This window comes from Xyrauchen texanus, chromosome 3 (genome assembly GCF_025860055.1).
Source record: "Xyrauchen texanus isolate HMW12.3.18 chromosome 3, RBS_HiC_50CHRs, whole genome shotgun sequence".
NCBI lineage: Eukaryota > Metazoa > Chordata > Actinopteri > Cypriniformes > Catostomidae > Xyrauchen > Xyrauchen texanus.
The window spans coordinates 40,790,993-40,863,081 of NC_068278.1; the positions used below are offsets into that span (position 1 = coordinate 40,790,993).

The window sequence follows — 72,089 nt, forward strand, 5'->3', positions numbered from 1 at the left end:
ATTTATCATCAGCATTAATGTTTTCTTTAATTAAAAAAACCCTAAATTTCTCCCTTATGTCTACATAAGAGGTTCAATAGCAATGACATATATTTGAAAGCAGACACCCCTGCCAAATTCCTCTTTTAATAAAAATTGGGATGCTTTAACCTACCCCCTGCCTTTGCCATTACAGAAGCATCATGATATGAACAGTTTCACCCAAGATATAAAAACATCTCCAAATCCAAAGGTTAAAAAGATATGATCTACCTTGTAAAAGGATTTTTCTTGATCTATTGATAAAAACCCCAGACTTTCATTGTATTTTAAACTCAAATCAACAATATCTCTTAACAGAAAAGGTTGTCCATAATAGATCGTTCAGGTACACAATATGCTTGATCCTTATGTATAATAGTATCTAAATAGCATATTAATCTGTATGCTCAATACTTTGCCAAAATTCTGTATTCAGTGCACAATAAAGAGATCGGTCTCCAAATACTCAGAAGACCAAAATCTCCAAGGATAACACTGCCCTTCTGCAACTGCTAGGGAGAGTTCCAGTTTCAAAACATTATTTTGTCACCTCATAAAAGTCTGGTCCTATAAAGTTCAGGAAATTACGATAAAACCACTGAGAGCTGTTTAATTGCTTATATGAAATGTGCCGAATGGGCCGCGATAAGCAAAAATGAGCCGCCATGTTATGCAGAATGGACCACAAAATGGCGCCGTGATATGCTGAAAAGGACAGCGAACACCAACCAGTACTTCAGCTGCTAGTATTTTTGATTTAGCAGTTAAGTTAACATTATTCATTGTGTTACTGTCAGTGTGCTTTATTTCAACACTCAACACATCTCCTTCAACAGTACACTGTACATGAGTAGTCTCGCCTACACTTTCTGTCTCATCCTGTTCATCAACTTAATTTGTAATAACTTTCATGTACTCCCATCATGGCATGTCTTACCTTACTTGCACTTTTTACTATTTCAACCTGTTTATCCACTGTTACCTCTTCAAACTTCTCATCTTCACATCGATCTAAACTCTCTGCGTTACTCTCGGCATTAATGCTTGCATGAGCCTGGTGTGTACAAGCAAACTGTTTGTGCTCAATATCACCTCACTTAAAACATTTATGTTGTAGCACGAATCATAAATTACCTTCTTTCCAGACATGGAAAGAAATGTCCAATGTAGGCTCCTTGAAAAACACAACACTTGCCATCTAAACGACATAATGTGTTTAAATGCCAAATTCCAAATGATATGGCTTTGATCGAAGTAGCAATCCTAACAAAATGAGTAAGTTCTCGCTCTTTGACATCATTATGAATGAACGGTGGCACATTGGAAATCATAACAATCAATGTTAAAGCAGCCAGGGGAAAAAACTTGATAAAAAGTTTAATTAACCACTAATCCACTCTCAATCTCTCAAGTAACTAATGATTAATCCATGTAATAATAAAACTACCACTGCTTTGTTCATTCTCAATGTTGATACGTTTTCACATCCAATTTGTTCCCCCACTGCCACCAAAAGTAGCTAAACACAAATTAACTTTATTATTACTCTACTAAACACAAATCTTCCAGAGCTAACAGGTCCTAGATAAAAACTGTAAGAAAAATATAAATAGTCCGAAAATAAACATCTTTTCTCACCACTACCTCCACCACTCACCAGAGAGAGAGACCTAGGGCATGTTGTCTAGGCAAATACTGGACTTATATTCATAGAGACAAGCAGTGTGAATGATATGAGAGAAACATCTTGACTAATGCACCAGCCATAGAAACTACTCTTATTTTACTGTAGGCTACTCTTATGTTGCCTTTTGGCATTTAAAATCCCTATTTTACATATCACTTTATAAAATAATACTGGTTTGGAATTATGTGGAGGTGAGTAAATGATGACAACATTTTTATTTTTGGGTGGACTATTCCTTTTATAATACAGTCTTCTTGGAACGTGTTTACATCTAAATAATATATGTCCTACCAAAAGCTGATCGACACTCAGTCTAGCTTTCAGTGATAACAGTTTCAGTAAGCGTTCATCACTTGACAGTCACCAGCAAGTTTAACTGCAATAAAAACACTCTCAACAATCACTAGCTCTGTGTCAGTGTCACTCACATTTGCCATGGACTGATGTGAATAGATGTGGCACACCCACCAAGACGAGCGCAGGATCACGAAGTGACGAAAATAAACCTGAACAAGGTGGTCAGGACATGACGTCCCTGTTGGTCAGGGCTCTCGCTGTAGCACGAGCATGCTTTATCACTTGCTCAGGCAGACACAAAATAGCCACATTAAATAACATGTCACTTAACACCTACGCTGGATGACCAGGTACAGAACAGCACAAACAGTGATATTTAGTTCAAATACCACTTATGTAACATACTGTGCTGATGCCACTGGCATGCCTGTGTTCAACTATTCTCATGACTCATCCCTGTGGTTGCCATCAACATCATTTTTATTTTATTTATTTACGTCTAGTGTATTACTTGAAATCTCATTTTTGGTGCATGAGTGTTGATTAATAATGCTGATTTTGTATTAATGCTGAATACCAAATGCAAAGTGCACTTTAGCCTATGTGGTAAAATGTCCTGGAGAACCAAGAGTTTTGAAGGCCTACAGCCCTGTTTTTACACCTGTCTCAGGTGATCTATCACAAGTGGTCAGGTGAGACTGATAAATGTTTACACCTGGTTGTAATTTTTCTCAAATTTTTATGGGATTTTGAGGGAGTATCTCATATTTTTTACTACATGACTCACTACATCAGTGTAAAAATTGTCAGTGTGTAAAAGTTCATATTAAAACTTAACGTTTTAGCACACTATTGCTTCCAAATACACTTTCAAATGTTTTATTTCACTGTAAATGTACATTTTTGAAATTTTTCGAGTAAAATGCTCATTGTCTTTTAAGCAGCTGTATTAACTGAACTTCAAATGTGCTTCACATGATATGTGTCACTGCATGTTTTCAGGCTAACCAGAGAAGCTTAAAGTGAAGTTACGCATCTGCTTTTTTTCCCAACAGATGGTCATTTATCACTTAATAGCTCTTTTAAAGCTGCACGTAATTGGTTTAAAACCTTGTTTTTGAGCAGTGGTTTATTGGCAATGAAGTAGGCGGCACATCACTGTTGTCTGGGAGGCATCAGGACGCATTGGCGTTTACATTACAAATGTGATGCTGTCACATTTGTTTTCGATTAACAAATGTGATTTGAGTGATCCAATATAATAATATTTTGGACCCATTTAACTCCATTCTCATTAATATGCGCTCAACCGAAACACTCTGAGCAGTTCAGTGAGATGCTATTCTTAAAGAGACAGCACCGTTTTAGCACTTTTTCTAATAGGGTGTACCAGGGTTTGTTGGCAAACTTTTCATACCTTTATGAATATCTCTGGTGAAACAATCATCAAGATAGGCTACCCCATATTGGGGTTGGTTAGCACAGGATGTGGGGTTGGCTGGCACAGTGTCAAATCATAATACTCTAGTTTTAAGAGAGAAGCAACACACAGAAAAACAAACACTTTATTTGAAACTAGAACAACACATGTTTGTCTTCTGTCAGTAATATTAGTAATGATTATGTAATTAGAATGATTTTATAGATATAAATATGATAAATATATACAAATGTACAGTTTGAAATTGTATATGAACAATTTTTACTTGTATAAATCTTTACTTAAACTTGATTTATATATATGTAAACCCTTTTTAATCACATAAATGAAAGGAGCTAATTGTGTCATTGGCTTAGCTTAAAGTTAAACCTTGTGTACATGTAATAGGCCTAATAATAATGTTTCATTATTATTATTAGACATTATTTTATGTTATATATGTGTTTTTAGAGGTATTAAGTTGGTAAAACTTAAAAAGTTTTTTATACCCAGTGTATTAACCCACCCAAAAAACAATGTGCCAACCAACCCAAAAACCAATGTGCTAACCAACCCCACTCACATTCTTTGATAAATGTTAGCCAGCATAGATTATCACAGGCTTACATATCTTCTATCAAAATATTGCTTATACCCATCACGATTAACTAATGTTAAATAACATTTATATCTTTATTTGTATTATTTCTATAACATTTTTTTAGTGGATGAGTTTAATTTTGTTTTGACAGATAAAATGAAAGGTTGTCTACACAGTCACAGATTTTAACATTCAGAAGCCATGACAGAGTCAATCAGCATAGGTCAAGAAAGAACACTTTTGTGAAAATTATAAAAAAAAAAATGACCACAAATGAACTTTGTGCCAACCAACTAGGGTTGCATTGTTTACCAGTACTAACGAAGTATCAAGATAGCAAAAAACAAAAACATCTTGTTGCTAATTTCCATTAGCAAAATGATATGAGATGTGAAAATGTTTAGATTAAATCAATGACACTTTGAAAATTTGGATTTTCAATCCAATTTGGATATGGCCAAGTGTGATCATTAAACAGCAGACAGATATAATTTAATTAAATAATAAACATGCGCTGCAAGCTACAGAATGAACAAGAGGTGCCACTCTGCTGTCATATGACCCCCCCAGATGCATAAAATTGAAGACAGAAAAACATAACTTCTGTATAAAAATGTAATGTTCAAAAAGTAACAATAACACTCATAATAACAATTATGTCATATTAAATGATTGTATTATTATTGTTATTATCTGGAAGCAATATCACAAATGAAAGCAGCCTTGTGCCACAGGAAATCCGATTTTTGAAGCTCTGTTGTGCAGCATTTTATTTTATAAAAATAAAATAAAAATTTTAGGTAAAAATATATATTTTTTCGAGACGTTGTGTCGATTGTTGTGACACAAGGGGTCTCTTCTGAGAGCCTCGCGGAACTCTGAACTTGAGAAAAGGCCAATGTCAAGTTGGCAGACAGAATTTGCATGCCCTGCCCCTGGACATACGGGTATAAAGGGGAGCGGGGGAGCGACTGTCAGACAGATTTTCACTGAGGAGCCGAGAATACGGTTACGGTGCATTACAGTGGTAGGGACAGTGACGTGGCAAGGGAACACAACATTTCATTCCTTCCATCGGGGAACAGAGGTTACAGCAGTAAGCATGATGCTCCCCTTCTCTAACTCACTCGACGTTGTGTCGATTGTAGTGACACAAGGGGTCCCACTTCAAAACGCCATGCTCTACCCTGTGTTACGTGACTGCCGAGCCAGGTGCAAGCAGGCTGCTGCATGCTAGAAGCAGCTGGGTTGGCTGCACGTAACCCTCCCCAACGCCCCCACTAAAAGGTGTCATGTACCGCTCTTAGGTTCCCAGTACCCGTACGGGAACTGGCGACAAGACTTGTATGGGAGCCAGCCGGCAAGCCGCGATCTTTTCTCTCTCTATGTTTCTCGTCATAGAGTTAAAAGGCTGGGGCTATCTTAACGCTATAGATGCGCAGGGAAGGCATCCTTTCCCATTCCTATTCTTTCAGGGGGAAAATTCCTTGCGGACACCACGACCTGCCCAAACTGGGGGAGGTAACATGTGGCCAATACACACGGAGGTTGTCAAGCCACCCGTGGACATGGTGCGGTAGTAGATCTTGCCTGACAAGGAAGGAGTTGCTACAGACACGGTGACCGGGGGCCAGTGGGGACTGCTCAAGGGAGATGCGGGTCCTGTCAGCAGGGGGACCGTACTGCGGAAAATACCTCCCAGGGAGTTGCCTGAAGCGGGAACTATGCCTGTGGAGCCCAAGCCCAACACGGAGCACTCGACTCGTGGTGGGTCTGGAGGCGAATTCCTCTGCTGAATCTGCGGCCAGAGGGCTAGGGAGGAAGAGCATCCAGGAAGCGAGAGTTTACTGGCTAACCTGGGAGAGAAGCCACACTGGATCATGTCCGAAACGACTTGCCAAAACTATATTTAGCTAATATTAAATCTATTGAGTGGTTAAAAATGAGTTTTAACCTAAGTCTATGTAAACTTCTGACTTCAACTATATATATATATATATATTAAATTGCTAAAATGTGAACAAAATGATGAAAACTAATGACAAAATAAAATTTGTAAAATCAATATTTTAATAATGTACCAAATTCGAAGGTCACCTGTATAATTAACAGCTTTAGTTGAGGGAGAATTTATTTAATACGTAAGCAAAATTGACTGAAATATACCCATGTGAATCAGAATCAAAGCAAACAGAATCTATATCAAATCAAATCAAATTGAGAGCTTGTGAATCGGAAACAAATCGAATTGAGAAATCTGTATCAACACCCAGTCACTTGCATTAAAGCTATACATCAGTTTATGTGTTCACTGGGAATTATTGAACCCATGCCCTTTGGCACTGCATGTGCTATGCTCTTCTAGTCGAATGGTTCAGTAGCAGAAAAGAAAGGAACACACGCAGTAAAAGCAACACTATGAATTCAGAGAACATCTGAGTGGAACACCTAAAGTGCCAAGCACTCTTTGATGTTGAGGCTGCATTCACAGATAAATGAGAAGACAGCCTCTCTAAACTGAGAGCCATTACTGCACTCTAATTTAGTAAATTTAGGCCAATCAGTAGCATGATAGCATCAGCTGGCACCCAAGAAGAAGTGCATCATGGATACAAGTGCAAATCTTGGATCTGTATGCAATCTAACTTGATAAATTTCTCTGATTAACATTAACAACCAGGTAAATAATTTAATCACTTTCTGTACAAAACGTATTAGGAAATAAATACAAATACAATACACATTTGTATAGGTAGGCCAATATGCCCTTAGATATCTCAAATGATATGATTGATGTGAATACCATTACTTATACCATTACTACATGACGTATATCACTGATGTAGATGTGTAAAGGGATCAATGGAAAGGAGGAGGCGAGAACCGGCTTTTCAATATAAATAATAGTTTTAATGATAAACTCAAAAGACCACATAAACACACACATGACGGACATGTCCGTAAACGATCTCTCTCTCTCCCGCACGATACTCTGCAGTCGACCTTTAAACCTCAGAGGCTTGATTAGCCTAATACGGAACCAGGTGTGTATGATCATGACCCGGCCCCGCCCTCCACCCTGCCACAAGATGTAATGAGAAATAAAACTTTTCTTAACTGTCTTTGTGACAGCCCTAGTCTCTGTAAACAGCAAAAAACAAACAAGCAAACAAACAAACAAAAACATGTTGTGTGTGTGTAATATTTTGGTTTATCCACAAATAATAACAGCTTTTTCACCATCTGGCCAAACAGTTCTGAGCACAATGAGGAACAGTTCCAGTGGCATTTGCACTTGAACATGGTCGGTATGGTTAGATTACAAACCATTCCCAACCTAGAACATTCCCACTGAGAACTGTGCTGGTGACATGGCTGTAAAAGAAACTGTATCCATGCCAACAAGCTCTGATTGGTACGGAACCACATTTTTCCACAAGGAGAACAGTCTGTCCCATTGGTAGAAAAGTTACTAATTGCCCCAAATAGACTGCCATTGTAAGTACATTTTTGTCTTAAAGGCAGTACTAACGGCGGCCTGGGTTAGCATGGTGGTCAGCTCTGCATCGGCCTCAGACTGGGCGGGCAGACATGAAGGTGGCAGCCCAGTCGAGTCCTCGACATCCGAAATCGTCAGTGCGCTCTCCGATGCAGTGATCGAGGACTCATCCTGCTCACGATCGCAACATTGTCATGGTCACGTTCTCGCAATAAGAAAACGAACCATCCATGAATACTGCCTCAGTGTGATCGTGGCCCAGACACGTGAGGCAGCGCCCGTGGCCATCGGAGGCGGAGAGATAACGACCGCATCCAGGAATCACACAGAGACAGAAAGGCATCTTTAAAAAGATGTGTCTTTAAAAAGATGTTCACGTCAATGTGCTGCTCTAATAGAGGAACAAATACTCTTTGCAGAAATATATACTCTCTAAGTAGCGCTGTCGAAGCACCCAGGGGCGTAATCGGCACTAGGCGTGCAGAAGGAGAGAAAGCCGCTGGAATGCACCATATATCCAAAAGCATACACTTCTTTCTGAGGTGAATGGAAATGCAGTGGGATTCAGCTCGCTGATACACAACTGCTCGGCTCCGAATAAAAAATTTGAATGAGTTGCAGCATTCCAGCTTCTTTTATACCATATGTCTGTTGGAGTGGCATGCGAATTCCACTCGCCAATTCACATTGGCCTTTTCACAAAGATTAGAGGTGTTTGGGGCTCTCAAGAGTGATCGCTAGTGTCACTATATTGACACAACGTTGAGTGAGTGACAGAAGGGGAATGTCTCAGGTTACTTAACTGTAACCCCTGTTCCCTGATAAAAGTGGAACGAGATGCTGCGCTGATTTAGCGCTTTTAGGAACATCTTTAGGAGTGATCAGCTGTGAATATGTGTGCAACATGTCAATGAAATTAGAATTTATAGCCTCTGCTAGTGACATCATCCGGCGCTATCAGTATGAGGCAGGACCCTTACTGTGAACTCTGGCCAAGACTCCTGGGAGCAGAGAAACTGGAGGAAACGCATACAGGCGCATTCTGGGCCATGTATGTGCCATCGCATCCAGACCCAGGGGGGCTGGGTAACTCAGAGAAAAGTAGAGGGGACATTGAGCTGTCTGTTGGGAGGCGAAGAGGTCCACTTATGCTCTGTAAAATCTCAACCAGATTTGTTCCACTACCTCGGGGTGGAGTTTCCACTCCCCCATCAGTATTTTCTGTCTGGACAGTAAATCTGCTCCCACATTCAGGCATCTAGGGATATAAACTGCCCTGATTGACAGGAGGATATAAACTTGCCCTGGGCCCAAAGGAGAATCTGCCGAGCCAGTCTGTTCAGCTGGCGTGAACGTAGACCTCCTAGATGATTATGTAAGAGACTACTGCTGTGTTGTTCACCCGCACCAGGACATGGCAGCCTCTCAGATACTGGAGGAAGATACTGGTCGTCCAGCTCATTCCCCTTGAGCTGGACGACCACTTAAGAACCTCAGGAACTTTCTGTGTTGTGGCAGAATATCTATATGAAAGTATGTGTCTATGAGATCGATCATGACCAACCAATCGTGATGTTAGGTTTGACACACGACTGTCTTGACGGTTAGCATCTTGAACTTGAATGCCCTGACTGAGCGATTCAAGCTTCGAAGGTCTAAAATCGGACGCAACCTCCCACCCTTCTTGGGAACCAGGAAATATCTGCTTTAAAAACCTGACTCTTTCTCTGGAAGGAGAACATGTTCTATGGTCCCTTTGACCAAGAGATTTTGCAGTTCTTTCCACAGTAGACATGCTTGTTCTGAATTCACGGTAGTGGAAACCACGCCATTGAAACATGGAGGATGGCGTACAAATTTAATTCTGAAGCCTTTTCCTACTGTTCTTAGGACCCACATTGAAACACCTGGCAGTAGTTTCCACGCTGCTAGGTTCTCTGAGGTGGGATTCAATTTTGACACTTCTTGTTGAGGGGATGTCGAGTGTTCATTGTCCTGGACTACAGCAGGAAGCAACGGAACTAATATGGTTCAGCTGTTGTGGCATTTTTCTATAGGAACCCCTAGTATTACTACATCTACACAACGTCGAGTGAGTGACAGAAGGGGATCGTCTTGGTTACTGTTGTAACCTTTGTTCCCTGATGGAGGGAACGAGACATTGTGTCCCTCTTGCCACAACGCTGTACTAGCCACTGAAATGGCCGGGACCTTGTCTCGGCTCCTCTGCACAAAACCTGAATGAGTGGCCACATTCCAGCTCCTTTTATACCTGTATGTCCGGGGTAGTGGCATTGAAATTCCACTCGCCAATTCTCATGGGCCTTTTCTCAAAGATTAGAGGTGTTTGGGGCTCTCAAGACCGACCCCTAGTGTCACTACATTGACACAACGTCTCATTTCCTCAACAGGGAATGGAGGTTACAACAGTAACCGAGACGATATTCATACTGTCATCAGTACTTTTACACTAACCGCATACTTACACTAACTGCTGTTGAATCTTTTATGACACTTGGTACACATGGACACAGTGGTCATATATATTGAAAATGCTTTTTTTAACAGCAATATGTGGAAAATATCAGTGGATCTTTTCTATCTATACACCAATCTCCACAATCATGGTGTGGCTTCATGGCATTATTATGACTCAGTAAAGCAGAGTAGGGTGGAGCATTCTCCTGTTCCACATAATCATGATGTATGCACTTGGAAAATGCACCCTTCTCCCATCAGCACACATTCCCCTAATCACTTCAGACACCAATATGTTCCAGCCAGTCACACCTAATAACCCAACTAGAAATAGATGATGGAATGTTGCCTTAGTCAGTGTTAGTCAGACGGTCAGGCAGTGATTGATGTATGCACTATTAACCTCAGTTTGGCGTCAGTCACTTTCTTATTGTAGCCATTGGCTCAAAAGTTTACTGTCCATAGGCAGATTTGGAGGATCACTGTTCTACATAATGTCAATGTCATAACCCAACAGAACTCATAGCTGTCCTCCTTGTCTACACTCCTGCATTTCCAGTGCTCTCTCATCCTAGATGATTGATCAGATCTTTATAGTCTATAGTTCAATCAAAATAACCTTTAAAACTACAAACAGAGATGCAGGCAGGCTAATGGCGATGGACATTCCATTAAGCCTCATTTTAGTGTGCTATTGTGCAGACACCTGGGGTGTGAAGAAATTCAGGCAGGAAAATAAAAGATTAATCTAAGCAGCTTCATCTGAGAACAAGCGTGCACCTGCCAAAGTTCGCCAAGAACAGTAATGGCAGATATTTAGAGCTTGAAATCGACATTTAGCCTGGTTAAGCATGCAAAGAAAAATACAGCAGTTAGAGGCCGTTCAGGTCAAACGCATTTTTGCACTGAAAAAATGCAGAATAAAATAAAACGAGAGATGCGTTTATAAAAATGTATGTTGTTTTTAACTTTACACAGTGTAAAAAAAGCGAACTCCTGAGCAAGACTATAAAAATTAGCGAGATGAATCTAGTGCAGTGGTTTTCAACCTTTTTGACTCTGAGATCCCTCGTCCCCCCACCCATTGGCCAAGAAAATATTTGAAGCCCCAGAAAATAGCAGATAGAATAGATTAAAATACTAATCAATATTAATTTTGAGATTTAAGACGTTTCTGGAACTGTCAGATTTTATGTTCAAGGCCTATATTCTAATTTGACTCGAAGCTCCCTTGGAAGTTTGGTTGAGAACCACTGATCTAGTGCAGAAAACAGTTTAAAAACAGCACATATGGACACACAAATGTGTTCAGTGTGAAAGGGCCCTTTGTAGAAGAGTGCTTCATTAATCTGATGGTCGGTCTATTTGCTGACCCAGTTTCTCTAAGTGATATAGTTGCCCTAGACCTAGACCAGTGTGCATGGCACAGAATTTTTAAATGCTTATCCAGACCATTACAGAGATATTTTATTTAACTATTATTGATTTTACCTGGATTGTATTTGCTTAACAGGACATTACAGAGCATTCAAGGCACTCAAAGATTAACAAATCAGGGCCTAATGCATTGCCAAGCAGCATCAGATATTTAAAAATTCTAAACACTAAACACTTTTCAACTTTTCTAAAAAAACTTATGGTCAATAGGTGCATGAAAGGGGCTGGTGAGTGGTGCACTATGTTTTAGCAGATACAATGCCCTACAGATACCAGATCCGGGAAGGTATTTGGGTTTTACAGTGCATTGCATTTTGTGTAATGATAAGACAATGACTAAGTGGTGTTGTGACCTTTTGTAGGGCAAATGCCAATGAGTCTCATAGCACAATTTCTGTTTCTCTCTGGCAGCCAGTATTTGTGTTCATAGAAGATCACACAGAAACAAACTGCTTGGCTATTAAGCAATGGCAAACAGTCTATCTCTCCCTTTATCTCTGTGAAATCAATGCTTTTTTGTAAGTGCAGATGATTGTATGTTTTTTTTTAATTATATTCCTATGTTTATAACTCCTGATTGGACAAAAGAATGTTCTGTTGTGATGCTAATGACATTGTCTGACTCATTATTTTTAATGAACCAAAAGTCACCCGGGACCATCAATTGCAAAACCCCAATGCTGCAGCACCAATTAAACAGTGCAAACTGTGAATATGTAAAGAGATTTGGCAGAGTGGTCTTTGCTGCAATTCAGGTAACTATTGAAACAGGAAACCGATAAAGAAAAGGAGTGAAAGAGAGAGAGTGTGACTGTCCTAGATTAGTTCTTGCTGCTCAGTGGTTCTTCCTGTGTCTAATGCAAGCACACTGCAGCCTTTCCCTGTGGCTTTGTGTCAGGCTCTTTACCACAGGGAATCTCACCACTGTGTTTTTTTCTGTTTCTATTCCTCAATCTAGAGCCTTTGCTCTTGAGAAAAGGACTACAATCTCACTGGACTTTTCACTGTCATTCCTGGCCACTTTTACATCCCCCTGAAGTGTGTGTGTGTGTGTGTGTGTGTGTGTGTTACTAATATTGCAGAAGTATTTATTTACTGTTTACAGACATAATTTCTGTTGGCCAGTTTGTCAACTTTTCTTTTTATTATGCAAATGTATTATTGCATGAGTTATTGTCAGATTCACTTTGAAATCTTCAAAGATTGATTGTTTATTTAAAAGTTTAATCTGCTGCTCTACCGACAGTCATGGGCATCGACCATTGCTGATTTGTAGTGGATACATAGGTTGATGTCTTCTTGTGATTGTTCTGTAACACAGGTGGCAGATATTCTATAATATATATTTTTTTCTATATTACATTTTCTATATTTCTATATTCTTCTATAATTATCTATAGTCAAAAGATGTTTGAGTTAAGTTGTGGGTATATTATATAGTGATATTTCATTGACCACACTTTAATGCATTTACATCATTTCTGCATCATGTAAAACTTGTATGATCTGCAGAAGCTGTACTCATTTAAAGTGCGTTTGCACTGCGAGACAAAGTTCTTCGTTGCCGTTAATGATTTTAATCATCCGAATTGCAGTAAATACCTCAAACGTGATAGAGGAGTTACGTACATGTGCAAATGAATGCGCTAATTAATTTACGTATGTAACGGCATTTATTTAACACCTTATGGCGTTTAGAAAATGCAGTTTCAAAGCTTAATAAGGCTATACAAAATACGTGAATTCTGACCCTCTTAGCTTTCCATATCCACCACTCATCCATGTACAACTCACCACAAGCCCCTCCTAGAGTGAACCACATTATAGCGACCACGAGGAGGTAACCCTGTATGACTCTACCCTCCCTAGCAACCGGACCAATATGGTTGCTTAGGAGACCTGGCTGGAGTTACTCTGTTTGCCCTGGATTCTAACTCGTATTCGAAGGCTACATCTACATTAATCCGGATACATTTAAAAACTGCATTAGGGCTGATGACGTCGACGCAAAAAATACGTCGACGCAAAATATGCGCGTCGATTCGTCGGACCCAAAACAAAGATGGCGGCGCCGGCGACTAGTAGCAACACGAGTGGCTCCTCAGACTATCAGAAGTGCAAGGCGGCATGCACTCGTTCCTCTAAAGTATGGGAATTCTTTAATTTAAAAGGAAACAATTCCGTGATATGTCGTCTTTGCAAAATGGAGATGGCCTTCCATTCTAGCACCACGGCAATGCACCAGCACCTTAAGAGGCGCCACCCGGTTGCAGCTGCAGATGACAGAGCACCGTAAGTTTTTTTTTTCGACTCCCCACTTTGCACTCGATGTTGGAGTAGGCTATAATACGTTGTCGATACCTAAAGTTTTCGCTTATAGCTATTAATAATGCGCTTATAGCTATGAATGTCGTGAAAAATACATAGAGGACACTGACAACGCGCTGACAGACAGGACCAAGCAGGTAACATTTAATAAAGTCTCAACTTTCAAATTTGGTCATTCAAAGAAAATTAAACCATAAATAGGCCTACTGTTTTGTGGCTCTTTAATGTGTCGTGACAGATTGCCTCAGTTAAAGCTGCTCGTGAACCGATCATCTTTTCCTTGGTTAATTTATAGCATCAAATAGGCTAAACATGAATGTAGCCTACATCAGAAGGACTGTTGTTTTAACCGCGGAAAGATGTCAGTACAGTACCCTACAATCCATTATTCAAATTCAAATCCACCGATGTTAACCTTCTCTCTCCTGACTACTTTGTCGGACAAAAATGGCGTATTATAATTGATTGATCAGATCACCAGTCAATCAAACTCCCGGCAAATGTTTTTTTTTTTTACATTTTATACACCCCCCACCCCCGATGAAACCGGTATTACCGGTGTTGTCACAAGTCGATTAATCGAATCGAAATCGAATAGGACTGAAAAAAATGAATCGTTAGATTAATCGATGCATCGAAAAAATAATCGCTAGATTAATCGTTTAAAAAATAATCGTTTATCCCAGCCCTAAACTGCATTTTCGTTTCAAAGCGCTCTCCGTCCACACTAGCATTTTCCAAAAGTTGCTCGTCCACACAGAAACGTATGAAAACGCTTAAATCATGTTACTGTGCATGCGGAAAATCCCCGTCGCATGTACGGTCTGAAACGCAATTGTCCTCGTGTTCTGTCACCCGACACCAATGCCGATTAAACTTGCCTTCGCCTTTGAAGGAACACAATGTGATGATTGTACAAAGTAACATTTATTTTTTAACAATGGTTAGTATCAAGTAGTCAAAGTGAGTATCAAGTACAACAGCGCCGCTATAACACAGGCAACCATCTTGATTGTTGTCGTTGGATAGATCACAAGAATGCGTCTCATGACAACAAATACATCATCATTTTCACATATATCCATTTACCAGTAACTAAGTAAATGCCACCCATATTTATTTATTTATTCATGGATATGGCTGGCCAAGTGCCTTCACACCCTTCACTTTTCCTGTGGTTTACCACTTTCTCATTTCAGATTTATTTTCATTTGAGAAAAATCACATTCAGGGTGAGAAAAGAAGACCCAAAACTTGATTCACTTAAAACAGGGCACATTTTACTGTAAAACAGTTTAGAAAACATTTCCAGTTTGCATTGTTTTAAAGAGGTTGTACAAGGAAAAACAAACCTTTTCATGAAGTACAGTTTTACAGCAAACTAAATTCCTGAATACAACTTCTCTTAGCAATACAGATATAGACACTATGCGTTAAAACTCAGTCATTTAAAGTAGCAAAATGACAAGATGAGCAATCTATTGTAATTTGCTGAAGAAATATTTGCCATTTATTTGAACTAGACTATTATGTCAAATATTTGGCAGTTCAGCCAAGCTTATAAATCCATACATGTTTACAGTCATTACTCATCAAGGCTTTCTAGACTTATAATATAGGAAATTTGAAATACTATCATTGCTACTATAATGCTTAGAAGTGATTAGTTCCATGCACTAGACTTTGCAGAGAATAAGAGAGACATTGCAAGTTACTCAAGTTACTAAAAAAATGTATCATAAAAACATCATTATGCTATTAGAAGACATACTGCATTCCAAACAGCATAAATGATGCCTTCACAGGGCACTTTGAAGGGAAAACAATTATAATGGCCATGCTGAAGTATTGTAAGAAAGAAAATGTTCAATAGAAATGCCTTAAAATATGAATTCAAAATGACCATTTTATTACACCTTTTAGTCAATGTCTCTTTCAAGGTAAGTCAGTCCACTCGGTGGCCATCTTAGGAACGCATTTGAGCTCAATGCATCTTGTTGTCCGACTCTTTAAGCATGCTTCAATATGGGACACAAAGCCTTAAATACGGGAAGTCCCAGCTGAAATGGGACAGTTGACAATCCTAGCAGCAACAAAGATTGCATATGCCACCTCTCCCACTTTTTAAATCGTTCTCTGTGACAAATGTGTTCGTACTTGGATACTGCCCTCATGACAAACAAAATCAACAGCAAAAAATACACCGCTAAACTCTTACGCATGCATAGTGAACATATGTAAGTTTGCATTGTTACTATGATATCTAATGTGGACGTGCTAGCAAAAGTGACTGCAGTCTGAAAAGAAAACAATCAGATCCGGCCACATATAACTTGAAGTTTGAACAGTCAGTCTAAAAATATCTGAGAAGAAATCAGTTTTTTCTTGCTGTGTGAACAAAGCCAAAGGGTCTAACTGTGCAATCACGATGATGTTAATCATTCAGCATTTAATCTAATCAACAACTCTGTATGAAACAGCAGGACGTCACCTTAGAGCTCCTGCCCGTATTCACAAAGATTTTTATCTTACCATTAGGAGTTCTCAAAGAGTTCCTAGCTAGGCGTTTTTGCTTAAAACCTATTAACAAAACTGCTAAGAGCAAGTTTTACTAAGGAAATCTTAAGATATGAGTAAGACGGAGTTGACCTCGTTGCTATGGATGATCTCACATTTTATTAGCATGCTCTTTTAAATTAGCCCTTTATGATTAGTAGACAGGGAACAGCTATTTGTTAGCTGAGACGGACAATGATTGATATACACCGATAAGCCAAATCATTTAAACCACCTACCTAATACTGTGTAGGTCCCCCCTCATGTCGCCAAAACTGCGCCAACCTGCATCTCAGAAAAGCATTCTGAGATGATATTCTTCTAACCACAATTGTACAGAGCAGTTATCTGAGTTAATGTAGACTTTGTCAGTTTGAACCAGTCTGGCCATTCTCTGTTGACCTCTATCATCAACAAGGTGTTTCCATCCACATAACTGCCACTCACTGGATGTTTTTTGTTTTTGGCACCATTCTGGGTAAATTCTAGAGACTGTAGTGCATGAAAATCTCAGGAGATCAGCAGTTACAGAAATACTAAAACCAGCCCACCTGGCACCAACAGTCATGCCATGTTAAAAAAAAAAAAGTCCCCATTCTGATGGTTGACGTAAACATTAACTGAAGCTCCTGACCTGTATCTGCATCTGCCACACGATTGGCTGATTCAATAATCGCATGGATGATTGTTGGTGCAAGACGGCTGGATGGCCAGACTGGTTCGAACTGATAAAGTCTACAGTAACTCAGATAACTGCTCTGTACAATTGTGGTGAGAAGAATAGCATCTCAGAATGCTGTTCTGAGATGCTGGTTGTTGCTATTTTGGTAGCACGAGGGGGACCTACACAATATTAGGAAGGTGGTGTTATGGCTGATCGGTGTGTATGTATATATATATATATATATATATATATATATATATATATATATATAAATAGAAACACACATACACAGTAAGAAAGAAAGAAAGAACCTTTATCTCCGGTGTAATTGGGTTGTTTTAGTTTGTGGGAGAGGTAACTGCATCTCTACCTAAGTTTACAATAATGAAAACACCCTCATGATTCAGGTGATACCCTTTTTGAAGGTCAATGTCAACATTATAATATTTATATTATTATACTACTATAATATGAAAATAGATCGACTCAATTTTGATTAATGCGATACATTTTTATATGGTCAATGTCGTCATAATATTCAAATACATTGTTTTTAATGTGGATTGACGGCATCAGCCATGCCTAGGATAATTTGTGAGTCACTCTTAAGGATTTAGAAGTCCTCAGGACAACTTCTAGGCTGTCGTTGATTAAGGCGCTACATTTAGCATTAAAATGCTTCATGAATTAAAGAGTCCTAAAATTAGGAGTGACACACCCCTGATTTTTACGAGTTGCTCCTAAATTTCCTAAATAAAAGGTTGATTATTATATCTTACACAAGTAGTGTAAGATATAATAATTTTGGTCAAAATCCGAATCCTGGAGGTATTTTCTTTCCCTCAGGCAGGTAGCACATCAAAAAAACTATTTTGACCATTCTGCAGATGTTCTCCACTAAGTAACACTAAGGGGACTAATATTTACATTGTGTATAATGTCATATCCATATCAGTGTTTGGGAGTAGTTAACTAAAAGTAGTGACACTACTAACTTATCTACATTTTACAGTAGCGTGACAGTAGTTACATAGTGACAGTTTTTCCAGTAACGAGGTATATTTTCTAACGAGTAGTGCTGTAGCATCACAAAACCCTATATTTTTCTAATTGTATTGCAAGTGCAACAATGGAGCCGAGGGAGAAATCATAGTGAATTGGTTCTTTCAGTTCATGCAAATTAACTAGTTCACACAATGATTCAATTGAGCCTTGCGCAGAATTAAAGAAATAGTTCACCCAAAAATGACAACTCTCTTTATCATTTACTCACACTTATGCCGACTCAAACTCACATTACTTTTTTTCTTCTGCGGAACACATATTAAGATGTTTTGATGGCGATATAAAGTGTTTTTGTCCATACAATGCAAGTGAATGGGATGAAACTTTCAAGCTCCAAAAGGACATAAAAGCAGCATAAAGGTAATCCATAAGGCTCAAGTGGTTCAGTGCCTTTTTTCTGAAGCAATTTGATTGGTTTTAGATGAGAACAGACTAAAATGTAACATCTTTTTCACTATAAACCTTGACATTGCAGTCTCTAGGCATGATCATGATTTCAAGCTCGATCACACTTCCTAGCAATTGATGCATGCGCAGAGTACTAGGATGTGTAATAAAGCTTGAAATCATGATCGCCAAAGAGACTGATGATGTCAAGATTCATAGTGAAAAAGAATATCTTTGTTTGTGTTCTGCGAAGAAAGTCAAGCGAGTTTGAGATTATATAATGGTAAGTAAATAATGAGAAAAATATAATTTTTAGGTGAACTATTCCTTATTTTTTACTTCTTTTTGAAGAGAAATGTTTAGTGTATTGCTATTGTTTATCACTATATTTAAATTCAGCTCAGAGTTTTTTAGTTTATTAGTGTATATCAAGTATAAATGTATGTTCAATTTAACATTGTCACTTTATTTGTTTAACACTTTTTAACAATAGGTTTACTATGGTAATATTGTAACTATGACTGTAGTAACCATGGTTTGTAGTGTAGCTAACTTACTAACTAAAATAGTAGCTTGACTGTAGTTTAACTACCTTGGTATTGAGTAGCTTGCAGTTTAGAAAGCTATTGTTTAAAAGTGGCTTACTGGTCATATAAATATTTAAGTGTATGTGTTGTTCAAATTAGCATAATATAGATGCATCACAAGTAACAAAGTAGTTTGATTGTTGTATATTGGGATCATTAATTATTTGTACAGCCAATATTAAAGTGAGAGCCTTCAGAAATTATTGCCCAAAGCTTATTGACATCATGCATGTCTCTCTCCATTGCACTGCAAAGCCAGTAGTCATGGTTAAAATAAAACTGATGCTGTTGAAATCATAGACAGCATCCCAAGATATTCAGACAACAGTCTATTCTAGAATCTGTACTGTCTTCCCTTTAAATAATACAGTTAATGTTACAATGTTTATTGCTACAGAAAATAGTTTTGAAGTTCAACATGAATAAGGAATGGGTGTATTATAAATGGAACAACACATGCATTGTTAAAATGGACTAAACCCATTGTCAAGTTAAAGTGGTGAGCATCAGCTTTCTTTCTACCAAATTCTACTTTCATTCACCAAAAAAGTGACATAATGAATATGTGAATTGACTTTGAAGATCTTATTGATGCAGACATGATACAACCAACACAAGGCCATAGTGCATACACTAATGTTAATAAATGTCTTATTGCAAGAGTGTGATTGGTTTCAAGCATGACCTGCCATAGACATTTCTGCAAACTCAGATGGCTCCATGATCTTTAGATCTCTTGCTGAGACCTTATGATTCTCATGTGCCACTGGCACTATGCCTCCACTTTCTCAAGCTATATATATATATACATATTAAATGTTATGTTTTACTACCCCACATATCACCCTCTATTCCATAGACGTATCTATATGAAGTCTACTTTACAGTCTTCTTTGTTATTATAGCCAGGGTTGGATAGTAATGAAATACATGTAACGGGAATACATATTTAAAATACAAAATATAAGTAACTGTATTCCACTACAGTTACAATTTAAATAATTGGTAATCAGAATACAGTTACATTCAAAAAGTTTTTTGATTACTGAAGAGATTACTTTGCATTTTATTGGCATTTGTTTCTTTATGTAGTCCTTTCAGATGGAAAACATTTATACATATAAATTATGCAATCCAAATTGCATTTGAACAGCGGTGAAACATTTTCTTATGATGTGTTACATTCATACGAGTAGACAGAGAAGTAAATTTGAAGTAAGTTTGGAGCAGAAGAAATAGAAATAAACCTTGTGTAAATTGTCAGCTGAACGAAAAGCTAAAATGCAATTTTTAGCCATTTTACATGCACATTTTACCAGCCACGATCAAATTTTTTATTTATCAAGAAAATTCACATTGGATCATAATTTCTTTTTTCCAGTGAGACCTTTGATATTAGGGCAAAAATCATATTCTTGATAATAATTTTTGTATTCTTTTCCTATAAAATTATCTAAAAATCCTTAAAACAAGATCAATTTGATTGATCTTGTTTTAGAAACAACACTGCATAAAATATTTAGGTTTTTCAGAAAATGTATTTTTAACATGTATTTTGTCTTACTGTACTGGCAGAGTTTTTATAGTCAAAACAAGTTCGAAAATCTACCAGTGCAGAAGAAGTAATCTAAATTATTTAGAATACGTTACTGACCTTGAGTAATCTAACAGAATACGTTACAAATGACATTTTACAGCATGTATTCTGTAATCTGTAATGGAATACATTTCAAAAGTAACCCTCCCAACCCTGGTTATAGCATAAAATGACTTTGGCATAAACAGTGAAGAGATGATAATATGAGTTTAAATGAGCCTGGAAGTTAAAAATAAATCATTACATATGAAGAAACAAATCTCTGATTTCTTCAGTATGGGAGCTCTTGGACTGTTTTGATTATGATTTTGGCCCTACATAAATACATATGCTGTTCTGCTTTATTTAATATTCTGGGTGTCTGCATGAGCGATCAAAGATAAAAAGAGTGTGATGGATCAACATGGAGGCAAACACATATGCATCCTTCACATCTCAGTGCCCCGTTGCACATCTCTACACACAATCACAAACACAAATATATGTGTAAATCTTCACATCCTCTACAAGACGTGAAGGAACTTTTAGACACCAGTTTATGTTGTTCTAAAATGTGGTATTTGGGATATTTGTGATTGCTGCCACCAGATAATCCAAAGCCTTCTCCTCCCCAAGTTGTAAACCCAGAAAAGAGTAACCACATTACATATTTTGTGCCTGGCAGCATTCTATGTAATGCCTTGAACTGTCTGTTGCAATGCTGATGTTTTGCAATTGAAAATCTACTGATGATCATTAAACTATCTTCCAGTATCTGCCAGAATCTATTTATCTATTTGGTGCATCTAAAACACACTTACGCACCAACTAAAGAGCTCTGAGAACATTTTCTTCCCCAGAGTACTTCTTAAGAGGCCACAACATTATCCTGTGTACAATTTTTTTTAAAGTAAAAAGCAAGTGTTAAAAGCTAATTTCGTTATTCAAAACAGGATCACAGTAACACTCAGTACTACTTACTATTCTAAGAGAAATATTGCAGATACAATTGCACTTTGACTCATGAGATATGTATGAATCAAAAAGATCTAAAAGAGTTATCTTCCACATAATAATGTTTCCTGCGATGTCAAAGACCAAAAAACTTGTGAATAGCTTATCATGACATCACATTAAATACACACAGATGCATATGACAAAATGCAGCCAGGGAAATACAATACAAATATCATACAATCTGAGATAAAGTCATTGTGTATTTCTGTCTATATTTAATAAAAATTGGATGTTTGCTTAAGATACTGTTCTAGAAAATGTTTTAAAGATGTCAACCAAAGCTAAAATTTGGAAGATACCACAAGACAAAATCTGCCGATCTATAGCAGCTCTGTCTACACATGCTTTAATAATACACATAAATGATTTGATGGAAATTTAGACATTGGATCTGTAAACTTAATCTATAGAAGTCATAAAACACTCAAACACACACAAATCCCCTGATAAAGATATTGTGAGTGTTATTTTAACCCATCTCAGGTAACTCAATCATTCTGGCTTCCTGCTGAGTTGAAAAAAAAAAATCTATGTTTTTCTCCTCTGTTTTCTTCTTTCTCTGTCTACAGAAAGTATTGTACAGAAGGAGGTCAGAAAAAAACTAATGAAACCTGAGTTTTTTTGCCCCCCTCTAAAGAATTCTAAAGAGAAAACACCATATTTAAAAATGTCAAACTGTGCAATATAATTATGCTGAAAGATAAATTACAATAATTATTCTATAGTTAGTCTGGATATTTAAATACAACAGACATGTAGTTCCAGTTTTTCCTGCACTCAATGATAGTGAATTTAAATAATTACACTCTAGGCCTGTTTTGAAAATAGCATTTGCATCACTATCCCTGCTAGTTTACCACAAACACGGCTACTCAAATATAGTAGAAGTAACTGTTCCTATTTTTCCATCTTCTTCTCACAGCTTTTCAGATCTCATAGATATTGAACATTACTTTTTATACCTTCACATAGGCTAAAAGACTGCTTATCTACCAAATGTTCCTCTTTCTCTCAGAGGCTGAAAGCTCAAATGGATGGCAGTGAACACACAGCACCTAACAGTAGTGGCTACTTCGCCTCTCGGTACATTTGAGGGCTGAGGATTCAAACATCTTTGTAATGTCAACCATCTTCATCCTCAACCTCATCTTCCTCACTGTCCCTTCTTCACCTCTGGACATTTCCGCCCAGGATTTTTGGGAGGGAACGTTGGCACGTGGGCCCTAAAGAAAGCTACCTGCCTCTTGGGCTGCTTAAACCAACGACACAACATCACAGAAGGTCATCATAGTCGTGAAGTTTGGAGTGCTGGCGGCTCTTCCACAAGCGGTAGAGACGGAAGTCAAAGTACATCTCGATCATCTCTTTACCTGAGAATGGAAAGAGCAAGACATTTTAAGCTCTCCTAAATCATCTGACAAACAAATCTCAGTCAGTATATCTACGCCTAATAGAAAATAGATCTAGATTAGGAAGCATTTATAGGCCTGTGTGGGTGTTTTAAATACAGTTTTCTATTTAAAACTGTGGTAATTATCCTCAACAGTGTGAATCAAGCTGTGGAGAGTCCATAGGGGACAAAAGAAGATGGAAGATGAAGGAGGGAACGGAAAGGGAGGGGATGGAGTGGGCCTCCTGGGTCAAATGAGAAGACAGAAACAGTGGGAGAAGATAGTGAGGTCTTAATAGTAGAATAATTACTGTTAAATCAATTGCTGTGGTATGGAGAAAATTGAGAGGTCACCTGGCACATAGGTTACAGTATAAATATCTTGCATTTGTTTATCTATCACAGCCTGATAAATTACCACCAGATGTACAGATATACTAGTACACACAGTGGCCCCCAAAATTATTGATACTACTAGACATTTGAGCCACACTTAATATGCATAAATGTCATTGCATTAAATAATAAAATGTAAAACCAAGTGGCATCTGCTCACAAATAATCCTAGACTTTTTTCCATAGCTAACCTTGATTTACCTAGCCATTTTTGCAATGAATTTTAACCAACTGGGCCCAATGTCCTTTTTTGGTGGATGTATGAAGTTTCCATCACATTTACACTACATGTGTAGTTTATCATATTCCACTAAGTTTTCCCATCAGAAAGTGTCTAAATACTTTAATTATATTAATTTTGAACAATATACTGTCTCTACTGTTCTATTTTTTTTTTAAATGTAACAAACTGTTTTATGTTTTTGATTAAAAAGTGTGCTTGTGCACCTACCCTGAGCTGACAGTTCCAGAGGAGACGTAAACTCAATGGCATGAGGTTTCATCAGTCGCTTGAGGTTTTGAAAAAGCTGAGGAAAAGAGAAAGATCTGCAGTTTCAGTACTACTCAATTTCCATGGTTATTAAAAACAAATACAGTGGCACAAAGAGGCTGGAACAAGTTGAAAATGGCAAAAAATAAAATGCAATAATACTATTAAAATGACTTATACATTTGAAAATATTTACAATACATTTAGTAGGTTTTTAATATTCATATAGCTAGAAATAATAACGCTAAAGTGTAACTTTAAGAAAGGTATATTCATAAAAACACTTTTGTAGGAAAACAGTGGAATTTGATGCAAAACATTACTGATTGGCTTATCTTCAACCCATTCTTACTGACAAGTCATACGCAATTTCGACAAAACCTTATCTATGTATGCTTCCTAAATAACATTACTTTTGTGCTTTTTTTTTTTTCAATAAATCACAGAAAACCAAATGTTTAAAAACATGCACAAGATCAACAAATGTAAGATGTAATGACAAAGCAGTACTGGCCCAGTTGGGAAAGTGACAATTCCGTTGAAGGAAGGCTGTTGGTAGATTTTTGATACTTCGCAGAATTACTATTTCTGTTAATCAATCAAGCAGTCACGGATATGGGCAGATCTCCAAATGGCCAAATATTGTTCAGTTAATCATCGTTAACTAACCAAAAATCTATCTGCTTAAGCTTCACTCTAGCTGACTGTGATGTTGCAGTAGTGTGATTGCATATGTTGCTTATGGGAGCCATATGGCAATATATGTGCGTCACAGACCAGATGGAGCTGATCAGGAGAGAATGAGGGAGTGTTAAACTGTGTTCTACTATGCAGTGTTCGAGCTCTGATGGAGGGGGTCTGGTCGTGTCAATTTGAATCCTTCATATCAGACAAAGTTTGTCATAATGTATTAACTGCCTCCTGTTATTCATCTCTTAATCCCTTGACTTTTGTTTCTCTGTTGTCTGTCAGCATCATCTCTCTTCTGGGTGTTGGCACAATTCTGTTTTTTCAAGTCAAGTCAAGTGGTGTTTATTGTCGTTTCAACCATATACAGTTAGTACAGTACACAGCAAAATGAGACAACGTTCCTCCAGGACCATGGTGCTACATAAAAACAACAAAGGACCAACACAGGACCACATGAGACAACACAACGAAATAAAATACCTATATAAAATACCTATATATATACATATATATACCTATATAAAGTGCACGTGCAAACATGTGCAAAGTACGGGACAGTACAACAAATGCTCAAACTCTCGAGACGATCATGAGAGCTACATATAGCTGTGTGGATTCACAAGCAATCAATCTCTTTCGACAGTAGTGAAGGAAGGGGCGCCTGTCCTTTGGTCAGTCCATTTCTTAGGCATTACTAAACCAAAGTGCTTCTATTAAGAATCATCTTTAATAAGGATGAGCCAAAGGTAATGCAAGATGCCAGAGAAAACTTAAACATTAAAAGCAATATTAGCTGCTCCACTCAAATTAACAACAGCACTCATGAGGAACAGGCTCAAGACTCATAGTTATGATGATGCTGAATGCAAATTAGCCCCACCCCTTAATTCCGTGGACCATTGTAGGAGCTCGGGGAATTGTTAAAGGCTTATTAGTTCCCTTACGACTCAGTACACTTGACATTGCATTTATTAACGCATATGAGGAGTGCCTTCCACACGGCCTAGTTGAAACCTCTCTACAATAATACCAATATTCTAATATTGGCTATGGTGTTTGAGCCCTGCCTGTTTTACTGCAAAGCTATCTGCTATAAAAGCAGGTGCACATACACTATCTCCTCTGAATCATTTCTTGTCTAGAAGCCCTCTACCTTCGGCGTTGAAATAAATGAGTCAGCGGGCAGAATCTTCACGGGAAGACTTTCTGCTCCCCTGCAGTGCTCCAACGAACATCACACTGCCTCGCCACTTGATGCTTCGCTGGTGAACAGGCCTCAGTATACTGTTTCCCTGCAGCACTTCGGCAGGGTTTGTGTATCCTTACAAAGCTATTGTGTATTGTATTTTGTGTGATATAAATATAAATATATATTTATTTATATATCTAAAAGAGTTACTTACGTGTTTGCATCTTTTTAAAGATATCATTCCGTAAGTGTTCCTTGTGCGAGAGACACAGCCTCCTCATCATCAGATCAGCATGAGAGCTGCATTTACTGTCTGGGCCGTGCCCACGCAGAGTCAACTTTCATTGAGAGAGACTGCCCTCACTGTGAGGGCATGAGTCTCAAGACGCTTAGCTCACGAATCACCCTCATTCTGAGGGATAATTCAGCCTCACATGCCCTCCCACCCGCCTCTTCTGTGATACCTGAGAATTCACATGAGGAGGCACGGCGGGGCCGCAAGGTCAAGCAGGATGACTTTGAGGTGGTCGTCGTGGCGGCACATGCCCCGCAAGCCCCTCAATCTCTATGAAGCGCATGTTTTCTGATACGCAATGTTATGAGACGAGCTCTGGCCTTCTGAAAGAGAGAGCGGCCTCATCTCATTCAGCGGTTCTAACGCTGGGGATAATAATGACGATGTCATGTCTCTCGCTGCATCAGGCGTGTGATCAGTGGATGATGCTGCCGCCCCTCCCCACAACGAGGACGAGGAACATGCACGTGCCACTGACAGTTAGATGCTCCGTATCCATACAAGGGTGGTCGAATAGCTTCACCTTGAGTGATCCCTCCCAGAGGAACATGAACAGTCTCACTTCAATGAATGTTTCCTGCATTCCTGAGGTCATTAATAGGCAGCATCCCGCAAATCTGCCCCATGCTTCCCCGAAGTTCATAACGAACTGTCAAAGTCCTGGTGTGTGGCCTTCTCAGCGCACTTGTGCAGTGATGCCATCCTCTCTAATGTGGACCACGGGGAATAAAACGGTTATACCCAACTGCACCCTGTGGAGGAGGCAGTAGTGGCACACCTCTGCCCAGCGAGTAACAGGCAGTGGAAATCATGCCCCATACATCCTTCCACACTGTGTCGACAAATGTCTGCACTGACGGGAAGAGCTTACTCAGCGTCAGGACAAGCTAGATCACCTCTCCATGCAATGGCGGTGCTCCAGGTCTTTCAAGCCAAGCTTCTTAAGCAAATGGACGAGCACGGCTTCGATTCAGAGACATTCAAAGAGCTCCGCACTTCTACAGACTTAGCGCTGCCAGCCATAAAATTCACTGCGCAGGCCATCGGCAAGTCCATGGGCAACTTCTGGATCATATATAAGATATATGGCTGACCCTCACAGAAATGAGTGATGAGGAAAAAAGCCACTCCAGCCATGCTCCAGTGTGTCCAGCCAGCCTATTTGGTGGCTCAATAAGTTTGCTGAGCGTTACGTCACATTACATATTACGTTACATATGTCCCAGGCCACCTGAATTACAGCGCAGACCTACTGTCACACCAAGGGGTGATACCGGGCGAATGGAGAATTCATCCTCAAACTGTATTGAGGATTTGGGAAATAGTCGGCAAAGCAGAAATCACACTATTTGCCTAAGATGGGAATGCCCACTGTCTCCTCTGGTACTCAAAGTCACAAGCCCCACTGGGAGCAGACGCAATGGCACACAAATGGCCGGCTAATGCTAATATGCATTTCCCCCGCCCCAGCTGTGGAATCTGCATGTGTGGCCCCTGAAGAGAGAGTGCTAAATGCACCAGAACTGAAACATTCACTCATGAACACCATTTTACAGTCCAGAGCGCATTCCATGAGACACATCTATGTGCTAAAATGGAAGGTGTTCACTGATTGGTGGCTTTCACATGGAAAAGACCCAGTAAACTGCCCAAAACATGAAATTGTCATATTTCTTCAATAGCGATAAGACGCAGGACTCACTCCGTCAATGCTCAAAATGTATGTGGCAATTATATCTGCGCATCATGCACATGAAGCCAGCACCTCTATTGTCAAGCATGATTTAAACTTAAAGGAGCAAGGTTAAACCCACCCTAACAGAAAAAATCACAGAGACAGTGTGTTACTATTATCTGATGGCAACACTACAGCAAAAGAAGGCAGGAGCTTTAAATCAAGAAGAATGTGGCGTAGAGCTGTTTGGTTGCTTGCTGCACCTGGTCAGATGCTATATATAGTAATATCACTCTCTCTTTTTTTTTTTTTTTGCACTTCTGAAGTAGCAGGGCCATGCTCAGAGGACTATGGGGGAAATGGCTAAATGTAGTGAAAAAGCCTACATGTTTTTTTATCAGTAGACCTGCCTGCAGAAACCAGTTAAATTAACTGCTCAGTTGACAGAAATTCTAAAGCACTCTAGTTTTGTGTTTTTACAGGTGCACTTCAATCTGGAGAGCATTTGCACTTCAATCAGTAAATTGTATCAAGATTTGTTTACCAGGTATCTGTCATACAGGCACACTGCAGTAAACCTGCAGCTTAATGGTGTTGCAAACATTATTAAATTGTGCTTTAAAATGATCTGTGTGGTTTGTGTGTGGGAATAGTACCTTGGTAACCTATATGAACTAACAAATAACACCACAATATTAAAACGGTCTCACACGTTCATGTAGAGTGTCCAACATTAAGGTTTTTTTGCTGGCCCGTTTGGGCAAGTAGTTCAGATTTTACTTGCCAAAACTTTCACTAGCCCCACCATAAAAAAATATGTATTTTTGTATGTTTATTTTCCAAAAGCTTTCTTTGCTGGAAAACTATGGCATACAATGAAAAACATTATTTTACTGATAACAACTATGAACGATTTTGCATTTGCTTGTGTGTATAACATTTTAATTAGATCTTGGTCTTGGTGAACTAGATTTGCTATGCTGCTGCTGGGAATAGGTGATACCACTTATTTTCTTTTCAATCTGATTCCAGAATCAAGGCCAAAATTGCTGTTATCTATAAGCGGTGCTAATTGAGATTGGTTGCATTTACTGTGAGCACAAACCTAAGACGCTTTGCTTTTGAATCGCTTTTGTTATGAAAGCCGAAGATGTTCCCCTCTACACTCGCTTTAATCCTTCTGAGGCTTCTGAGGAACCATACAAGGGAGACGCAAGGAAATTTGTGAAGGATTTGTCGCCGGGCCAGTCTTAATTGCCTTCTCTCCTCAAGCGGCTTTTCCCGTTCATTACGATTACTGTTGCGTGGGCTGAGACCACACTGACACAGTGGTCATTAAGATATATAGCATTTATTGTAAGAGCATGAAACTCAAAATGCTTTGATCTCAGCTCACTTTCGTCCTGCTATTTCATCTGATTCCCTTCTTTCCAGGAAACCAGGATTACGGTTTACATTTCCATCATAAAAGCATGGTTAATACAGTCATGGTTACTACAATATAACTAGTAAAACCATGGTTAATTTTCGTAAGGTTATCATATATTAACAACAACAGAACATTATCAATGTTTTAATAACTTTCAATATAAATAAACTTACAAACAATCCGTTATAATAAATGTCAGGTTTAGATTCATCCTTATTTTGTGTGCATTTACTCAGCCAAGGCCTTCTTAATTTGTTTGAAAGAGCATTATATGGCTCAAGCGCAGTCTGTGACTGCTTGTGTCTTTCAGCAGTTCTCGCGTTAAGATGAGCGGAAGAACAAATAGTTCCTATCCTACACAACCATTTGCTAATATGTACTTAATTTTTTTACTTTTTACTTGTTACAGCTAAAACACATACACTTAGCCTGTGAGTTAGCATGTGGACATGCTGCTGCAGCTGCACAATTAGGCGGAGGATAAGTCTCAGTTGCCTCTGCTTCTGAGACCATCAATCCGCACATATAATCACATAGCTCGTTGTGCATGACACCGCAGAGACTCTGCATGTGAAGGCTCATGCTACTCTCCCAATCCATGCACAACTTACCACACGCCCCATTGAGAGCGAGAACCACTAATTGGAACCACAAGGAGGTTACCCCCATGTGACTCTACCCTTATAAGCAACAGGCCAATTTGGTTGCTTTGGAGACCTGGCTGGAGTCACTCAGCACGCCCTGGATTTGAACTCGCGACTCCAGGGGTGGTAGTCAGCATCAATACTCGCTGAGCTACCCAGGCTCCTTTTATTTTAATTATTGAAATATGTATGTGTTAAAATGTTTTTTAAAAATTGTTAATTACAGATAATAAGACACATTTTTACGGTATACAGCTTTGAAATGGATAGGTTTACATGCCATAAAGTCAGTGGACAAGCTGTAATAGAAGTTGTACATTGCCAATGCATTATAAGACACAATATATACATATATGAAACAAACGAATGGCTGAAGTTTAAAATTTAAAAACTTATTTTCTCTGGCTGTAGATCAGTCTATATTATTGCGCAAATGCTGGGTTTCTCTTGCGTTGTGTTGCTTTTGACACTGGTTCAGATGACAGCGAATGTATGTTTTTGCGGCGATGCGAAGAGATATGGAACAATAAATCCACTCCCGAGTTTATTATAGATGGGACATGTGTCGTGGATAATGAATAAGCATGCTCCACTCCGCACAATCAGTTTCTGTGCTAGTATGTGCAGTCAAGTCGAGCGTGTTCCTCCTGGTAATTTATATATTTAGCCATAGGAAGTGGGGAACATCATTAGTGAAGTTTCTTGGAGTTAAAACTGATTTTTTTTTTACTTCTGCATTAATTGAGTTAATTTTTTTATCAAGTTCAACAGTCAACTATTAATCTCAGTAATTAACACATTAAGTAAATACATAAATCCCAGCCCTAATACATACAAACCATGGAGCTAAACTAAGCACATTTTATTGTTAGCCAAAGAGTAAGTACATATGTTGACTAACACAAACAACATCAGCTTGCGCCATGTAGAGTTTAATGCCTGAAGTTAGTCATTGACTGCATTTTAATTTTCATCCCATTCTTAATAATGCTTTTAAGACTATCACAAATCATTCTCACAATTTCTAGAAAATCTCTTATGTTAGCCAGGTAGATAATGTCCCCTTAATGACATGTTCAAATCAGCAGAATTCACGAGAACAGTGCTCAATATCTCACTGAAATCCATATGTTTACAAGATCAATGAATGTAACATTTAACTATCTGGCACTGGGCTTCGTGAACTGGCCTGAAACTCCCTTTCACTAGCCAAATATGTTTTTTGCTATTTTTGGAGTTTAACTGCCTGGAATCACTATTCACTTAGATTATATGGCAATACGACATTTGTGCCGATAAAAGTTTTTTATAATGTTTCCTTTTCTGTTGCATGGAGGAAAGACATTCATAGTTTTCAACTTGGTTTCACAAACAAGCTCCTTTAGATATGCACCATGGTAATACCATTTTATTCTATGCTGTACCTTGGAGAACCATATAAGTGTCATATTATATGAGTATATAATCATTCACTAGCATGGTATTTATCAAAATACCATGCTATCACTATCTGATACCATCACTGTACCATGGTACCACCACAGTCCTTTTTTGGTAAATGTGTGTAGTTACAACACCCTCTCGAGTCTAACATAAATGAATACATGTGCAGAATTGTGGTGGACAGAGGCAACTGTCATTATGTGTTGCAGAGAGACTGTGTGTTTGTACATGTCTAAGTGTGAGCGTTTGTGTGAGGTAGAGAAGTGTGGGGGTTGAAGGGTGACAGACTGTCTATCTGTCAGTCACAGAGCAGTTGGTTATCAATTTGGCACCCTCATATCCTTCCATAATATCCCAGCCTGACCCCAAACACACTCCCACCTGTCTTTCTCTCTTTCTTACACACACTCAGACGTGAGGCTGTATATTAGTGATAGCACTCTAAGATTGCTAAAGCTCAAATTAAAGTATATAGAGAATAATGAGAATTAAGTCATTCTGTAAACACTAATGGACTTATGACAGTGTTTAGCATGGTGCTCATGTGAGAGCCATAGGTTCGATTACCCCAACCTCTCACCCTCAATTTCCTATCTTGTCTCTATAGCAAAAAGACAAAGAATACAATTTCAGAATGCTAATGACATGAAACATTAATTCTGAAATGGGTTGAGGAGGTGAGAAGATATGATATACCTTTACTCCGTTAGCATTGCCAAGCACATAGCAGCCCATAATGTGGATGAGGTTTGGCTCAGGATTTAATAAGCTCATGAATTTGCCAAGTCTCTTCCAGAACCTGCAAACAAAAGCTCAGGGCGATTACAGAAAGCAAGCAATGTAGGTATTGTTGACTGTAATTTATTTGGGCTTTGTGGGGACGAACACTCACTGTATCATATCTTCTTCCTTTTCCACTTTAGCAAATGTGGCCACCTTGTTCTTCAATAGGTACAAATGGCCTGGACCTCCCTGGAGAAGACAGAGAGTCAATTTACACAGTGCAGAATTATGTGCACATAAATACACCACATGGACACTTGTGAAAAAGCAAGAGATACACAAATAACATGCACACACACACACACACACACATATTTTTGTCAGACCTGACAGAAGATAAGCATGTTCCAGATTTTGCATCCTTTTCTGTAGGCGGTTAGTTTCTTTTCAATCTCCTCTGAAGAGGATAGAGTTGAAAGAAGACATAGCATAGAAGTGGAGAGAGGGAGCAGCAAGGGAATCATATGAAATTTCATAGTAAACAAACAAAAGGAGCCATCATCTGGCATGCACACAAAAAGCTGTGCCCAATTAACACATACCTAATATATCATCAAAGGTGGCATGTTCGTGATCCTGAGGGCAGAACACAGAACATTCATGAATGACTCATAAAACAAGCAACGCTAATCTGAGTAATGAATTATCTTTTGGTAAACAGTAGGTGATGTTTTTATTCGAAAATAATTCAAGTGTTAAATCAGCACTTAATCATAGCCTCTGAATCACAAAGAAGTTACCAGGGCAATCTCAAACGACAGGCTAAATAGATAATTTGCACTACTAAAACTTCCATGTGAGAACTGACTGGCAGAGATCATTAGCACTGCTTAACACGAGGGGCTTTGTACTCGATAATCAAAAATTTGATTCTCTTTGATCCTGTGTGTGACTGCGTCATTGAACTATACTCACATAGAGAATAGGGATTATGGAGGGGTCATCCCGGCGGATGATGTTGGGAACGTACTCAGCCTTTGGGACTTTCGATGAAATTAGCTGTTCAAAAACAAGGATGAATAGAACACATGCCTATTAATGAGGCAGTCGATGATCAAAAAGCTGAGCTACATGTAATGAGGGTCTGTTGATAAGCTCATAAAAAAGGTTGTTACATATCGTGGGCGGTTGTGTCAAAGTGGATGTGGGTGACCAAAAGTTCTGGGTTATTTAAGTTTGGAATTTAATTTAGTTTTTATTTCTATTTTATTTTCAAATTGTTTCCATTTCATTAGTTCTTACTCTATGTCTATCAAATTTCAGTTTAGTTTAAGCTTTTATTTTAATGTAAGTATATTAGGACTGCCAAAGTTAAAGATCCACTTAGTAAAATGTATACACCTAGCAACGTACATGTAGCATCATACAAAAACAGAAATCCTCAATTATGATGTCACTTTAAAAATGCGCTAAGTCACGATTAATTTATTCTACGAGTGAAATTGTCCAATTACAAACAAGACAAATGAGATAAGGTGAAACATATTATAATCACAATATGTTGGAGCTCTGCACACGGCACCATATATAGTATGTAGAATAAAGTAGCTTTATCTCTAAGACATCATTTTAAACATAATTATAAAATAAAAAGAATCCTAAATAAATTCCAATATTACAATTTCTTTCTGTTTAAATGTATAGTATTTGCAAAAAAAAATAATAACAACTAAGAGCATTCAATGCCCCTTAGAGGACAAGGCGGAATTTAGTTTTTTCTGAAATAGTTTTGCGTGCCCTCACAAAAAGTTTTGCATTCCCTCGTAATAGGGTTTTACAACAGTACCCATATTTTAATCATGATATTCGTAGTGAAACCATATTGAAAATACAAGAAAACCAAAACTTTGGTAAAACAAACTTTGTGGTTATTATGGTTTTACAAATATAATTTTGGCAGAAATCATGGTTTTACTATATTAATACTGTAGTAACTATGAAAAGTAAGTTAATTAACCATGTGTTTTTGGCGGAAACCATGTATAGATTTTAGTATGTATTGACTATGTTTAATCCTGTGGTTATTATGTTTTTACTACAAATATTTGTATTAAAGCCATAATAACGACATAATTATGATTTTTTTAACAAAGGTTTCATTTTCCTGTATTATTACTATGGTTTCACTATAAATATCAAGGTTAAAATATGGTTACTTCAGTAATCCAATTGTAAATTTATTGTGAGTGAATGCAAAACTATTGCGAAGGCACGTAAAACTTATTACGAGGGAATGCAAAACAAACTGCAAGGGCATGCAAAACTATTTGAGAAAAAAAAAATCCCGCCCTGTCCTCTAAGGGGCTCCATACATTTTTAATGCTTTAAAGATGAAGGGTGTAATTTCTGCGCCACTAGTGTCACTAAACAGAATTCAAAAAATAAACCTTGTTTTTAAACCAAGTTTCCGATTACGCCCACCATCTGCTGTTGATCGAAAAAAGAAAAAAGATTACCCCGCCCCAACTTATGCCATTGGTTTTGTCAATGTTATTGTGTCTGACTGGACAGACTGCTCAAAACTAACTTTTTATAGCAATATTTATACTGCCAAAGAGACAGTGTTTGAATGGCTTACTTATAGTTAACTCTGCATATTAAGCGGGAACAGGAGAAAGTATTTTAACACCAAAAAAGATGCACTCTTCAGCTGTAGCTGATATCATTTAAACTAGTTTAATGCAATTAAATATCTCAGGGTGTTATCACTATCTAGTATCATTTTCATGTTTAAGGAGAGGTTAATTATAATGATAATAATAAAGGTTTCAAATTGTTTAATATAATTTGTACCAAAAACTAAACTTAATTGATGGTCATTTGTATATTATTTTACCTAGTTTTGGAGTCATGAAAATGTATTTTAGTTAAGTTTCAGTTTGTCCAGTTACAGTAGTTTTTATTTTTATTACTGTTAATGAAAATGTTTTCTTACGAAGGGTGCATGTACCATGATTTTAGGTGGAATGAAGTCATCACCCATGCAAGATGCTCTTTCCATCTCCCTCTCTTCCTCCCAGACCACATCATCAAACTCTGCTTCATCTAGATTGCTAGATGATGCCTGGAGGTCTCCACCTGGGGAAGAGGTCATATGCACACACACATGCACACACAGACATGCACAAAACAACCAATGAGATGAAAGGTCCTCAAAGCAAGGATTCTATCATCCATGTCTGTGAGGTTAGGGGTCCTAGCATGAATTCTCATGCTTGGTGCTCTTTTGTTTAGAAAGGAAAGGTCTAGACAGGTCAGAAAGACAGAAACATACACAGAGCAACACAAGATTGGGCTTCATATTGCTATGTTTTAAACAAAGGACACAAAAAGTGAGCAGTACAGTACAATTGTACAACCCGCAGTAGGGTTCACACATTCATACACACAGATGCTGATATAGGAAGAAGATGTACATTGTGATACACAGTCATACTGTTGGCAAATAGGGATTTTGTTTTTATTTGCACTTTTGGTATGTGTGTCTGGGTGTGTGGGTGCGTTTGTATGTGTGTGTGTGCAAACCTGTCAAAAATGTTTAGCGCGTTTTTCACAATCTATATGATAATTTTTCCCATTAACTTAATGAAAATAATTGTCTTTATAAATAAGGATTCTAAATTTAATTCATAATAAAAATGTATAATTTTAAATAAATGTATTATAAAATTACAAAAAATTATATGTTATGATTTATTACGATTTATTTCATTGTAAATGTATAATGCACAAAAGTGAAAATGAATTATTTAAACTGTAAATTATTTTACATCGTAGAGCCTTTAATTTATGCTGAATTTAATAATGAAAAAAAAAACATCTCAGGAAAGACTAAATTTCATTACTGAATTACATTAATGTGCTTTATTGTCATGAAAATGTTCATGGCAATAAAGCACTCTTAATGGTCCTAAAGTAGGCTTTGGGGAAATATGACACGGACATGTTCTTGATGTGCTTTGTGAAATTCAGCCATGTTTTTGACATGTAAAATGTGTGGGTGGCCAACCATGTGCATGTGATAAAATTAGAACAATAAGACTTTGTGTGTGTGTGTGTGTGTGTGTGTGTGTGTGTGTGTGTGTGTGTGTACAGGTTTGGGTGCTTTACAAGGAAATTCTTTTAGGTTACAAACTGGTAATTACAAGGGTATTATGCTATAAAAAGTAAAAGGACATTTCTAGTGTCCCCATATTTCAAATCGCTTTAAAAAAACATACTAAACAATGTTTTTTTAAACTGTAAAAATACAGAAAGTTTTTTGCGAGGGTTAGGTTTAGGGTAAGGGGATAGAATCTATAGTGTGTACAGTATAAATAACATTATGTCTATGGAGAGTCCTTATAAGGATAGCCGCACCAATATCTGTGTGTGTGTGTGTGTGTGTGTGTGTGTGTGTGTGTGTGTGTGTGTGTGGACTCACTGTCTCTGGAGTCATGGAGAGAGTCAGGCTTGATGGGGGTGGGGTCACTCCAGGAGCGGCTGAAACTCTTCGCTTTGCAATCAGTGAATGCTAATAACGAAGCAGAGGAGGAAAGCATCACACACACTGCTCTTCAACACACACACTGATCTTGTCTAACACTGGTATGACATGTTTGTGGTTTGCCAGATTTACACTGGCATGCACTAACAATGAGAATCAATTTCAATACACCTTACACTGTAGCCCATTGAGGAGAAGGAGGTGAGTTAATCAGAAATGGTCAGGAATAGTTTCTGACAGAAAAGAACCCATATCACTAGTTGTAAATCTGACAAGAGCATCAAATGGTTTTGCTTTTATCACTTTTATCAGATGCCTTGAGCATCTGTAACCCCTAAAAATAATTAATCTGATCCAATGAATTATTATTAAGCAATGGCATGTTCACATATGTAGCCTATATAACATTTGCAAAACATCATTCACAAATATACAGATGAAATTACCAACAGCATACTCTCATTAAAACATAAACACTGGCACACATACAGTACTCACTCATGCCAAGACATACCCAAAAACATAGTGTACACATATACACAGATATCTGCAAATAACTCACTCTGGGCCTTGACCCTTTTGCTGCCCACCATCTTCAGGTGCTTCCGGAAGTTTCTGGGATAGAAAGGATTTGCATAAACACAGTGGATTGGAAAGAGGTATAAAATAAGAGAAAAACACAAAACATGGGAGGTGTAAGAAATTTGGAATGGAATTTTTAAATATGCTTCTGAACAGTCATGTATACATGATAAAGTGGCATTAGCCATGCCTCATTATGTACAGAGATGAGTGTTTGAAGTTATACAACAACCTTGGTGCACTGCAAACATATCTTCAGTCCTCATAATTGGGTTTAACCCTAAAATGAGCAAGGGTGTGTACATTTTCCTTAACCCTTATGCCTTGTTCATTACTGAATCACATTACAGTTGTTCCCGGTCAAAAGTGACCGGAAATTTTAAGAGTGTAATTTTTTAATTGCTATGAAAGAAATGTAACAACTCTAACTTCACTCATGTAAAAAGAGTTGTGCATTTTGAGGGGGGTTTTGGGAATTTAGACTTTATAATTTTTTTTGCTGGTGGCATAGGAATTTTCCCCACTGAAAATGTTTAACACCTAAAAATAGAGGGATAAACATAAGAGTATGTTTAAAATTACACTCATTGGATATGAAGACATAAAGGTCATATACATGGCCTAAAAGAAGCAGTTATATGCTTAAGGTGGGTCTACTGAAGGTGGGTCACCCCTTCATTGGGGCTGCCATGTTGAGATCACATGACCAGCCATATCCTACTCACTTCTATCTTGATAAGCCTCTTTAAGCCAAGTGCATGTGTAACAGAGTAAAACTTGAAATGTTGGGTAATTTGAAGTTTTTCAAAATAACAAAAGAGCAAATGTTTATTTTCTGATGGTAAATGTTACCTATTCAATATAATTGTCTAAAGTATCTTTAATGTTTATTTTATATTTGTTCAGTAAAAAAAGAGAGTTTATTCTGTCCCGTTAATGGACAAAATGCATCCACTAGAGGGAGAAGGGGGAACATCCGTGTTTTCTCTCAACTACCATCAAATTTCCCTCAGTCTGAGATTGGCAGTGAGAAAGATGGTACGATGAAATGTTCTCCACTCCACCAGATCTAAGAAATCATTCTTTATTTTAATAATTTTGCATGTGCATGTCTAACCTGTTAAACAAGTGCTTAATGAACAACTGAATATTTATTACGTGAAAAATTTAGCATAGTATTTCAAGATTTCAGTGTTTTATTTATCAGCTAATTTGAGAAAGATATAGGCTAGCTTTGCTAGTGCTATGCAACATGGAGTGTGCATGATAAAATAAATGCTTTCTTTTTGCCCTTTATGATAAGTTTTGGAGTGGAGATGGTGTTTTTATTCCCCCATTGATGATCTCACAGATCTCACAAATTTTGAGCAGATGAAGACAGATATACTATCTCAATAAAGAGAATGAGCTCAATCTGCACTTGACTAGCATCATCATTGACAAGGGACCAGAAAAGAAGGGGTTACACATGCTGTACAATTGCTGTACATTTTATTATTGAACACTTTTGGTAATGGAATAAATAAATTGTCAGTGACTTACGCCTGTGGATAGGGTATTTCTGCAAAGGCATTGGTTACCGAAAAGCTTTTCTGCATTCACACAATATGTGTCAGTATAAGTCCAGAACAACTATTGTATCGGCCAGCACCTTGTACACCTTGAATTTGTTTTTGGGTAAACACTTCAACGATACATTTTGAGGGTTACCCCCTAAACTGCAGTAACAACAATTAGCTTATAGATAGGGTTAAAAAATAAACCCATCTTTCTGAAATACTTCACACAATTCAAAGCTTTTCACAGTGCTACATGTCTTCATTAACGCAGTTCTGGTGACTTTCTCACAGTAAAATAAGTTGTCAGAGTAAGCATACACTAACATAAAATGCACCACTACATACTCTCTCATCATAGAATCAAAGCAAGTTCAACTGACCCTCTCTCTAATACACTCTCTCCTCCTCCTCTCGTTAGCACTCCACACTACATCACGTAGCCATGGTTACACCGTAGTGTTTTCTAGTAAAGTAGGAATGTGTAAGGGGGAGGTAGATGGTCTTTCCTCATTTAGCAACAAATAATACAGCAGCTTAAACAGCCAATGCAAAGCCCTTTTAATAAATTACAACTTGATCAGGAGACATGGAATTACTAGGCAATTTGACTCTTGCAAAAGAAAAAGAAATGAATCAAACCTGATGGACAGGGTGCCCTATTTTCTGCAAGTGGCAGGAGCATATCTTGTGCAGTTATTCTGCAGGCATAATGATGCAGCAGAACCCACAATATTAGAAAGCACCACTGAGGTATAAACCACTAAAATATACTTCAGGAGAACTTATATTCTTCCAGTATAAATGAGGCATTGCAGAGGCAATTTAAAAAAAACAATTATGTAGCCAAGTTGCTACAGTATGTGCGCCTCTAATCAAATCCACCAATGTGAACATTTAACAAAACAAATATAGAATTGTTTTAATATCTTCCTTATATTTGAGACTGTTATAATGAGCACTGTCTATGCATCTGTTGTCAGAACTGCTTTGTATGTCTATCGCGCTGACGTCCTTCTAAATTGCTGCCAAAGTCTATATGAAGGGTGACAAGAAAGCATAGGCCTTTATCAAGTTACAAAAATAGAAGTAGCGTAACGATAGTGCGTCTTTTAAGCAGGCCATATTTAATTAAATGCTTTAATGATCATACAGCAGTTCTCATTTGTGAGTGTACTTAAAATAGAGAGATAAGTCAGACTGTCTGAGCGTGTGACATGTTGATATTCACAGATACAATATATATCATTAGTCTCCTGTCTGTATATGCTTGTGTAATGCTCTATCTTGACCCTTTGGTTTTTATGCAACGTTAATGATAGCTTTCAGGAATAATCTAACTATTACTGCTTCCACTATGTAGAATAGAAAGACATCATAGTTTCTGAAAAATTATTAGGCTGCTTTCACAATTGGATCAATTGCTTGGTCCATTGCAAGTCTCTTTTAACATTGTACTTTTGGGTCCAAACCACAGTACATGCATGTCATCACCACCATGGATAGAACCGTGAGACCTAGCATCAGCTGTTTACTACTGTAATTAGAAAAGAAGCCACTGTTTTATCAAAGTATTTGTTCCTTTAACAAAACCTGCATGCATTTGCATTGTTCTGCCACAGATACTGTACATTACAAGAGATGGAAATATAAGCTCCTCTCCAAAGGCAATTTATCTGGAGATAAGCAACTATAATTATACTATAGTAAATGTGATCAGGAGTATTCAAAGATGCTAATTATACATAATAATAGAGCGCAGCAGTGTCACACAAGTTTTCAGCCATCTTTGTTCCATAACCAACCAGCTTCAAGGAGAATCACAGCATTACTAACATTGATTTGGTCTGACAAAACAGTATTTCAAATAAAAAAAAAAAAAATGTAGGGAGACTATCTCGATTTAATCATTCAAAGTGCATCATGGAAGTGTGCGGTCGCTACTGAGCTTGTTTGGCGCAGTTTGTTGGCCACGATTCTCTGATTGGTGGATCCAGGATGACGATGAGTCTGCACACAGAAGGGAAGTTGAACAGCTGGCTGTCTAGTGCAGTCAAAACAACCTGGAACTGAACACGCTCAAAACAGTGGAGATGATAGTGGACTTTAGAAAGAACAACCCAGCATTGACCCCGTTCACCATTCTCAAAAGCACTGTGGCAGCAGTGGAGTCATTCAGGTTCCTGGGCTCTACCATCTCACAGGATCTGAAGTGGGAGACCCACATTGACTACTTAATTTGCCAGTTGAATAAATTAAACCTGCCTCAGGTGCTGCTGTTACAGTTCTGCTCAGCAGTCATTGAGTCCTCTGCTCTTCTATAACTGTCAAATTCCACTTGCCAATTCTCATTGGCCTTTTATCAAATATCAGATGTTTTTGGGGCTCCCAAGTCCGACCCCTAGTGTCACTACATTGACACAATGCCTTGTTCCCTCCATCAGACGTTTGCTAGTTGTTGCTTGGTTGCCAGTGCTATAAGACTGGTCCAACCCAATAAACTACAACATTTCAAACATTCTGAAGTTGGCTAATTGTCCTATAAAATATACACACTGACCAAACAAACACCAAAAGGGTTCAAATTCTTATCCAGCAAAACAAAACAACCACTGGAATGTTGTATTTGGTGGCATTTTGCCATTTGTTGAAGCAGCGTGAACTAGGGGAGAGGCATTCTCCTTTTTTCATCCAATTTGGAAAGCCCAATTCCCAATGTGCTTTAAGTCCTCGTGGTTGCATAGTGACTCCCCTCAATCCGGATGGCAGAGGACGAATCCCAGCTGCCTCCGCGTCTGAGACCGACAATCCGTACTCAAATCACCATGTGCCCCACTGAGAACAAACCACATTATAGTGACCATGAGGAGGTTACCCCATGTGACTCAACCCTCCCTAGCAATCAGGCAAATTTAGAGTCACTCAGCCGCCCTGGGATTCGAATTAGCAAACTCCAGGGGTGGTAGCCAGCATCTTTACCACTGAGCTACCCAGGACCTGACATTCTCATTCTTGATTATGTTTAATTGGAAAAACATCTGTGTAGATGAGACATACATTTTCCTGGAAGAGAGAGGCTTTATGTTGTAAATCCGGATATCTGCTAAAAGTGTCAACTTTTAGGAGTACAGAATTCTTAAAGCTAAAAGAAATGGACTAAAAACTACAAAACGCATAGGGTCTTTAAAGAGTTGAGAGGTTAGAAACACCATTATTCTACAATAACACAGGTCAGCACAGAAACCAAGTGCTATGTCTTCTTCTACATGTATGTGTAGGGGTCAGGTTGGGACAAAGGAAAGTAGGGGCAGTAGACGGTACCTCTGTGGTGGACTCTTGCTCTCTTTTCCTACTCTTTCTCTCTGCAATTCCACGGAATGCCCTGCTGGTACCAGTCACAGGGTTATTGACTGTGTGTGTGTCCATAGGAAGGTTCAAGCCACAACAGGTGGTGATCATCCCCACCCACAGGTCGATTGGACACAACCACACACAGTTGTACTGTATCTATCTATCACTTCACTGATGCCTTGTGGTGTTTTTTTTTTTTAAATGTGAGACTACACTCTGGAGCAGAACACTTCAGACGCAGATTTAAAACATCCACACTAAAAGGTATGTATACGCTACATGTTGTCATATCATTATAAAGTAATTTATTTGTTGACTAGATGCTGCATTAGTAGAGAACGGTATGTTTGCCGACAAGGCTGAGAGGATGCTAATATTAAAGCTAACCTCTAGTGGTTAGAACAATGTGACAAAACAACACTCAAGTCCAAACCAAATGTTTAAATGTCATGATTGTTACCATTTTCATTAGTTTATATGCAGCTGGTCACGTTTATGCATTCGTTAGCCACCTAAGTTACATATTTAAAGCTAGTGACATGACAAAGCAAATTGATATCCTCATGCAGCCGAGAGAAATGTATAATCAGATCAGAATCGCATCTGATTTTAGTTCAGTATTTTTAGCCTCACTGTAATATGATTCAGATCGATTACATGCACTAAAAAAGGCTAGGCACAGCGCAACAAAGTTGCAGAAAGCAGCTGTTTCAATATGCTTTTCATGTTCTTTTTTATTTAGACACATTATCTAAAAAACAGCGCTCCTGCATGAGATGATGAATAAACGAAAACGTTTAAATAGAAAAACCAATGGATGGTTGCAAAAACGTTGTGTGAACAGCCCCTTACAGATGGTGGAGGTCTTTGGCCATTGCATCTTGCTCTCTCATAAGCATTTCTCAGATTAAGCAAAGTGTTGTTTAAATGCTTTGTCAGGAATGATGTTCTACTTGGAAATGTATGTCTCAAGATCCTCACGTTCAGTTCCAGTCTGTTGTGTCCATCTGTTTGAACAATGTCTGAGCCACTTTACCACAATTCAGCCGAATACCACTACTTTCTGTGAATATTCCTCTAAATACATCTGTACTGATTAAAAAACAATGTGTTTTTTTTTTTTTGCAGTTATTATGAAGCTTGATAGCCAGGATAGGAACGTTCTATGCAATAATGAATAAGGAATCAACGTCAATTTAAAAATCAGCTGACTTTAAAATTTGAATATTAGTTTTAAAAAAGAACAATGCATTTTCATGGTTCAGTCAGTACTGTTTATTTTTGTAGTAAAGTTCAGCACTATATTACTATGAGTGTAATTTTTTCCATTTAGTATCAATTTGAAAAACTATCGGTTGATTAATACTGCCCAACTTAGTTATCGTTATCGATAAAATTATCGGTCGACCTCTAGCTTTGTGTGTGTACAGTGTGTGGCTGCATGGATGTTATAGTGTCTAGTGCATGTCTATATTTTTTGACAAGCTGACAGAAGATATAGCCATCATTGACATCTGATGTTAAATCAAACTGCTGTCCACAAACGATGAAGTTAATGACAGCCCAGAGGGTATTTTCTGACAGTGTATGTAATTGTGAGATAGTGTGTGTGTTTGGATGCATTTACAGTATGTGACTGCAGATTGAAATCCTTCAGAAATCTGACAGATTGGTGACAGTCTTAGAACACTCTGTGTAGATCTTGATATGAGTGACTTTTCTGGGGTATGCTCAGGCTATATTTAAATATTTGGCTTCTAATGCTTAACACAGCAACAGCAACAATCACCACCTTCCTTCCTTTAGGGACAGTCCACCATTTTGTAATTTGTTTTAAAATTATGCATCAGATTGCAGTCAAAAAAGTTTCGAAGCTGTCACTTATGTGACTTTTGTGTGGTTACAAAAGTGAACTCAAAGGTCAGGTCTCAGTAATAGTAAAACAAACAGGGTTTTCTTCTTATACAACTGTTGAAAATGAGGACAGCATTAGAGTGGACAGCACGCACACACCACTTTATATTGGTTCTGGTGGACTATTCAATGCGATATCCAGAAGCAGTGCCTCTGCGCAACATCTCAGCATGTAGTGTTACAGAGGCACTCTTCAGAATCCAAAAGAAATCCTCACTGACATTTATGTCACAAACACTACATGAACTGTACAATTTATTGGGTGTTAAATAGATTTGCACCAGTGTTTACCATCCACAAACAGACGGGTTAGTGGAATTATTTAATAAAACCCTGAAAAATATGATTCGTAGTTTCGTGCACAAGGATGCCAGAAATTGGAATAAATGGCTCGAACCTCTGTTATTTGTAGTTCGAGAGGTCCAACAAGCCTCCACAAGGTTTTCCTTATTTGAACTGCTGTATGGGCAGCAGCCGCGCTTAGTGCTCGACGTCATACAGGAAACTTGAAACTTGGAACCTTCAAACAGTAAAAATTACATTCAATACATTCTTGATCTTAGAGCAAATCTCCACCCTTTGGGTCAACTAACACAGGAGAATTTCCTCCAAGCTCAGGAACGTCAAAGCCGACTGTATAACAGAGGTACTTGGTTACGGAAATTTGCATCAGGAGATAAAGTGCTCATATTACCCCCCACATCAAGCGCCAAATTACTCGACAAATGGCAAGGGAGTAGGACATCTCGATTATGAGGTAAAGCGAACAGATAGAGGTGATGCATGTCAAATATACCATCTCAACCTCCTGTAATTATGGAGGGAGGCCGTCTCTGTGATGTTGGCAATGGTAGTTCCGGAGAGGGCGGAGCTTAGACCGGAGGTGAACGTAAAAGCCAATCATGTCGCCCCGGTCACTTGTGTAGACCACCTCTCAATGTATAAAATTACAGAGGTTGACAAGTTGCAGAAAGAATCTGCAGATGTGTTTTCTCCTCTGTCGGGTCATACAAACCTCATCCAGCACCACTTCGAGACGGCGCCTGGGGTAGTGGTACGTAGCCATCCCTACCGACTGCCCAAGCACAAAAAGAAAATAGTTCAGGAAGAATTACATGTAATGCATAGGAGTAATAGAGGAATACCACAGCGATTGGTCCAGCCCGGTTGCTCTAGTTCCTAAGAGCGATGGGTCTGTACGGTTCTGTGTGGATTATAGGAAAGTCAATGCAGTGTCTAAATTTCATGCAAACCCAATGCCTGGTATTGATGAGTTGTTCGAAAGGTTGGGCACAGCATACTTTTACGCAACACTGGAATTGACAAAGGGTTATTGGCAGATCTCCTTAACGCCAATATCCCTAGAAAAAACTGCATTCACGCCATTTGGCTTACACCAATTAGTGACACTTCCGTTTAAACCGTGTGACCTAATGAGTGTGATGCTGAAAAGCTATTTTGAGTTTGTTTAATTAAAGTTATACCTTTGAGTTGTAGTCCCAAGTTTCCTGTGTCCTCCTTTTCCTCCCATCATTGAACTGTTTCAATAACGTTTAATTGCTGCCTTTTTGCAAATTTGTAAAATAAAGTAAAATCTATGTGGTTCGAAAATCACCAATCTACATGCATGGGATTTTAAAGGGATAGTTCAACCAAAAACAATATTTCTGTCATCATTTACTCAAAACCAGTATGACTTTCTTTCATTTTAGGCAGAATGACAGAAGTCACCATGCACTTTGTATGGAAAAGATGCCATGAAAGTGAATGGTGACTGAACCATTCTGCCTATGCCTTTTGAGCTCAACGTATATATATATATATATATATATATATATATATATATATATATATATATATATATATAATGAAGGGTAATACGGGTTTGGAAGTACATGATTAAGAGAATATTATGAAAAAAAAAAATTCTGTTTCGGGTGAACTATTCTTTATTTAGAGATGAGGAAAATCAAGTTTACATTTTTGAAAACTTATCAAATTGACCAGAAGTTACAGAAAATATTGTGATAAGTTAAATGGATGAATAAAGTTTCCTTTAATAATTGTAATTTTGAAAACAATTGTTTTTACAGTGTAGGCAGTAGACAGCAAGGAATATTTACTAGATTTTTGAGGACAGTTTATGTATGCTGAATGAGAAAAGAGTTCCTTTCTAACTTCAAACACTGTCTAATGCTGGTGGAGTGACAGCTACTGTAACACAGGACAACAGATGCTGTGGCAGAGGAGCAAAGGGTGGGAATGAAAAAGGAGTTTTAAAACAGTGGGTTAATATAAAAGGAATACTCACGATATTCTTTAGACCCAAGGAAAGATGTATAACCAAAAAGATAAAGTGTGGAAAGAGAGAACAGGTACATTAACCTTCATGAGAAACACATAAAAGCATGTATAAAAAGACAGCTGCTCAAGCAATGAGTGTCTTTCATTTGTTAACACTGGGTCAGTTCATATAAAAGTATCACCAAAGTTGTTCATCAATCCCTATTACAGTCAATTATCTCTAAAAAAAAAAAAACACTTCTATAATCGACCATGAAGGACAGAAAACACATATTTAAAAGGTTCTAATGTGAAAGTGTCAATTAGAAGTCAGTAAAGGGAAGGCATGAGTAAGCCAGAAGAGAAAGTGAACTAAATAGCTAGAGAGATACAGTGGCAATGTATTTAAAGACAGAAAGAGGGAGACAGTGAAGAGAAGAGAGGGAAAAGGCAGAGAAAAGTGGCAGCAAATGATGAAGTGGGAGGGCATCGTGTGGTTGAGGAGATGACAACATGCATGATGGCTGAGAGGAGGTAGAATGCACCCCAGTGGGGGGCTCAACGAGTGGGCTCTGTAATTATGACTTCTGTGAGGCAGGTGATATTTAAGCAGTCAGGCTGAGCAAGAGCTTCCGTCCACATAGAATAATGAAGTCTGAATCTACTCGACTGAAAAGCTGAAGAGAAGGAGATAGAAAGAGAAAGAAAAGAAAAAGAGGGAAAAAAGAGCAAGCAAAAGATAGAGGAAGTAGAAAAGGAAGGGAATGAAAAAGATGAAAAGAAACAGGAAGTGGAAGAAAAAGAGGAAAGGAAATAGGAAGTGGAAGAAAAAGAGGAAAAGAAAGAGGAAGACAATGACAGAGGAAGGGGAAGAGGAAATTAAAGAGAAAGATGAAGAGAACGAGGAGGAGATAGAAAGTAAAATGCAGAAATTAAGGTGGAAGGATAAGAGAAATAAAATGAGGAGCAAGAGGAAGAGTAAAGAAAAAGAAAGCGGAAAGGGAGGAATGAATGAATGAATATGAAAATGAGGAAGTGGAGGAGAAATAAAAAGACAGAGGAAAAGAAACGAGAAAGAGGATGAGGAAGAGGAGGAGAGAAAAAGGAGAAAGAGGAAAAGGAAAATAAATTTGAAGTTGAAGTGGAAGAGGAAGTGAAACAGAGGAAAAGAAATAGGAATCAAAATAAAAAGATGACTTGAAAGTAGGGATGTGCGGAGCAATTAATTTAATTAACGTTTAAACAAAAATTTTTGAGCCGAGTCTAAAAAGTACTACATTCTCAGAATATAGTCAAAAAACATTGTGTGTTTATGTGGCTCATTTAAAATACTCATTCTATTCCAAATATAACTCTAAATTCCACTGAACAGGGGCATTTATCTGCGACGTGCTTGCCTTGCATTATGATCATTTTACATTAAATATAGAACATGACACACCATCGCTGAATCAATGTTAGAGAAAACAGACATATTTATTGAAAACAATTGAATGAATAGTGCAGGACCAATAGAGCAACCCTAATAACCTGTTCTTAGCCTAACTGACCAAGTAAAAGTTATTTAACATATCAAAACAGTCAGGACATAATATATTTAACAGATAAGCCAAATCTATGAGATAGAAAAAATGCACAGACAAGTTGTGCATATTTCACATTGTGCATTATCCTATGATCTAATATGACAGCTGTTTATTTAAAAATGTTAACCAACAGTTACGATGTAAAAAATACATAAATAGCTAGGATGGAAAAACAAATAGGCCTTTGAGAAATGAACAATAAATCTAATGGATTGTTCTAAACATGACGTGCACACAGAATAAAAGATAGTTTAACCAGTTAAGCAGTCGGCACATCGTTTCAAATAGCCTTCTTAATCAGCAGGGTAAAAAAATATCACACCTAGCCTAAAATAGTATTTTTCTAGGCTACTTAATCAAAAGCATACATTTTTGATGAGAAAAATATTCGTCAACATGGTTTGGTGAAAGACATTTCCTGACTCACCTGAGGCATTATCCTACTCTTGAAAAAGCCTGCTCGGTGGGAAATTAACTTGCAAGCATGTACAGATTTAGAGAAGACTCAAATGTGAAAACATCCATAGTACCTTGCGAGCCAAAGTTTCGGAAACCCGCTTCCTGGACTAACCTGGACATGATTTCTATTGCTACTTTGCTGATCTTGCGAGAGGACATTTTTCTGCATGTGCCGCGAATGAGAGAGGGAAGAATCAGGCATAGCCAGAGATTAAATTAAAACTTGTATCCATCTTCTCCAGATATCCTCTTTTTAATAATATTAGTATTATTAATTATATTTAAACTGTGTAACATTAACATGCCAGTAATTTAGGAACAGCCTTTGTAATAATATAAAACCAAATTTAAATATGTAAAAAAGGTTTAACAGTTTAATGTGGAAAAATATTGACCGACAAGTAATTCCAGAATCAACTAGCACCATCAAAACCATTTAGTTGACTAGTCAACTAGTCTCGCACATCCCTACTTGAAAAAGAGAAAGAATACCTCCTGTCCTCCCACATGCATGAGTCTAACTGTGGATAACTGAATGACATGTCTGCTTAATAGACCACTCCCACTCCAGAGTAAACAGAAGAACAAAAGAAGAGGTTTGATGTCATGAATTCCCATGTGTACTCACGCTTGCATTGTGGTGGTGGCAGTCTGGAAGCTGAACATGTTCTCTTTAGGGAACCATCTGTTGGCATGATCCTCTGCAAACAATAAGAGATGGGAAAAGGGTCAATGATTCATTGTGTAAATCTCATGACGAGTACACCAATAATCCATCATTCAGTGGTGGCAAACAGAGAAGTATTATCTTCTCACCTCTGTCCTCAGAGGACACACGGTCCTCACTGTACATCCTCTCCAGCTTCTTGCGCTGCTTACCACCATCATGAGTTGAGGTATCAAGGTCCAAAGAGCGCTGGCTCTGACATTGTGGCCGAATGCACGCCACACAATCTGGAGTGCAGTCCTCTCTCGACCTGCTCCGCCTCGCTCCCCAGTCCTGGATGTTATGATTGCTTCCTGAGCTCTGCAAAGGTTGTGTCACAGAGGCTTGACCATAGTGATGCCGGTGGGTGTGGCCGTTGTTTCCATGTTGATGGCTTCCTCGATGATGGCTGCCACGTATATTGGAGGGAGCGTTGGCTCGTGGTGGCTCTGTGGTCCTCTTTAGCACCTCTAGTTCCAAACTCTCCTCACTTCCCTGGCCCCCAAGCATATCTCGCTCTCTGGTAATGGTGTAGACACGGGCTGGTTTCGATGAGATCTCCACACACCTATGATTTTGTTGGTCCTCAGAGGAGAGGCTGCGCTCGACTGAGAGTCGGCACTTGGAACTGGTAGGAAGAGGAGCAGATTGGCTGCCTGGCTGAATATCTTCTTGATTTGGTTTAACCATAAGAGTGTGACAGGAGTATCGCTGAAGGCTATTATTGTTGTTTAGACTTCTGATGTCCGGGGACTCTGTGTCTTGACCAATGAAGGTTTCAGATAGCAACTGATCTGTAGAAGGCAAAAGAGAGCAAGACAGAGAGACAGAAAAGAACAAATAAAACATTGCTCATCCTTTGGCTTGTGCATTGTGCCTTGGCAACTGTAGGACAGACAGAAAGGGACCTATAAAGTTATTTTCTAATAATTTATTAAAAGAGGGCCAGCCTATGACAGGCTGTAGAAGAGGGTAAAACTGAAACAGCTAATAGCAAAGTCAAACATAGAGGTGAGTTGTCAGCTATGGAATTAATGTTGAAATTAAAATGGTGATGTTTGTAAGGACACCTACTGGAAGTACTAATACATGCAGCATTTAAGTACTTGACAAACTGTAAAATAGGTCAAAAGAAAGTAGGGGATGTAGTTGAATGGGCCTAACCTGATCCGTTGCGATTTTCTGGGTGAGTGTGAGAAAAGTATTCTCCAAATGCTCGAGCTGCTCTGCAGAGAGATAAAAAAACACCAAATCAACTCATGGAAATAAAAAAAATGTCTTTCTTAACACACTTTCACATAACTGCTGCTTTCAGACTGAGCAGAGTTCATGCCTCGCTCAAAGTTGTCAATGATAATTATCTTTCAAACAGCTTCCGTAGCTTTCTGTCACAGTGTCGTAGAGAGAATTTACTGATCACTTACTGATCAAAGTCATTTTAGCACAAATTTAAGCTGGTCTCCCAGCCTGGTCAAGATGAAAATTGCCAAAACCCATCTAAAACCTGCCAGAAAACCAGTATGACCAGGATGGGAGACAAGCAAACCAACTTAGGCTGGTTTTGGATGGAATTTGTTTAGTAGAGATGTCAGCTTTTCACAAAAATATTTCTCAATACCCACATCACAGAACATATTGCTACAAACCTAACTCAATATAAAGTATTTCTCACAAACCCGAAAAGATCACAAGTGAAAATGACAAAACATTGGTAGATAATGTCATGTGATGTGGGCTCCAATTTCAACAACAATTTCAAGTCATACCTGCAAATGCTTTCAGGAGAAATAAGCAAACCTCCTCAATTCCATGACTTCACGGGGCAATGAGGTGTAAAACAAAGTACAAATCTGGACCTATTCCATGGGACTTTCAATGTCAGGTCACTTAGAGGGAGTACAGCTGTGGTATGAGAACATGGCTACCACTCCCTGTTTTATGCAGGGTGAGAGTTATAGCTCAGAATGTAGAGACAGGAGGGGTGATAGAGATATATCATGAAGATAAGATATAATAAGAAAGAATAATAAATTATTCTATATGATTAAGTGAGACATATGAGCTAAACAATAAAAAGCAAAATTCTGAGAACTCTCTCGATGTTGTGATTAAGGATGATTCTAAGGGCCCCAGAGTTTTTCGCTGCATTATTTTGTGATAAATACTTCACACTGGTTAGCTAAAATTAAGACTGCTTTTACTTGATGATAAAAAATTACAAAATTCTGCTTTGAAGCACTATAAAGAATGTCAAACATCTCATAAGGCCAGACAGCCCCGAAAGTTTAAACAGCACTGATGAGGAAAAGTTGAGAAAACATAGAGTAGCATGAACAACTTAGTAACAGGTATTATTTGAAAGAAATTATATAGATTAATATTAAAATTATAAATGGGGAAGAAGAAATCTACTTAGTTTTTATTATAAAAAGCAGTTCCCTATCTGTCACTCACTCCATGTTGTGTCGATGTAGTGACACTAGGGGTCAGATTTGGGAGCCCCAAACACCTCTGATATTTGAGAAAATGTCAATGAGAATTGGCGAGTTGAATTTACATGCCTCTCCCCCAGACATACAGGTATAAAAGGAGATGGCTTGCAACCACTTATTTAGATTTGTTCTTCTGAGCCGAGCGGTGTTGAGAAATCCACCAGCATTCCATTCCCCTCTGAAGCAAAAAGAAAGTGTAAAACAGCTGTTGGATGTACGGTGCATTACAGGGGGTTTACGCTTTCTCGTACAGATAAGTGCAGAAAACCCCTGAGAGCTTCACCAGCTACACTTGAGGAAAATTAAAGAGTATTTCTCTTTTTAAAGATGCCATTCCGTTTATGTGCAATTCCTGGATGTGGACGTTATCTCTCTGCCTGTGATGGCCATGATCGCTGTCTCACGTATTTGGGTCGCAGGCACTCTGAGACACCGTTTGTGAATGGTTCATGTTCTCACTATGAGAACATGACCATGGCAACGTTGCAGTCGTGGCTTTCGTTCTTCAGAGATAAAGCCACTCCAGCCCCTCCCCGCCCCGATCCTTCTGCCTACGTGCACAAGGTTGCGAACTGGTGGCAAAGTATTACTGGCCCTGCGGAGGCTTCGGCCGTTGATCTAGGGCAAGCACATTTTAGTCCGGATGGACAACACAGCGACAGTAGCGTATATAAATCACCAAGTACATGACGCTCACGTTGCATGTCGCAATTCACCTGCCATCTCCACCTTTAGAGTCAGCAGCGACTGTAGCCATTGCGGGCCACTCACATCCCAGGCTAACTCAATCGCGCAGCAGACGCGCGGTCACGGCAAGTGACCCTTAGAGGAGATTGGAGTCTCCACCCCCAAGTGGTTCAGCTGATTTGGAGTCGATTCTGTGAAGCGCAGGTAGACCTGTTTGCTTCCCAGAAATCCTCCCACTGCCTGCTATGGTACACCCTGACCGAGGCCCCCCTCAGCACAGACGTGTTGGCACAGAGCTGGCCCCGGGGCCTGTGAAAGTATGCGTTCCCCCAGTGAGCCTGCTTGCACAGACTTTGTGCAAAGTCAGGGAGGATGAAGAACAGGTCGTGTTGGTGGCACCGTACTGGCTCACCAAGACTTGGTTCCAGTTTCATCCTGTGTGTTAGCGGGTACACACAGCTAAGTAAGCAGGCAGCTGCTCGGGTGTACCGCTTGCAATTAGCACCTTTCCCCTACCCGAGAGGATAACTTGCACTTTTTTCCATGTGAGTTCCCAGGGTTGGCGAACCCTGGATGTCTTTCCTCCCCCAGTACCATGCAGCAGTTGAATTTGGCGGAGGAATTAGATGCCAGGCCTAGTACTTGTGAAGTATGTTAGGTCAGCCCTTGTACTTGGGATAGGTGCTCCATATGTGGTGGTTCCCTGTCGGTAACCCATATTAGGTGTTTTCCATGATACAATTTCCCTGACAGTAAACCTGTGTCTTCACTTGGTCAGAGGTCTGTGATCGAAGAGCTCCTCCCTTCCAGTTAAGACCTACCACAGGAACTCCTTCCATTTTTGGTACTTCCTGGTTGGTAAGTCCATGTGATGTATTCTCCACATGTTAACCTCCCCTTCGGACAGGATGTGGTCTCCGCAGAGTCTTTTCTCTGTGGAAAAGGAAACCTTCCCTGGTGCGAATGCTTGGTCCCAGCTAAGTGAATGTTTCATTTAAAAAATTAATAAAATAGAAAAGGTCAAAACAGCTGGTGCGGCCTATTCCCATTGCAAGTTCGCTGATCCCCCCTTGGGGTACAAGGGACTACGTGACTTATGTGGGGCATTGGGAAGGTTATGATGGGGCTGTGTGAACTTGTTACTAGGCACGTGGTAGCCTGACTGCACCTGCACTGCCAATTGACATAACATAGTTCAGCTGGTTGTGGCATTTTGTATGGTGAACCCTAGTGTCACTACATCAACACAATGTCGAGTGAGTGACAGATAGGGAACGTCTTGGTTAGTATTGTTACCTCCATTCCCTGATGGAGGGAATGAGACATTGTGTCCCTCCTGCCACAACACTGAACTACCTGAACTAACTGGTTTTACATTTAGATATTCCAAGAGATTACTTAAAATCAACATATACAACATAAAAATCCAATATTTCCATTTTAAAAACAGTCCCAACACACTAAAAGGACATGATCAAACATTCTAAAATGTATTTGTTCATTTATTGTATAGTTGTTTCTATTTAATTATTTAAGTTATTTTCATGAACTTTTCAAACTTTGATTTGTTTTTAGTGTCTCTTATTGCATGTGCAATCATGATTATGTTCACGTTTATTAATAATGATAATTTTTTATGAGAGAATAAAAGTGTTGTATGTGTTGCAATAAGACAGAGGGCCCAGAGTGCAAAGTTGTCAGGGTGCCCAAAACTCCTAATAGTGCCCCTTTGCATACTGTATTACATACAAACTTTGTGTTATATAATGTTTCTATGATCAGAGCAATTGAAGCTTGTTGTTCCACCTTGATGTTTTTACAAATATGTGGCAGTAAGGGGTAGTCTGTGCACCAGCTGTACAGGCAACATGCCTCGTCCATCCAAAGAGACACACTGTCTGGATCTAGCAGGAATCTCGAGACTTTTTTTTTCAAAATTGCAAAATACGTACAGCCTGATAAAAACACAGCGCTTTTGACTGCATTGTAAAACGAACAATATTTTGACTTAAAGCCACTTATATGCAATGTATACTTGTCAAATATGGTACAAAAGGATAATGTTTAATATTAAAAATGAAGTTACACATAGAGGAAAAATAAAATACTACTAGAAAAGTATAAGGAAGAGCCATAGTAAATTATGATGGAGACACAGACTCGGGTAAGTTCACTCACTGTCTCATTCTGTGGCAGAAAGACACATATTGTGCTGCTATCACACATCACTCCTTGTGTTCTCTTAATAAGATGCACAGTCTTTCATTATTTGTTAAATGGTTAAATGTGCTGTGAATGTTTCATTTTGTCGTAATGTTTGTGCTGTGTATGTTGTGTATTCTGTTAGAAAATGCATCTCTCTCTACCTTTCTGCCAGTGGCAGCCATTATTTCCTGAGTACCCATTTCTATAGTGAGGTTGTGTCCACTAAGTCTGTACCTTGTCAAGGTAGCTCTCAGTTTTTGTCTGTCACTGTGCACAGACAGTCTGCCATGGTGCATTCTCTTTTAGGGCCAATTATGTGAATTGCTGTCATAATTACTATTTTAATAATATTTATGATAATGCTAAGTTATATCCAGTATAAGTATTAAGGTAAAAAGAACATTCTGGTTTGATGTTGACAAAGAGGTACTAGATTTACTGATGGGGCTGTAGGGGTCCCTAAGACAAAAAAAAAAAAAAGTCTAGGAAAAACTGTTATAGATTACATTGCCATACAGTACCTTCATCTAACAGTAGAAAACAGTATAAAGATCCTTGTGGAATATGTGTGTGCTTACGCCACAGGCATTAAAGCCAGTGAAGATGGCTTCCAAAATTATGCAGTTTGTTGTTTTTACCACAAAAAATGGATGCATTTCGACAACAAAATGCCCTCACAATCAGCATGGATGATTTGTACAAATCATTAATGCATTTCAAAGAGCTGTCAAATTCCATTATCAAAGGCATCACTCCACCTCTGAACCATGGGAAAGATTAACACAGAATTCCCCTCCTGTGTGGCCCAGCAAGAACACTCCTAATGCAGCCTAATTACTCACATGCACTGGGGGAGTACACACACCAGGAATGTACAAATGAAAAATAGTACCCAAGCTGTTTCACTCACCTTGCCTATAATTTAGTCCACAACCACACAATGATGCCTTTCCACACAAGCATTTCTCCTGGTAGCATGCACAAGCTCAAACACATGCACACAGTTAAATATGTTGATTCAAACATGCATTACTACAGTGAGAGTTCACTTTGAAGCCCGCCTCTATACTTACGCTTTTGGAAAAGTGCATGCTACACTAATACAGATGAACTGACAAGCAAGCATCCCCACAAACACACCCCCACAGAGACACACAAACCCAAAATCAGCATATTGTGGGCAAATTGCGCAGTCTTGGCACATCCATGTTGCAGCTCGTACAGATCTCTCTCTCTTTCACCAGATGACCTCAAAATGCTTCTGATTGTCTACATTCAGTAGCCATGGCCACAGTCAGCTTTCACACTGAAAACAATATTTACTTACAGGTGTGACTCTCAAATTGTCCTGTTTGGAGCTTGGATCAGCACAAATACAGTCTGTTTGACGAATAGTCATTGAAGGCCCTTTTCTACTGTATTCTGTTGATAGCAGTGAATAATGTCAAAGTCTTTCCAGCAAGTTAGTCCACTGGCAGCCATCTTTGCAATGCTCCTGGAAAGCTATTTCCAGTTATGAAAGAGCAGCTCCTATCTACTTTAATGGGGAATGACTAAAATCTCCAAAACAATTGGTCAAGACTTTGAAAAAACATATTTCAAGTCAGCAATAAAATCTGACCTCAGATAAGACAAATAAATGAATATATCCCTATTTGCGTGCAAATTCTCGAGTTGATTGACAGGTGATGTGTGTATTTAAAAGGTGATAGACTCTTTTACCTGTAAGGAGGGATTTCTTTTCTATAGCCATAGACCATTGGTCTTTCCAATTTCTCCCATTCATTTTAATAGAAGTGGTCCATCTCTGCTAAATAGTCTCTGATAATGCCTGTAATCATAGTGGCTAATATCAAAGGCAACATCCATAACAACGGAAAGCCATATCACAATTGACACAATGTTTTTTCAAAATTAGTCCAATCGATGAGTTCAAATAAAACTACAGCAGCTTTGAATGTTTTTTTATTGTCATTGTTGAGCTGTTAATTCCCTCTTAAAATGTGGTTGTTAGTCCTGAACATTTCAGTTTGGTATAGATATAGAATGCGGATGACACTCTTGTGTATAACCAAAGTGAATGTGAGTGAACATAACCATATTTAGCACTCTAAAACAGGTTTGACTACTGCTGCTGTGTGAACATAACCTGTGATTTCTTTGTTCTTTGAAAAGCATTAATATTTTTTGCCTAAGCACAAGGCGCAAGCAATTACCCCATATTAACATGACGATAGTTTACTGTTCCTTTTTAATCTAGAAATCATGGACTCAAATTTAAAACAACAAAAAGCTACTCAGTCGGAGAGAATTAAAACATGTATAATACATATTGAAAAGCTCTGTTTGGTATGAGAGGCCCAAATCTCTTACAAACAGACTTTCACTCTCACACACACATACCCTTCTTCTCATGCCTTGTCAGTTTGGGTGAGGGTGTAGCATGTGCATCTGGGAGCATCTCACATGTTTTCTGCCATGTGACAAAACAGAATGGGGAATGGTAGGAAGGAATGAAAGAACAAACGCAGAAGAATGGGATAAGGCGAGAGACAGAAAACTAAGCAGAGTGTGTAAACACAGAGAAGCGTATTAACCATATTTACCAAAGCAGATGCTGTAACCAAGCTGTGAACTACAAGACTGCTGGACGAAACCCCTGCTGTGCTTCAAGAAAAGATGGCAGAAAACAAGTGATTCAGGTGAGCGGTATAAAAAGCAGATATAAAAAGAATCGATACCTATTACAAAAATAAAATACAAATAATGATTTGAAATTATTATCATCCTCGTTTAGTTGCTCCTGAAGAAACTGTGGGAAACAGACAGATTTTATACATAACTTTTGGTCATGTTAAAAGCTGTGCACGCTTCTGTCAAATGCAATTTCCTAAAAACTCACTATTTCCTTTATTAGGGGTTACGTATTTGGAACACGTCAGATTTATTTCTTCTCCAGATATTGCTTGTTGCGGCTTTGTATGGAATAACATTGGCTAGAACCCACAGTACCAACATATGGATTTACGGAAACTTATTTGGAGAAATTAACCCTTAACTTAGTACCACAAAGGGATCAGCCATTAAAACAATGCTCCTGAGAGGAGGAATTTACCATTTTCTTTTCTTTATATGAATGAATCTGATGCATATTCTCATTATAATATATTTACATCTGTAAATTGACGTGCATTGTATTTTTCTTTTACTGCCAATATTGACCAAACTAACAAAAAAAATGTGTTCTATCTATCCCATCCATCCATCCATCCATCCATTAACTTGGACACTAATACACTCAGACACATACTGAAAGCACAAGGTTATACTGCATCTGTGCACAATGGCAGCATGGGTAAAAGGAGAGTACAGATAACACACACGGAACATGAAACATGGGAGATGTTTCCACCCTGGAGCTGTTCATGCACTGCTGTTTTCATGTGTCTGCTCACACACAATGAGAAGCAGAAATTTGTGATTTTGCTCTGCATGCCACTTTGACGTTAGCAGACTGCTTTAGTGTGCCATGCTAATTTAGTGAAAAGTAAATACAATTTGTTCCCGAGTGCCTTGGTGTGCTTTAAGCACATGTGTGGAATGATCCCTTTCTCTTGCATTCGTTTTACTCCTCCTCAAAATGAACTTGCAAACGTTGTGTTCTATTTGCTTATTTGATTTCTTAGTGTCATTTTTATATACTTAAACTCTCATCTCAAACTGTTCTCACTGCCAGCTTAGAGTTTTTGTCATTGACAGCTAGAATTTATGTAAGCTTGTTGTGTGAACTAAATACTGAGTCATATTCATTTCTGAAAACCTTCAACATCTGCCACTGGCATTAAAATGGTAAAATCTCATTATCAATTTATGGACACTTGATGAGCAGATCTCTAAATTATTTTCTCTAGCAAACATAAAACATGTCACTTTAAATGGCTATTGACCAAACTTTCCTAGCTGAGCCATAGTTTTTTAGACCTTTCAGATCAACAGGAATAGTTTAACCAAAAATTTTAATTCTCATCTTTACTCACCCTTATACTCAAACTCGTATTACTTTTTCTTCTGCAGTAAGAAACATACAAAAATATTTTATTTTGATATTTTGTGATGATCATATCCCAATTAAAAATATATTTGTTTATGTGGCACAGAAGAAATAAAGTTAAGTTTGAGATGATATAAGGTGAGTAAATGATGAGAGAAATATCATTTTTGGTCAAACTATTCCTGGAAGTTAAAGGAGGAAGTGAGATGGCTACTTATATTATATTATTCCTAATCACCAGTAGAAGTTTGCCAAACTTTGCACTGTTGTTTGCTGTGGGGTAATATCTACACTCACTGAGCACTTTATTATGAACACTATGGTCCTATGGATGCTTTTTTTGGGGGGGGGGTGCTTTTCTGCTTTTCTGCTCTAGAGTCTGCTCTAGCAAACTCTAGAGCAGAGGTCGGCAAACTTTTTGACATGGAATGCCATTTTTTATTTCACTGGTCAATGGCTGTGCCAGTCAAAAAGACTATCCGCATATAGTTTGAGAGAAAGAAATATGATATAAACATGATCCAGCATATTAATTTTCACAGAGCATCTTGTGAAAGTGATTTTTACATTTTGTCATACATTTTTCAAAATCACACAGAGGGGTAGTCACTAGCAAACAACAGTGAGAAAGGAGCAGGTTATTTTATTTATATGATGTATTTCTCACCTGCATTCCAATCTACATATTGATGTAATCCTTCCTCATGATCCCTCAGCATGTTTTCATCAGCTAAATGGAGACTAAATACTATATAAGTGTGATGAGACTCACAAGCCGATCAACTATTTAGCCATTTTTGGTGAACAGCACCTGCAAAATAGTATTTCCAGGTTTAATGAATATATTGAATAGACTCAGATTTTTGAACTCCACGATGTGGGTTTATGTGTCCTATTTTAATCGCTTAATGTAAATTTTGAGTGTTACTGGTTTAAGGGGGGTGTACCTTTATGTGAAATATCAATGATTAATATTGAGTGGTGGTGGCGTAGTGGGCTAAAGCACTAAACTGTTAAGCAGAAGGTTTCTGGTTCGATCCCCACAGCCACCACCATTGTGTCCTTGAGCAAGGCACTTAACTCCAGGTTGCTCCGTGGGGATTGTCCCTGTAATAAGTGCACTGTAAGTCACTTTGGATAAAAGCGTCTGCCAAATGCAGGAACAAATGAAACACTGAATGCAGGCTGTCATCCATGCAACCTGATCGATGCAAAGCAGGCAAAAGTTAAGTGCTGCCGGCTCGTGATGCATGAACAGATTCCACGCGCTGCACGCACTGTTAGGTAGCCTATTGTAACACGGTTAAGGTTGGGAAAGGAGGAGGCAGGAACCGGCCGAACAGTCAAAATATGACTTAATAAGAACTTAAACAAAAAGACACACATAACACAAACGCACACATGGTAGATGCATCTCCGCTGCATTTATCCCTCTACTCGGGTCATTAGCCCAAATAGGGTCCGGGTGTGCATAGTCACAAAACAAAACAAAAACAAAAAAGAGGAGAAAAAACTTGCTCGCCGGTTTCCCAGACACACCGTCGCCTGGTCCTCGATCACTCCACCACCCTCTGGCGGGTGACAGCTGCTCCTCCCCGGGTGGACCGGAGGCAGTCCTCCGACCCCTGGTAGATGGAACTGTTGGAACCCCTCTGCGTTTTGCCGGCTGGTAGGGAACTCCTCCGCCTCCATGTGGCCGGCACCGAGCCCCTCCTCCCCTCGTGGATGGCGGCCATTCCTCCACATTCAGGCAGACGGGAGCAACTCCTCCGTCCCCCGGTACACAGCAACAACTGCTCCTTTGGGTGAATGGCAGTGGCAAGAACTCCACGACAGCGCATCCTTCCTGGGTTTCGTCACCAATGTAACATGGTTATGGTTGGGAAAGGAGGGGGCAGTACCCGGCTGAACAGTCAATAATATTTAGTAGGTACTTAAACAAAAAGACACAGAACACAAACGCACACATGGCAGCTGCATGTGGCTCTCTCTCTCTCCAACTGCCGCATTCCGCTGCATTTATCCCTCTCCTCGGCTGATTAGTCAGGCCTGTCCCGGCCCCGCCCTCCTCCTCATCACTCCTATACTGCAGTCTCGTTACATTTTTACTTTTTGTTTAGCCTACCAAAAGGCTCAAGAGGCTCTATTGAAGGATGTTTCTGAGCAAACTATATAGGACATGATACCAAACCTAATGCCCATGAGTAAGCATTGTTTCTCATTTCACAAGCAAAAATATTAGCAAGTAATAACCTTTATATAATAACTGTTTATATATAAACAAACATTTATGTATAAATCTTAAAGGCACAGTAGCAAAAAACAACCAGAGAGCGGGTGGAAAAGGGTTATGATTTTCATGTAAAACTAAAGTATGACTAGGCATTACAGATCAGCCTGTGAGACAATGGGGAGGCTTGTGTACTGTATCTGTAGCCACTCATGGCATAATTCTAATTAGCTTGTACTGACATTGCAGCCTGGTCCTCACTTTCTGTCCATGTCTTTGGATGCAGGGGAAACTTAAAAGGGAAAGGAAAGTGAGGAGAAACAGGGTCCAACAATAATAAGTCAAAAGAGGTCACCATTCTACTTTCATTTTCTATAATTTTACAACCCCAAAGCTACAGTAATCCACTTCTAGCAAATATTCGCTTTGGCTTGGAAAAAGAAAGTACTGTGTGTTGTGTTTTAAAAAAGAAATTGTGGGACTTTAAAGTGTCCTATGTTCTGTTGTTCTAATGCTCAGTTGTTATAGCATCAATTTAGTTTTTAATATTCTGTTTCTGTATTGTTTTCTATTCAGTTCATACATTTTAATGTTTTTCTTGTACATTTATTAATTCTATAGTGATTAGATACTGTATATCCTGTAGTTTTTGTTTGTGGCCTACTTTTCTTAACTTGCATGTGAGAATATGAACTAATTGAGGTTATCTGTCTCTGCCTTGTTGTCAAGGTAAGGGAGAGACACAGAATAAGCCCATAGGCAGATAAATGACTAGTTCAAAGGTTCAGGTGCTATGATGAATAAAGCATACATGCATATTGGAGTGCATGAACAGGTGCAAGCATACTGTAGGTTAATTGCTTGCAAATGTGTAGAAATATCAAACATTTGGAGGGGCTTTGTTATAAGTTAATACTCTATTGAGTAAATTCTCAGTTTCTCGTTGGCTGATGTATACAGCCATAAATGAGTTTGTCTTTTCTTCTAAAATAATTTCTATAGATTGATGAGCAACCATTCAATACAGAACACATGCTGGATTACACTCAACCATGATCCAAAACACTGCATAGCATTTGATCTGATCGCATCTCCAACCTTATACTAAGTAAGGTTGGAAATGTAAATTACATCAGAAATCATTCTATGGTCAGAAGGCCATTTCAAGCAATTTCAGACTCCACTGAGGCCTGTGTAGTACAGTCCAGACCATTTCCAAACTGTCTGTAAATGCATCTTACACAACCATAACACATATGAGAACACTATTTCAACAAGTATTACATCAGTAGCAGAGACAGAGGACACTTAAAGGGATCAAGCATCCTCATGTCCAGATCAAGAATTCATCCTGTTTGTTTCTCTGCACAAGTGAGTTCATAGATCGGACAAGTCAGAAACTACCAAGCTAAATAAATTAATTATAGAGGGAGGATGAATAAGAGATCAGGTCCACAGACTGTCACAGAGGGAGTCTTGAGTGCTGTTCAAAAGTTTGGTAGCAGCTGATTAAGGAAACCACTGTGGTGCCATGATGAATAATGGTTGGTTTATTTATACTATTTTTTAAAGGTCGTTGACTGCGAGTGGGTGGAATTAGCGAGTGAGTGAAATAGTGAGTGAGTGAGTGAGCATTCACATTAAAGGGATAGTTTACCCAAAAATTAATTCTCTCATCATTTATGCCATCCCAGATGTGTATGACTTTCTTCCTTCTGCTGAACGCAAACAAATATTTTTAGAAGAATATTTCAGCTCTGTACGGTCATACAATGTAAGTGAATGGTGACCAAAATATTTAAGCTTCAGAAAGCAGAAAGCACATAAAGGCCACATAAAAGCTATCCATAAGACTCCAGTGTTTAAATCCATGTCTTCAGAAACAATATGAAAGCTGTGGGTGATAAACAGATTAATATTTAAATCCTTTTAAGTGGAGATTGATAGGAAAAAAGGACTTAAATATTTATCTGTTTCTCACCCACATCTATCATACCACTTCAGAAGATATGGATTTAACCACTGTAGAATGGATTTATGTCCTTGTGGAGATTCAAAATTTTGGTCACCATTCACTTGCACATAGACCTTAAGAGCTGAGATATTTTTCTAAAAATATTTGTTTGTGTTCAGCAGAAGAAAGAAAGTCAAACAAATCTGGGATGGCATTAGGGTGTGTAAATGATGAGAGAATTTACATTTTTGTGTGAACTATTCCTTTAACCTTTGCTTTGCTTTGCTTTCCATTCACTGAAAGGCATCAGTGTAAAAGACTTTAAGTCTGTCATTAATGTCCTTTTGTTAGGCTACTATGAAAATTGTTAATAGTTTATTATTACTCTAACTAATAAACTAATTCATAATACGCAATAAACTGTTAAGCATTGTAGCAAATATGAGTGTAGAAATGTTCACGCTAACATCTTGTAATCTTGTATTACCATATATATATATATATATATATATACTCACCTAAAGGATTATTAGGAACACCTGTTCAATTTCTCATTAATGCAATTATCTAATCAACCAATCACATGGCAGTTGCTTCAATGCATTTAGGGGTGTGGTCCTGGTCAAGACAATCTCCTGAACTCCAAACTGAATGTCAGAATGGGAAAGAAAGGTGATTTAAGCAATTTTGAGCGTGGCATGGTTGTTGGTGCCAGACGGGCCGGTCTGAGTATTTCACAATCTGCTCAGTTACTGGGATTTTCACGCACAACCATTTCTAGGGTTTACAAAGAATGGTGTGAAAAGGAAAAACATCCAGTATGCGGCAGTCCTGTGGGCTGAAAATGCCTTGTTGATGCTAGAGGTCAGAGGAGAATGGGCCGACTGATTCAAGCTGATAGAAGAGCAACTTTGCCTGAAATAACCACTCGCTACAACCGAGGTATGCAGCAAAGCATTTGTGAAGCCACAACACGCACAACCTTGAGGCGGATGGGCTACAACAGCAGAAGACCCCACCGGGTACCACTCATCTCCACTACAAATAGGAAAAAGAGGCTACAATTTGCAAGAGCTCACCAAAATTGGACAGTTGAAGACTGGAAAAATGTTGCCTGGTCTGATGAGTCTGGATTTCTGTTGAGACATTCAGATGGTAGAGTCAGAATTTGGCGTAAACAGAATGAGAACATGGATCCATCATGCCTTGTTACCACTGTGCAGGCTGGTGGTGGTGGTGTAATGGTGTGGGGATGTTTTCTTGGCACATTTTAGGCCCCTTAGTGCCAATTGGGCATCGTTTAAATGCCACGGCCTACCTGAGCATTGTTTCTGACCATGTCCATCCCTTTATGGCCACCATGTACCCATCCTCTGATGGCTACTTCCAGCAGGATAATGCACCATGTCACAAAGCTTGAATCATTTCAAATTGGTTTCTTGAACATGACAATGAGTTCACTGTACTAAAATGGCCCCCACAGTCACCAGATCTCAACCCAATAGAGCATCTTTGGGATGTGGTGGAACGGAGCTCGTGCCCAGGATGTGCATCCCACAAATCTCCATCAACTGCAAGATGCTATCCTATCAATATGGGCCAACATTTCTAAAGAATGCTTTCAGCACCTTGTTGAATCAATGCCACGTAAAATTAAGGCAGTTCTGAAGGTGAAAGGGGGTCAAACACAGTATTAGTATGGTGTTCCTAATAATCCTTTAGGTGAGTGTATATATGTAGGGGCGGGACATTTCCCACATCTAATGCTGATACACAAAGCATATACATTTAATACAATACAATATATTGTATATATATATATAAATAAATTGAACTTGTATATATATACATATATATATATATATATATATATATATATATATATATATATATATTATACGCTGTGGCTCATTTTAGCCCGTTTCGCCACCGACCCACCGACCCGCTCGGTTGTCCCAATGGCCAGTCGGCCCCTTATCGCCCTAAAGTGCGTCGGCCCACCAGGATAATGCCCGGTATGCCAGATATATATATATATATATATATATATATATATATATTGTATTAAATGTATATGCTTTGTGTATCAGCATTAGATGTGGGAAATGTCCCGCCCCTTACTGAAACGGAAAATATGATTGGTTAGCAAATATCCAATCACTTATTAGGACTGTCTGTCTTGCTATTGCCATCAGTGGCGCTCCGCAGCTCCGTGCGCATTTAGGGAGAATATCTTTACACTTAAAACATACAAACACACACACGCACGCAATTCACTCAAAGGTGAATGCTGCGGCATCGCGTTGGTAGAATGAAAAGGACTACTCGTTGTTCTGGCGGCCATACTTATCATCACATATTTCAGGTGGGCATACGTAAAATCCTTAGAAAGATAGGTAGGCATACGGCGTATGCCCTAGACTACACCTCTTAGATGGAGTTGGGAGATATATATAGTTTATCTCCCGTGGAAATATATGAATATCAACTAACAAACAGGCAATGGGGTCTGAGGTGCTCATTTTCATGACGACTGTCAAAATCGTCGTCGTGTCACGAAAATGTCTTATGAATATTTACATACAGGGTAGGCTACTAGGATGAGATCTTTGGATAGCATATTTGCTTGATATGCAAAAACTAATTTTAAAGTAACACAAACTAACAAAATGTTAATAGCCGAACACTATTACGAATGATTTGATAAACATTTAGCTGAAACTAGCCTACTATTTTGTAAATCAATAAATTGTGAAAAAAATCCAAACAACAACATCCTACATAGGGCTACTCCAACACGTAGCCTACATCACCCAGACATCTATTTGAAATGTGTGTTTACATCTGGAAGACGTAATTTTTAAAGTTGTTTGCTGATCTTGCAATACGTCTCTAAGACAATAAGTAGGCTATGTATCGGATGTCAGTAAGACATTCAGCAGATTACTTTGAGTCGTTTGTGATTTATAATGTTTGTAAATTTGATCTTTTTAAGATGTTTGGCAGATGTTAATTAGATTGTGATGCTTTACAGATGAAAATATTTAAAAGAGACATCTCAGAGATGTACGTGTGCTATCTGGGAATTATAGTGTGACGCTTTCTAGACGAAATGATCTAAAACCGGAGATGTCTGCTATCTGGGATGTCATCTTCCCAAAAGTCAAAGTAGACTTTCGAAATGATCTATGAAAATAAAGCAAACGTAATTTGACTAGACAGTAGAACAGCACATATATGCCTATATTTTAATAAAACCCTGTTAAAAGTAGCTGTCAGGTCAAACTTCAATGTAGCATCCTATAGGCTAGGTTATTGGTAATTCATACAAAGTGCTGTCAACATGATTTAATCAAACGCATGTCCGTCTTAACTGGCACTGTTGCATCTCTGACATTTGTAATAGATCATGCATCAGCAACAATATTCAATCATATAAAATAATACACGAGTTCTGTACTGAACAGCAGACTCAAAAAGTCCATAACAGCATACGATACGCAACTCCGTCCATCCATGAGGCGCGCTGCCCCTCTCACTCTGTGCTACAACAGAGATAGGCTACTCACCTAACTTTTGCGGCAACAGAAGAAATCGCATCATTCTTTAAATTCTTCTTGGACACGGCAGTTCCCATGCTGCAGTGGAAACGACCAGTGTGAAAAAACAGCTCATTCCATTCGTCTAATCTGCAATGGTGGACAGATTTGCACAATACAAACAAATCATCCGCAGAATTCTGATGGAAATCACCACCTCACTTCTCCCTGATTGAAAGTGCTACGTAAGCTATTCTATGTCAGATGTTCCGTTTAGGAATGAAATGTCCACCAGAATGTTACTACATGAAGAGTACGGTCTGTCGTGAGCGGAGTTCAGCTATGTAGTTCAGCCAATAGTACACTCTCTCTCTCTCTCTCTCTCTCTCTCTCTCTCTCTCTCTCTCTCTCTCTCTCTCTCTCTCTCTCTCTCTCTCTCTCGCTCTCTCTCTCACACTCTCTCACTCTCTATATATCTATCTCACTCGCTAACTTTCTGCAATATATGCTATGTGTAACTATCTATGTATCTCTATCTCTATATCACTATAAATATGAAGACTCCACTGATATCAGTTAAACTTAAAGCTGTTTTATTCTACATGGAGTGGGTCCGCACATTTTATTTGTACAGCGCCTTTTACAACACACATCGTTTCTAAGCAGCTTTACAGAAGAGCAGGCATTAACAGAAGATAAAACTGTAATATCTATAATGTCTTAGAGTCATCATTGTGTAGTTTTATAAAATATGATTGTGAATTGTGTATAAAAATAAGTAATTAAATAATAATTGTATTTATAACCCCAGTGAGCAAGCCGAAGGTGACTGTCAAGCAGGGCTGGACTGGTAATCTGGCATACCGAGCATTTTCCCGGTGGGCAAACAGAGGCGGACTAGCCATCTGGAGAACTGAGCGGGCCGGTGGGTCAGCCACGAAATGTGCCAAATGGGCCACGATAATCTAAAATGGGCCGCCACGTCATGCATAACGGACCACAAAATGGCGCCGTGATATGCAGAAAAGGGCAGTAAACACCATCTTTTCAAGCAACATCTTTTGGGCCAGTTGCCATGTAAAATCCCGGGCCAGTTGCCATGTAAAATGTATCTTCTCAGTCCAGCCCTGGTGGCAAGGAACAAAAAACTCCATAAGATGTTGGTTAATGGAGAAAAATAACCTTGGGAGAAACCAGAATCACTGTGGGGGCCAGTTCCCCTCTGGCTAACATAATGAATATAATGCCGATATTACTTATGTATAGTGTGAGTCTTGGTTTAAAATTAAGTTAAGAGTCAGCGTGTTAAGAGTCAGCGTTTAAACAAAGATTTTGTATGAATTGTAAGATTAATGACTAATGTCTTTGAAGAGCATTCTGGATTAACTGTAGAAGTTCACATAGATACAATTGTCCTTGTTAGTTGGCTGATGAAGGCTTTTGTTGGGAATTAATTAATAGTCTATGTTTTCCATTTCAAGAGTGTAGTCCATCATTAGACCGAGGTGATGCAGGCAGAGATCAGTTAGGTGCATCGCAGTTCAACCTGGCCTGTAATTTCAGTGAGGTCTATCCTAAATCCATGGTTCAGGCAATGGCATATGAAGTATCTCATGTCTTATTGTTGGTGTTGGCATCAGTTCATCCTCTGACGTTCATCATAAATGTGATGTTTGGCTGACACCGGCTGCTATTAGTCATCATCACACAACAACATGTAGAAGTGGAGTGCAACACGAAGCAGGGATGGAGCTGGATCCAGACTCTTCTGGTGACTTTAGGATTGGCGTCTCGAGGTTAAGACAGGGAAACATATAAAATAATATTAGCATAGATGCCATGCAGAGTTATACATCATGGTCACTGTTTCTGGTTCCGGCAGACCTAACTAAAGCAGCCTAATTTTGAGTTGAAGGATAAATTAGGTGTATGCCTGGCTAAATAGATGAGTCTTTAGTCTAGACTTAAACTGAGTGAGTGTGTCTGCATCTTGAACATTGTTAGGGAGATTATTTCATAGATTAGGAGCCAAATATGAAAAGGATCTACATCCTTTTGTGGATTTTGATATTCTATGAACTATTAACAGGCCAGAATTTTGCGATCTTATTGAACGTGATGGAATGTGGTAGAAGGTCACTTAAATACTGCAGAGCTTGACCATTCAAAGCTTTGTACGTAGTTAACAGAATTTAAAAATTAATATGAAATTTAACAGGTAGCCAATTGTAACAATGATAAAATGGGGCTAATATGATCATATTTCTTGGTTCTCATCAGCACTCTGGCTGCTGCATTGTGAATTAATTGAAGTTTATTTATTGAACTTGGTGAACATCCTCCCAGTAATATATTACATCTAGTCTAGTCTTGAGGTCATGAACGAATTAATTAGTTTTTTGGCATCAGTAACAGAGAGCACGTGTCGTAATTTAGCAATATTTCTTAAGTGGAAGAATGCTGTTCTACAAACATTGGTAATTTGATTTTCAAAGTACAGACTGGTATCAAATATAAGTTATTCGCTGTTGAAGATGATGTAACAGTACATATTAGCGTTTTTGGTCCAATAATTAGTACCTAATTAGTAAATGAAAACGTTTGATTTTAAATTATGTTATGTGTCAGTGTCCAAGATGACTCAAAGACAAAAGTTACTGAGTTACACTCAACATTCACTAACTCACTCACTCACTCACTCATTCACTCTCACACTTTTCTGCAGGACTGTCATATTATTTCCATTGACAATGGTAGTCCATTGCCCACAACCACCTTCTGTAAGTGTCTGAAGGGTGTTTTAGATTTTTTTGAATGGTGATTAAAACATTTAATTAAAATATAATGTATAGATTTGAATCCCTGCAGATTAATGCGAATCACATGCTGTTATTTAAAGACATTGGGAGACGTCACGTTTGTAAAACCAAAAAGAAAAGAGCCTTTTTTAGTCATTTAAAAACTTTAGATTCTAAATTACAGTAGGATTACATGTCTTAGTTTTTGGCATCCTCTTTCTCTGCTGAGGTGTTGACTTTCCTTTGTTGAACTGTTCAGTGTTCAAATAAGGCCATCCCTTAATAATAGCTATGGTCTGTAGATCAAGAGAAGTGTATCTGCCTCATTACCACATTGCTTCTTCCCCCTTTTTGAGGGCAGCTGAAAGCTTACTAAAAATGGCCATTCTACAACCATAACTTTCTAAGATATAGTCATGACTTCTGGGAACAAATAGCAGAAGCTGCTCTTGGTTGGTTTTGCCAGCCTTGTTGCAGAACTACCCAGTTGTTATTTCTATTATCATTTGAAAATGTGAAGTGTACTAGGTAGGTTGCAAGCTGTGGAAACCTCTATAAGGTGTGATTATACCTTTTAAATGGACTTCCTTTTACAAGATAAAATTTTTTTCATAAGTACACAAATCAAGAAAAAACGAATTCAATCAGACAACTTACATACTGTAAAAAAATGTAGTCAGGTAAGGTAAAACTGTGCTCTGTTGAATTTCTAAATAAAATTGTTTTATACACATCCAAACTGTGACTTAATGTGACTAGCAACCAAATCAACATGACTACATTAGGTTACACCAATGAAATAAATGTTAATGGTCAGATCCGGTAGAGATTCTTAAGTATCAATGGAGCATTTTCACATTTTACTGTGCATAGAATACCATTGAAATGCACACAATACTCTTCAGTCCCTCTTATTATCATATATGTGATTTACAGAACATTTAGTCACATATGCACACATTTTACAGGCAGAAAGTAGGTGCTGCAGTGAGAATACGATTACTCAGTTTCAGTCTGATTGGGATGTGGCTGGTCTGAATCCTGTCTGTATCGGCATCGCAGCGCTCAAGCTGAGAAGACATAATGAAAAGATTTCACACAACTGATTATAAAGAACAGAGCCCCAGGTACATTTTAGTTGACATCTGACTTCCATGGCACAGCTATTATGACCAAGTTGTTGATCATAAAGGGGGTGATCATACAGCAAGTTTTGTCAGATTGTGACTGCTTAAAAAATATGATTGACTTATCCAGGGTTTGAGTGTTTTGCGGCAGGCAGGGGGTGATTGTCACACGGTGTGTGCCGCGGCGCCATGCTTGTCTCGGACTCGAGTCTGAATCCAGTGCTGAAGCGGTCTCATATGCATCAACCCCAGCGGCATGGCTGCGGCGGAGGATGCTGTATGCCCCAGGAGTCTCTGGAAGAGTTTTAGAGGGACCGTTGTGTGAATTTGGCAAGGCATCTCAGCACCGGCTGCGCACGCTCGTTGGTGAGACATGCGGACATTGAGACTGAGTCTAACTCCATGCCGAGATAGGAGATGCTCTGAACCGGGGTGAGCTTGCTCTTTTCTCAGTTGACCTCTAGCCCCAAGCGGCTGAGGTGTTTGAGCACCTGGTCTCTGTGAGCGCATAGTAACTCTCGGGAGTGGGCCAGTATGAGCCAGTCGTCGAGGTAATTAAGTATGCGGATGCCGGCTTCTCGGAGCGGGGCAAGAGCTGCCTCTGCGACTTTCGTGAAGACACGAGGGGACAGAGACATACCGAAGGGGAGGACTTTGTACTGGAACGCCTGGCCATCGAACACGAACCGTAGGAAGGGTCGTTGTCGCAGCAGAATTGAGACATGGAAGTACGCGTCCTTCAGGTCTACCACTGCGAACCAATCTAGGTGCTGGACGCATGTTAAGATACATTTGTGCATGAATATTTTGAATGGGAGTTTGAGCAGAGCTCGGTTGAAAACTCGCAGTTCCAAGATCGGTCGTAAGCCGCTGCCTTTCTTGGGTACAATGAAGTAAGGGCTGTAGAAACTCTTCTTCATTTCGGTTGGAGGGACAGGCTCTATCGCGTCTATCGCGTCTGTTCGCCGTGTACTACGGTAAAGCGGACGCCCACAAAGGGGGGCGGGGGCCTGGCAAAATGAATTGTGTAACCGAGTCGGATACCAGAGACAAAGGATATAGCTCTTTTATTGAGAATTTGGGTACCGCTGCCCTGGTTAAGGGGAGCGGCAAATGAAATAAATTCAAAAGAAGATTCTCCTCCCGGCCCTCCACCGGGGGATGGAGTGGTCTTACCATCTCCGGAGCTAACGTCTTGAGCTCTGGGTCGTCCATCTCAGGAGCACCTGGGAGCCTTCCGGGTCCTCGAGGGGGTCCGTGAGACGGGGGTGTCGGGGGTGTTCCAGTCCAAGCCCACGCTGGCGGTGGCCCGGGAAAGCATGTCGGACATCTGAGCGTCAGCCTCAGCTTGGGCACGCTTGCCCGAAGGCAGCAGCCCAAGGGAGTCATCCGCGTCAGACGCCTCATCTGCTTCGAGCTCCAGAGGATAAGCAGGCTGGCAGTGAGGCGAGCCGCTGTTGCCTCGAGCACGGACGGGAGTCAACGAGCGTGCCGGGGGATGGGTGGTCCGGAGCAATGCGGGGGGCGGCTGGAGTGGCTTGCTTTCAGTTGAAAGCGAGCCGCGACCGCAACGTTGTCATGGTCATGCCCTCGCAGTGAGAACATGAACCATCCACAAAACGCAGCCTCGGTGTGATCACTACCCAGACACACGAGACAACGCCTGTGGCCGTCTGAAGCGGAGAGCACTCTAACGCATCCAGGAACTACACAGGGGCGTAAGGGCATCTTTATAAAGACGTGTCCTAAAAAGGACGTTCAACGCCGCTGTGTATTTTGCTCTTTTAGAGAAAATCACTCTTTTAGAGGAAATCACTCTTTTAAATAACTCTCTAGAGTTTGGGTTTCTGCACTGTCGAAGCACCCAGGGGCAATCTGCACTGCCGTGCAAGAAGGAGAAATCGCCGCTGTAATGCGCCCTCAGTCCAACAGCATGCAGAGCATCAGAGGAATACAGGAACAGGTGTGTTTTCACGCGAACAGCATGCACAACCATCGGCTCCGAAGAAATTTTCTAAATGAACTCTAGTATTTCTTCA

At 39.0% G+C, this 72,089-nt stretch overlaps 1 protein-coding gene across 1 annotated transcript; it reads right to left on the minus strand.

Annotated features, from left to right (window-relative positions):
• Positions 1-22,892: 22,892 nt before the first annotated feature.
• On the minus strand, positions 22,893-52,216 carry LOC127632561 (NMDA receptor synaptonuclear signaling and neuronal migration factor). The gene is made up of 15 exons (XM_052111206.1): positions 52,189-52,216; positions 50,132-50,191; positions 49,078-49,761; positions 48,890-48,962; positions 46,245-46,250; positions 37,093-37,145; positions 36,468-36,557; positions 34,995-35,122; positions 32,960-33,043; positions 32,587-32,620; positions 32,371-32,441; positions 32,154-32,233; positions 31,958-32,060; positions 23,858-23,933; positions 22,893-22,990 (listed from the first exon to the last, which is right to left on the minus strand). The coding sequence occupies exons 1-15, from the start codon at positions 52,214-52,216 to the stop codon at positions 22,893-22,895; spliced, it is 1,668 nt and encodes a 555-aa protein (XP_051967166.1).
• Positions 52,217-72,089: the final 19,873 nt, after the last annotated feature.

Bases quoted from the DNA above. Each gene is read 5' to 3' on its own strand.
- LOC127632561 (XM_052111206.1), bottom strand. From the start codon at position 52,216: ATGGCTACAGTCGCTGCTGACTCTAAAG. The intron at 32,234-32,370 runs GTCTGACAAAAA...TGTCTTCTCCAG, and splicing joins ACATGCTTATCTTCTGTCAG to GGAGGTCCAGGCCATTTGTA. The intron at 23,934-31,957 runs GTATATCATATC...TCTTTTCCTCAG, and splicing joins GCAATGCTAACGGAGTAAAG to CTTTTTCAAAACCTCAAGCG.